The following is a 62,136-nucleotide window of genomic DNA, read 5'->3' on the forward strand; positions in this document are numbered from 1 at the left end:
TAACGTGACGTCACGTCCACGTGATTGCTCACGTGACAGCCTATGGATAGCAAGAAGGACCAATTCCAATCACAGTATTACCATTGCCCTTTATACAGTCTTCTCATTTGATGTTCACAGCGCAGATATTCTTTAGATTACAATCTTAACCTGCTGGACAGGATCTCCTGAGGAGTGAGGTCTGAGAGAAAGGAATAATTTACAATTATATTTGAAATTCAAAAACCGAGATCTATCTCCGGAAAACACCTCTGGTGTAGGGATTTTAGGTTCAGAAATAGGAGCATGTATAACAAAATCTTGTAAATTTTGAACCTTCGTAGCAAGATTATTTAAACCTGCAGCCAAACTCTGAGGATCCATCTTTAAACAGGTGAGCTCAGAGCCATTCAAGGATTATAAGGAGAGAAAGGCAAAGGCTATAATTAAAGCTGAAATACAACTGATCCAACTATGGAGCAAGCATAGAGGAAAAAGGGAAAAAAAAAAATTTACAGACTTCTTTTTTCTCTCCTTTCTTCTGCCAATAAGTTTAACACAGGCCGGTCATACTGTCATGGTTCCCAATGGCAAGGGAACGTAAGAAACATATAAGTAACGAACGAGCTCTCGGGTGATGGAAACTCGAGTTGACCGTGAGCTAAATCTACCACACAACTAACAGTAGCCAGGGAGCATACCTACGGCTTCCTATATGCCACGCGCCAGCCGGAGGACTAACTACGCCTGGTAGAGGAAGAAACAGACCTGGCTTACCTCTAGGGAAATACCCCAAAAGATGATAGCAGCCCCCCACATGTAATAACGGTGAATTAAGAGGAAAAGACATACACAGTATGAAAGTAGATTTAGCAAAGAGAGGTCCACTTACTAGATAGCAGAAGGATACAAAAGAGGACTTCACGGTCAACTGAAAACCCTTTCAAAAACCATCCTGAAATTACTTTAAGACTCCTGTGTCAACTCATGACACAGGAGTGGCAATTTCAGCCCGCAAGAGCTTCCAGCTACAGAGAATTACAAAAACTGCAAACTGGACAAAAGGTACAAAACAAAAGGACAAAGTCCACTTAGCTGATCAGCAGACTAGTAGCAGGAACATGCAACCGAAGGCTCTGGTTACAATGATGACCGGCAAGGAAATGACTGGAGAGCAAGGCTAAATAGGAAACTCTCAAACACTGATGGAAGCAGGTGAACAGAAGCAGCAAAGTGCAAACAAGTCACCAGTACCACCAGCAACCACCAGGGGAGCCCAAAAAGTGGATACACAACACACAACATTTTGGTCTCTGAGTTGCTTCTTTATATCCATAAACCGTGCCCGCTGTTTCTGGAGTTCCATTGAAAAATCCGGGAAGATTGAAATAGTAGCATTGTGGAGTTTAATAGGGCTCTTCTGCCTTGCCAGGCGCAGGATAGTGTCCCTGTCTTTGCAATTGAGAAGGCGTGCCAAGAAGGGCCTCGGCGGAGCTCCAGGGGGGAGGGGTCTCGTAGGAACTCTATGGGCTCTTTCCACGGAGAAAGTTGAGGAAAATTCGCCTCCCAGAGAGGTCTTGAGCCATTCCTCCAGAAATTCTTCAGGACGTTGACCCTCAGAGCGTTCCGGCAGACCAATAATTCGGATATTATTCCGACGTAGTCTATTCTCCAGGTCATCCGCTTTTTGTTTCCAAGCATTTATGGAGCCAGCCACCTTTGTCAGTTTAGCCTCCATGGGAGGGATGGTGTCCTCCACTTGTGACACTCTTGTCTCCACCTCTGCGATACGTCCACCCATGGTTTGCATATCATGTCTCAGGCGGCCAACCTCAGTGTGCACGTTCTCTATTTTTTCAGTAAGAGAAGATCTGGTCAAAGAGATGGCCTGCATTAGTTGTTCAGAGGCCTGCTTGAGGGTCAGTTCTTCCTGCTCACCCTCCTCAACATTGTCCGACAGGCGGCCTTTCCGCGGAGTCTGTGCAGGAGTATTTCTGAGAGTGCGCCCACCATCCGAGTGGTCTTCTCTGGCAAATTTCTTCAGTTTGTCAGCAGCTCCCGAACTCTTTGAGTGTTGCATGACTGACGAAGGTGAGGGACAGCCAGATGACCAGAATAATAAAAGACAGCTCCACTCACAAAAATGGTAGAGTAATACGGATCTCGTGTACCGAGCCCAGCAGGCAGCGCACAATGAGCAGGATAATTATAGTAGCAAAAGAGTTCACTATATGCAGCAATGCCCAGTCCAGGTCAGACTCTGTGCACCAGGGTGAGGAGAGGAGAGCCCGCAGCCCCCGCAGAGAAAGCAGCCAGGAGGGGAGCCAATCCCTCCAAGTCTCTAGCACTGATAGGGATAGGTGACTGCCAAATAGGAGGAGAACGGGGCTCAATATCTCAGGGCACACTCCGACTGTCCCCGCAATGTGGATCAGGATAATTGCACACCTCTCAGACAGCGCGGTAAGGATGGCGTTCAGCGCCGCGCCTCTTCCTGATAAGGCGCGCGCTTATGAAGTAACCGCTGCCTCCCGCCGGCACCACCGACTAGCTCCCTCCAACCCCCGGTGCACCCAGGTCCAGCCATGCTCCACAAAGCCTCTCAGGCTCAGAAGGGTCTCAGCGGTAATGGAGGTCGGCGCCGCTCTGCATTTCCCGAGCACGGGCGTGTGGAAAATGGCCGCCGCCTCGTGTGTGCCTCACCGCTCCCACAGGCCTCCCAGGATCACCGCTCCTCTTCCAGCTTCGGAACACTCCCTGCAGCAGCCGCTCACCCTCCGGGGTCCAAGAGGGTCTCCAGACTGTGAGTAACCCACACTGGAAGGGGTTTAGGTGCCAGGATATAATCAGGATAGCAGGAGCTCTCCCCGGGTGCGTCCTCTCGCTCCTGTTACATAGCCACGCCCAGATATGTTCTTTTGAACACCCATTATTGCATTTTAATGCAATGTCGCGGTGACCCAAAAAATTGTAATTCTGGCGTTTCTAATTTTTTTTCTCACTACGCTTTTTAGAGATCAGGTTAATGTTTTTTTTTACTGATAGATCGGGCGATTCTGAAAGCGGCGATATACTCAAGCTACTTACCAGGTAGCGGTGTTTTTCAGGAGCCCATGACAGCACTAACGAGAGAGGGGATCCGCCCTTCAGGGACAGGAAACCTACAGAGATAAAAGGGCGGCACTTCTCTCCCGCATCAGTTGGATTACAGAGCATGAGAAGACCTCCTTAGTTAGTAGCACATAAATAATTAACACATTTCACCTTGTGACTAAACTTAGAAAATTTATATAAATAAGTGGTGATAAGCCATGTCAGCATAGAGGGAGGGAATATAGGAGTGCTGTCATGGGCTCCTGAAAAACACCGCTACCTAGTAAGTAGCTTGAGTATTTATTCAGTCACCATGACAGCACTAACGAGAGAATTACAGAGAAAAGAGTTTTAGGGAGGGACTACTGCTTCCAGCACCCTTCTACCAAACTTGAGATCATTGGAGCCACCCAGATCTAATCTGTAATGCTTAAAGAAAGTAGATGGAGATGACCATGTGGCCGCCTTACATATATCCTCAATCGACACCTCCGACCTCTATGCCAAGGAAGTTGCCATGGCCCGAGTAGAATGAGCTCTTATTCCTTCCGGGCTTTCTAGGCCACCTGCTGAATAAGCCAGAGAAATAGCCTCCCTAATCCATCTACCTAAGGTGTTTTTGGATACTCTAAACCCTTTCTTGACTCCCTGAAAGGATATAAATAAAGAATTATCTTTTTTTCCAGGGGTCTGTTACAAATATATACCTAAGTAGACATCTTTTGACATCTAATGAATGGAGTTTGACTTCTTTTTGGTTCTTTGGATTAGGACAAAAGGTCGGGAGATTTATTTTCTGTAGTCTGTGGAACTTTGACGCTACATTTAGGAGATAAAGGGGATCAGTTTTTAATACTACCCTATCTTCTCTAAACTGAATGTATGGAGGCTGTCTAGAGAGGGCCTGTAAGTCACTAACTCTTCTCGCAGATGTGAGAGCAACCAAAAGAGCTGTTTTTAAGGACAGGACTTTTATAAGAGCAGATTCTATAGGCTCAAAAGGAGCTTCCGTCAAAGCTGTACGTACCAAGTTTAAGTCCCACGGGGCTAGATTTCCCTTAACCATGGGTCTTGATCTAGCTGCTGCTTTGATAAATCTAGCAATCCAATAATTGTTAGCTAAATTACAATTGTATAAAGCCCCCAAAGCTGACACATGCACTCTCAGTGTATGTGACGTGATGGCCCTGTAAGGACACAAGGAAATGACTCAGAGCTCGTTCCACCGCTAACAACTCTTTAAGGGTAGAGGACAACTTTTGTTCGGAATGTGACCCACAAATCACCCATATGTGCTCCCCATCCCCCAGGGCTAGCATCTGTGGTCACCACCCGTGAAATATGGTTTATCCAGGGAACACCTTTACGTAGGTTTGGCGTATGTAACCACCAACGTAAGGATTGAATAGAGACATCCGACAAGGAAAAAGTACTATCCAGATGGCCGTCTAACAGACGAGTATTACACAATACCTCCCACTGTAGGTCTCTGGTGTGGTATTGGGTCCAAAGAACCGCCGGGATACACGACGTGAGTGAGCCTAACAGTGACATTGCTCCTCTTAATGTTACCAATGGATTATTAATAACCTTGAGTATTTGTCGTTCAATTTTTTCTACCTTTGTATCCGGTAGATGGCATTCCTGCCTCTTAGAGTCTAATATGAGATCCAGGAATTCTTGAACCTCTAGAGGTTGTAACCGTGATTTTTTAAAATTAATAATCCAACCCAGTCTTTGTAAGGCTGTAATTACTTTTCCTAGTTGGGCCGAGCAGTGCGATTTTGAGTTCCCTATTATTAACAGATCATCTAGATATGGAAATACTAGAATATTCTGTTCATGAAGATGTGCCATGACCTCCACCATTATTTTTGTGAACACACGAGGAGCAACTGCAACACCAAAGGGGAGTGCCCTGTATTGGAAGTGTTTAACCATCCCGTCTAGTAAGACTGCTACCCTTAAATACCGCTGGTGGTCTGCGTGTATAGGGACATGATAATAGGCATCTTTAAGATCTAAGACGACCATAAAACACTTGTCAAACAATAGCTTTATTGCTGTTTTGACAGACTCCATTTTAAATGATTGTACCCATAAGAATTTGTTCAGGCCCTTAAGGTTGATGATGGTGTGAAAAGAATTGTCTGGCTTTTTAATCAAGAAGAGGGGGAATAAAATCCTTTACCCCTTTGCGCTTCAGGAACTTCCACCAATACCCCTTTTTGTTGAAGTTCCTGGACCTCCGACTCTAACGCCAGTTGTTCTGCAGATGAAGAACGTACAGGTGTTACCAGAAATTTATCATTAGGAATGTTCTGAAAATCAAACCTTAGTCCTTGTTTAATTATGTTCAGGATCCATGGGCTGCTGGAAATATTAAGGCCAAAAGCCTGCCTCCCACCCGGTCCGGCAGTCATTGTGGCTTCCTGTTGTCCCGAAAGGAGTTAAACATGTAGCCTCTACCTTTCTTCCTATTCGCGTCATATTCTTCAATTCCTATTGTGTTATTTACCGCCTTGACGAGGCGGTCTATCCGGTCAAAGGAAAAACATGAATGACCGTACTCAGTCTCTGAGGAAGATGATGATGTACGAGAACACTGACTTCAGTTCCCCTGAGTCACTGTCCTCAAATGAACTTGGGGATCTAGGTTCTAATTCTCTAGACCCTCTACTTTGAGATGGGGATTTTGCTGAACCCCTAATCTCTTGCCTGACCATTTGCCTTAGGCAGGTAGCGAAATCTGGCGTCTCCTCTGCTATTAACCTTTGAATACACGGCCCACATCATTTTCTTATGTAGTCATCCAGAAGAGGAATTCCACATTCTGCACATTCTTTGTGTTTAGATTTAGAGGATCGCTTTTTCCCTGATAGATATGGAGAGAGGGAATATAAGGGGTGTTATATACATCACTAAGTGAACTTTCTCGGTGATCACTTACCCCTATAGTGACCAAGTGGTACCGTAGATTGCGGGGTGACCCTCTCAACCGTTGTAACATCCTTACGGCCTGAGGATTTTCTGACTCTATCACCTCCAGGACGACTACTGCCACTAGATCGCCGCTGGGTGCTCACTGTTTGGGGCTTCTCCAGGGATTGACACTGTTGCTCAGACTGCAACTATTCCTGCTCCTGAGACTCCATTGTAAAAATGGATAGGAAGCATGTGGTAGCCCATACAAAATCCTTAAATAGCCGGCCCCTCTAGGTTTCTCCCCCGGATGGGGTCAGCAGATTAATCCAGGGGAACTGCCTGGTACATCGCATATGGGAGGCCCCTCCCCCAGAAGCCTGCCTGTCAATCAGAACCTTCTCCACAGCTGTGCCGTGTGCTTTTAATGTGCTCCCCTGCCCCCGGAACCGCCCTGCCCCGCATTCATCCGTTGTGTGCTGCAGGGCGCCGCCATGATTATCACCGTGGACCAATCGCGCATGTGCCACGCATCATCAGCCCTCACCGGTCTCAACACAGGGCACCACCATTATCACTGCCGCGGCCTACTGCGCATGCGTTGCGTGTCATCAGCCCTCACCGGTCCTAACACAGGGAGCCGCCATCATCACCGCCGCGGCCCTACTGCGCATGCGCCACGCGTCATCAGCCCTCACCAGTCACCATCTACCGCGCACACCTGACGCCGACACTACCTAGGCCCCTGCAATATCCGGACCGCTTGCGCCACACGTGCTACCACCGCCGCCAGCTCCGCCGCAGGACTTCATGAGACAGGGCCTCCCATATCATACATACCTGTACCTGCGGCGATGGGACACTTCAAAGTCAGCACTCCCCCTGAAGGCTGCTTTCATCTGCTGTTGCCTACCCCCACAGCCCCCTGTGGTGTGGCACCTCCAGTGCACCGGACCCGGCCATGGAAGTGTAAGAGGGTGGTGCTGTTATGGACAGTAACACGCTGCCACTTTAAGAGACAGCACCCTCTTGTCTGGTGTGATGGAATGTCCTGCTTCCCTCTGCTTTAGGCTGTGAAGATGAACTGCCCTAGAATTAGGGGAGGAGTTGAGCCTGAACTGTGTGTGTGAGCGGAAGCTGCTAGAGAGAACTGTGTGCTGTTTGCTACAAGAAAGGTCCCAGGCTGGGACAGAGTTTACTTGTGAAATTTGCAAGACTTTTCCAGGTACAGCAAAGGTGGCTGTTCTGTGCTAGTTTGTGAAGCCACGAAGATACTGAGAAAGAGACTTACAGTTTCCAGGAGCATCCCTAGGATCCAGAAGCAAGGAGAAGATCACGCTTCACAGAGCTGACAGAAAGCCATGCGCACCACCGTATAGACTGCTGGGGGCCCCCTGGGACTGGACCTGAGTCCCCAACATCACCGTGAGTCTGTTCCTGTTTGGTGCACCTGTTAGGGCCTAGTGTAGGTTTGAGTAGTCAGTACACGGCAGCCGTGTGGCCTGCTTAGTAAGGGCCAGGGAGGTTATACAGAGAGTAGCATTGTTATTTGTGTATTGTTTAAAGTTGCTTGTGAGACATTTTCTGAATCTGTAATAGTTGGAGCACCGTGCTATTTTACGGAAAAGATAAAGTGTATAAGTCTTGTAAAGTGTCTCTTGCCATTGTATACCCGTTTGCATCTTCCTCACCCACTTCATTCCTTGCCTCCCAATAAATCTACCCTTTTTTGTTTGCTCCTCATCTTGTGTACAGTAGTCTTCCTGCACCGTGGTGGTCCCCCGGCCATCGCTTTAGAAGGGGAACCCCCGCTTCCAGAACCAGCCTGCCAAGCATGGGTACTGTCTTCAGTCTTCACCTTCTTAAGGCAAGTCTGTAGGATCCCGTCAGGGACAGGAAACCAACTGATGCGGGAGAGAGGTGCTGCCCTTTTATCTCTGTAAGTTTCCTGTCCCCTCTCTCGTTAGTGCTGTCACGGCAACTGAATAAACCAAATATGTGTATGTTTGATTTTTTTTATTGTTTTATTTTGAATGGGGCGATTTAAACGTTTATATTTTTTTTATTTTTTTTCATATTTTTTAAAACTTTTTTTTTTTTTTTAAACTTTTGCCATGCTTCAATAGCCTCCATGGGAGGCTAGAAGCTGGCACAACTGGATCGGCTCTGCTACATAGCAGCGATCATCAGATCGCTGCTATGTAGCTGAATTGCAGGTTTGCACTGAGCACCGACCACAGCAGGCCGGCATCAGTAACCATAGAGGTCTCAAGGACCTCTATGGTTACCATCTTGATGCATCGCCGACCCCCGATCATGTGACGGGGGTCGGCGATGCGCTCGTTTCCGGCCACGCGGCCGAAAGGGGTAGTTAAATGCTGCGGTCAGCGTTTGACAGCGGCATTTAACAGGCTAATAGCAGCGGGTGAATCGCGATTTCACCCGTCGCTATTGCGCGCACATGTCAGCTGTACAAAACAGCTGACATGTCGCGACTTTGATGTGGGCTCACCGCAGGAGCCCACATCAAAGGGGGAGACACGACATGCGCCGTACTAGTACGGCGCATGTCGTGAAGTGGTTAATGCAGGCAACGAGTTGATTAGAAGCGTCTAACTGGTCTGTAGGAGCCAGAACTCTTAATGGTTGGTAGGGAATCAAAAACTCATTTCTCACTGCAAAATGCAAATAAATTTATATAATTTTAATGGTAGGCTAATTTTAACATTGAGAGATAGAATATCAAAAATATAGTCCAGAAAATCAGACTGTTCATGTTTTTGTCAGTGGGCAAATTACAAAATCAGCAAGGGATCAAATACTTATTTCCCCCACTGTAGCTCCTCCAACCATCACTGATTGTGGAAACTTCACACTAGACCTCACGCAGCTTGGATTGTGTGCCTCTCCACTCTTCCCCCAGACTCTGGGACCTTGATTTCCAAATGAAATGCAAAATTTACTTTAATCTGAAAACACCTTGGACCACTGAGCAACAGTCCATTTCTTTTTCTCCTTGGCCGTTGTCTATTGGTCACGAGTGGTTTAACACAAGGAATGTGACACTTCTAGCCCATGTCCTGGATATGTGACATCTGTCAAGTCAGTAGTCTTCCCCATGATTGTGGAGCCTACTGAAACCGACTAAGGGACCTTTTTATACACTTAAGAAGCCTTTGCAGGTGTTTATGTTATTCTAATTTACTGAGATAATGACTTTTGGGTTTTCATTGGTTGCAAGCCATAATCATCAACATTAACAGAAATAAACACTTGAAATAGATCAATTTGTAATGACTCTATATAATGAGTTTCACTTTTTGCATTGAAGAATTGAAGTAAATTAACTTTTTGATGATATTCTAATTTTGTGAGAAGCACCTGTATGTAGCTAGTGAAGCTAGTGAGTTTCTCATTTATACCCCCTGGACTCATCGATTCCAGCTAGAAAATCCATCTGATTTCTCTTTGGATAATTTTTTTTTTATCCCAGTCACCCAGTCTCTTAGATTGTGGTATAAATTCAATCGCCCTGAATGAGAACGACTTCATGTCCCCTTGGTGTTTGTTAACAATATGGCATGCTAAAGGAGTATTGCTCCAGTGATTAATATCACCAATATGTTTACCTTTTCAACCCTAAGCAGTCTTTTAGTTTTTCCCCATGTTGTTCATAGAACTGCATGTATACGTAAATATACAACTCCAGCTGTTATAACAGGGACTTTGCCAACTGTAAAAGTCCTTTCCAGTTAACTCAAAAAAAGTTTTTGAAACATTGATGTAGCAACAAAAGTTTCAGGTGCCAAACTTAAAAAGGTAGCCTATTCTGTACGGTCAAGCCAGGTGCCTGCTGGGTTCAGGGTACTATAATGGCTTTGTGTAACACAGTTCCCTACCAATCTGCCTCTCCTAAATGTAACTGTTTTAAGAGATAAGATCCGAAATCTTTGAATCTGCTAGAAAAATATCCCAAAGTTTTCTCAAGATGTTCATGGTTTTAATATTTTGATCATCATAAGTAGCAGTCAGTCGGGTGATATCTTCAGTGGTGTCTTTTTTTTTTTTTTTAGGAGTGACAAGTTCCATCCGATTACTATTTAAGGCATGCCCCGATAACCATCGTTGATAAGTTATTCAACATAAGTTATGTTGAATAACCTCTACTGGCAAATCCCCTCCTTAGGTTATTGAATTGTGCCTTGAATTCCATCAAGGAAGAACAAACTCTAAGCCTCAAAAATTGTCCTTTAGGGATCCCGTTCTTTAGGCTTGTGGGATGATGGCTTTCCCACCTCAGCAAGCTACAACCCCTGGCAAAAATTATGTAATCACTGGCCTTGGAGGATGTTCATTCAGTTGTTTCATTTTGTAGAAAAAGAAGCAGATCACAGACATGGCACAAAACTAAAGTCATTTCAAATGGCAACTTTCTGGCTTTAAGAAACACTAAAAGAAATCAAGAACAAAAAAATGTGGTAGTCAGTAATGGTTACTTTTTTTTAACCAAGCATAGGGGAAAAATTATGGAATCACTCAAGTCTGAGGAAAAAAAAAATTATGGAATCATGAAAAACAAACAAAAAAAACTCAAACACATCACTAGTATTTAGTTGCACCACCTCTGGCTGTTATAACAGCTTGCAGTCTCTGAGGCATGGACTTAATGAGTGTCAAGCAGTACTCTTCATAAATCTGGCTCCAACTTTCTCTGATTGCTGTTGCCAGATCAGCTTTGCAGGTTGGAGCCTTGTCATGGACCATTTTCTTCAACTTCCACCAAAGATTTTCAATTGGATTGAGATCCGGACTATTTGCAGGCCATGACTGACCTTATGTGTCTTTTTTCAAGGAATGTTTTCACAGTTTTTGCTCTATGGAAGGATGCATTATCATCTTGAAAAATGATTTCATCATCCCCAAACATCCTTTCAATTGATGGGATAAGAAGTGTGTCCAAAATATCAACATAAACATGTGCATTTATTGAAGATGCAATGACAGCCATCTCCCCAGTGCCTTTACCTGACATGCAGCCCATATCATCAATGACTGTGGAAATTTGCATGTTCTCTTCAGGCAGTCATCTTTATAAATTTCATTGGAACGGAACTAAACAAAAGTTCCAGCATCATCACCTTGCCCAATGCAGATTCGCGATTCATCACTGAATATGACTTTCATCCAGTCATCCACAGTCCACGATTGCTTTTTTCCTTAGCCCATTGTAACCTTGTTTTTTTTATGTTTAGGTGTTAATGATGACTTTAGTTTAGCTTTTCTGTATGTAAATCACATTTCCTTTAGGCGGTTTCTTACAGTTCGGTCACAGATGTTGACTCCAGTTTCCACCCATTCGTTCCTCATTTGTTTTGTTGTGCAGTTCCTGTTTTGGAGACATATTGCTTTAAGTTTCCAGTCTTGACGCTTTGATGTCTTCCTTGGTCTACCAGTATGTTTGCCTTTAACAACCTTCCCACGTTGTTTGTATTTGGTCCAGATATTAGACACAGCTGACTGTGAACAACCAACATGTTTTGCAACATTGTATGATGATTTATCCTCTTAAGAATTTAATAACTTTGTCTCAAGTGACTTCTCTTGTGTTGGAGCCATGATTCATGCTAGTCCACTTGGTGCAACAGCTCTCCAAGGTGTGATCACTCCTTTTTAGATGCAGACTAACGAGCAGATATAATTTGATTAGTTTTGGGAATGAGAATTTACATGGTGATTCCATAATTTTTTTCCCTCAGAATTGAGCGATTCCATAATTTTTCCCCTATGCTTGGTTAAAAAAAAGTAACTATTACTGACTACCACATTTTTTGTAATTGATTTCTTTTAGTGTTTCTTAAAGCCAGAAAGTTGCCATTTGAAAATGACTTTAGTTTTGTGCCATGTCTGTGGTCTGCTTTTTTTTCTACAAAATTAAACAACTGAATAAACATCCTCCAAGGCTGGTGATTCCATAATTTTATCCAGGGGTTGTATTACATGCCGTTGGATTATGGAAAATAGAGGTTTTGAAATAATCAAGAAGTGTGCGGAAGGCTAAGATGTCCAGAAAAGCAATGTCCTCCCCACTTCACATGTAAAGCTGAGGCTGAGAGTCTAAGCGTTCAAGTGAGCCACACATTTTTCAGTAGAGTTTGTCTCTGGACCAGAGCATGAGGACTTCAGCTATGTAGCTCCCCCAGAATTGTATTTTGGGGACACCATGTAATATCCTCATCCCAGAGCACAACAGTATCCTCCCACCACCCCAGGAGCAAGTTAGTGTACATGGGGCTCCCCATCACTGTGGCCCGTAGCTGGTGGTAGAATTTGCCATTAAATAAGTAGTAGTTGTGACCAAGTTCAAATTTGAATAAATCAACAAGAAACTTATTGTATGCTGTAAGATTGGTTCCTCTAATACTCAGGAAAAACTCATCTGCCTGGATTTTCTTTTGGGTATGGGATGCTGCTATACAATGACTCCTCATCGATTGATGCAAGGATTGTCCTAGGTTCAAAGTCAAAGGTATCTATCCTGGTCAACAAATCCGTTGTCCCGGATATTGGAGGAAAGGGCTGTAACAAATGGGCGGAGTATATAACTTTTGGGTTTTGGCAAAGGGTGTCTATACCAGAGACAATCGGGAAACCCTTTAAAAAAAAAAAAAAAATGTAATAGTTGCAATTGTAAGATACTTCGGGCACATGAGGTCAAACTCCACTTTAGCAATAAGGATATTGTCTAGTAATTTAGTGAGACTATTTAGACAGGTAAATGAATATTCAGATGTAGGGTCCCCTCTCAAAATTTGATGTAATATCATCAGTGAGGATAGAAGAGCAAATATCCAAATACTTGTTTGAGTCTAAAATGAACAACTCCCCCTCCCCACCTTCTGATTACGATATGATTATGCTCTAGGGAGTGCAAAGCTTCTATTTCCATCGTTGATACACTATGTTCAGAGAACTTAGTCTAGGCTTATTTTTTTTTTTTTAATATATCTTTGGTCACTAGCTTCAGAAAAATTTCCATGCTGTAGTACTCTCTCAAAGGAGGCATCCTGGTATTTTTGCCTATAAAGTTAACTTGTCAGCAGGATTTTGCTAAGTAAACTACAGGCATTGTCACATTGAGTAAAATGATACATGGTGTGATGAAATGCTTCTTGTGTAATCAGTGTTAGAAGTTTTCAGTTAATGAGATGCTTGTGCTCTGAGGCGGGACTATAGGCAGAGTCTTAAGGCTGAGTCACACACAATGATATCGTTAATGATATCGTTGCAACGTCACGCTTTTGGTGACGTAGCAACGATCCCGCTAACGATCTCGTTATGTGTGACAGAGACAAACGATCAGGCCCCTGCTGGGAGGTCGTTGGGGAATGATCAGGACCTTTTTTTGGTCGCTGATCACCCGCCGTCATCGCTGGATCGGCGTGTGTGACGCCGATCCAGCGATGTGTTCACTTGTAACCAGGGTAAATATCGGGTTACTATAAGCGCAGGGCCGCGCTTAGTAACCCGATATTTACCCTGGTTACCATTGTAAAAGTTAAAAAAAACAGTACATACTCACATTCTGATGTCTGTCACGTCCCCCGGGTTAAAACTGCTTTCGGCAGGAGCGCTGCTAATGCACGCGCTGCTGCCGAGAGCTTCCCTGCACTGACTGTGTCAGCGCCGGCCGTAAAGCAGAGCACAGCGGTGACGTCACCGCTGTTACTGCCGGCGCTGACACATTCAGTGCAGGGAAGCTCTCGGCAGCAGCGCGTGCATTAGCAGCGCTCCTGCCGAAAGCAGTTTTAACCCTGTGGACGCCGGTGGGGGACGTGACAGACATCAGAATGTGAGTATGTAGTGTTTTTTTTTTTTTTTTACTTTTACAATGGTAACCAGGGTAAATATCGGGTTACTAAGCGCAGCCCTGCACTTAGTAACCCAATGTTTACCCTGGTTACCCGGGTGCTGCAGGGGGACTTCGGCATCGTTGAAGACCGTTTCAACGATGCCGAAGTCGTTCCCCTGATCATTGTTCGCTGGAGAGAGCTGTCTGTGTGACAGCTCCCCAGCGACTTACCAACGATCACGCCCAGGTCGTATCGCTGGTCGTGATCCTTGGTAAGTCGTTTAGTGTGACTCAAGCTTTAGCTTGATGCTCTAGGGCAGAGAAACCAAGAAAAGATCTGCCCACAGGTCCGCACAAAGTCTGTCTCTCTCTGATGTGGAACATGTTTGTGCTTCAGGCTGGGCCTGTGGGCAGGTCTTTTCTTCGTTTCTATGGCCTAGAGCACCAAGATAAGACCCTGCCTACAGTCCCGACCCGATGCATGGGCATGTCATTAATTGAACATTTTTTAACACTGATTACATAAGAACCACAAGATGGATTTCTTCACCCCATGTAAAATTTTAATAAATTGTAATAACATCAACACAACAATGCCTATAGTTAACTTGTTAAAATCCAAAATCCTGCTGACAGGCTCACTTTAAGGGCTCATACTCCTTTGCTAGAAAAATGGACGAGTGCCATCCGATTAAAAAAAAAAAAAAGATCGCACAGCATTCGGGCCATGTGAGTGCTGTCTGATGTTTACCCACCAGTGTCGTTTGAAAAGCTGTAAATTCATGTTCCGCATACAGTAAAAATCAGTGATAGGTTAGATTAGAGATATATATATATATATATAGGTTTTATTTTGAATGGGGCGAAAGGGGGGTGATTTAAACTTTTATATTTTTTCATACTTTTTTAAACTTTTTTTTTCTTCTTACTTTTGCCATGCTTCAATAGCCTCCATGGGAGGCTAGAAGCTGGCATAGCCTGATCGGCTCTGCTACATAGCAGCGATCATCAGATCGCTCCTATGTAGCTGAATTGCAGGCTTGCTATGAGCGCCGACCACAGGGTGGCGCTCACAGCAAGCCGGCATCAGCAACCATAGAGGTTTCAATGAGACCTCTGGTTGCTATGCCGACGCATCGCTGACCCCCGATCATGTGACGGGGGTCAGCAATGCGCTCATTTCCGGCCGCGCGGACAGAAGCGCCGGTTAAATGCCGCTGTCAGCATTTGACAGCGGCATTTAACTAGTTACCAGCGGCGGGTGAATCGCGATTTCACCCACCGCTATTGCAGGCACATATCAGCTGTTCAAAACAGCTGACATGACCCGGATTTGAGGTGGGCTCAGCGCCGGAGCCCACATCAAAGCAGGGGATCCGACCTCAGCAGTGATAGTACGGCGGAAGTCGGTAAGGGGTTAATAGCCTAGGAAGGGGTTATAGATACTGCCCCAAGGTTAAATATGTCAGCTCTCAGACTCCCCAAAAAATGCACATCTCTAAGATGCGCCAATTCTGGCACTTGGCCTCGCTCTTCCCACTTGGCCCTGTAGCAGTGGCAAGTGAGGTGAAAGTTTTTTTTTTTCTTTTGGAGGGGGTGGGTTTGAGGACACCTTTGTATTGTCAAATGACATCAACCCCCGAGGTTAGTAATGGAGAGGGGTCAATAAGAGCCCCCCCATTACTAACCCCATAGTCACATTGTATGACAACACAGATACCCAGAATATAGTCCGTTAATTGAAAGAATGACAGACCGCTTTACTAAATCTTAATTAAACCATACTTACGACCTTGCCCATTCCACCGATATTTTTATCATCTGCAAAAGAGTTAAAAACAAAAAACAACAATATGCCTCACCTTTTCGCAGAGATGCTGCGAATTCATTTGTCTGACGGGTCTAGCTCTGCTACATCTACAGTAGATGGCAGACTGCATGATTGCATGATGCAACCATACAGCCTGCCATCCAGCAGAGACCCTAAGCGCCGTGTGCTCAGCGTCTCCCTGTGAACTATTCCCTGTCTGAGGGCACCGCGAGCGTGAGAAAGTTCTCCTGCTCACAGTGCCAGACGACATGTCCTGCGAGCTCACAGACAATGAATTCACTTCACCTTTCTCATGTCAGCGTGAACACGTGGGAAAATTTCAGCACAGGAACTTTTTTCTTTTTAAACACATCTAGTTGTGGAACTTATTATAAGATCTATTAAAATGTACTTTATTCGTGGGACAAGACCACACCGGCTGAAGTTATCTAGTTACTCCCCTGACGCAATATAGTGTACATGAAATGCGTATAAAAAAAAAAAAAAAAAAGACACATTCAAAGACATGACAATAAAGTAAAATTTATTAGTTAAAGGTTATCCAACTTTATTTAAAAAAAAAAATATATATGCATATAAATATGAAAACAGACAAAGAAAATACATGCAGGTACCTGAGACATGTCTTTATGTCAGACATGTGTAATGATTTACAGACATTTGCATTATGCAGAATATTAGCATAGGTTTAATAATAAACAAAAAAAACCTGATTGGATTCTTAGAACTACTACTAAACTAGAGATAGATAGATCGATAGATAGATAGATAAACAAGAGCAACTAGGTACAATTAGTAAAAATATATTTTATTGAAAGTTCAAAAGTTTACCAAGTAACCACAAATGATGCAATAAAATGAAAAGTACGCAGAAAGAAAACAGAAAAGCCAAGGGGCGACTAATTGCAACTGCCCAACTGTGCCTAAATTAGGTAAGTCCTCTCTCCCTTTAGGATTCCGTTCGGATGTAGTGATTCTGACATTCTCTGTGGGAGAGGGTTTTTTCTTGCCACCGTGATATACTATTGCACAAGCACTTTAGATGATTATGGAAATTTAGCCACAGTTGCAATTAGTCGCCCCTTGGCTTTTCTGTTCTCTTTCTTCGTACTTTTCATTTTATTGTATCTTTCGTGGTGATTTGTGGTTACTTGGTAAACTTTTGAACTTTCAATAAAATATATTTTTACTTATTGTACCTGGTTGCTCGTTTCTCCTTATACATATACTGCATTTGAGTGGGTACCTATTTTTTTTTTTTATCCTCGATGGGTTATTTATAGCCCTTTTTATGACATAAATATGTCACTGAGGTATGTGTGTCTATAAACTAGCAATATATATATACACATATACAGACAATATTAACAGTGGAGATGGCTTCTATCGTAGTTCTCCCCCCAACCCAGAGTTCATTGCTCATGTATACCAGCCAGGATTCTAAAAAGAGATGATTTTGAGAATAAAGTTAAGTATCATTTGGTAGTAGAAAAATTACCTAGGACTGTCCTAACAAATCATGTCAGCAACATCCTGATCCAGGCACAGAAATGTCGTTTATGTTGATGTAATCCCCCTGTAGTGGGGAAGAGGAACGTCCAGATTCTCTTGCCTCCATCATTCTTTCAATAAGAACCCTGCATAACATAAAAGATTTAAAAAAAAAATAAAAAAAAAAAAAATGAAGATTTTAATAAGAAGGTTCAGCAAAGTAACAAAGCATTTTGCTTCCCACTATTGTAACAATATAAATCATATTAACTATATACCACCAGTCCCTGAGTTACCAAAAAGGTTATTTTGTTCTTAACCTCTTCACCCCGAGCCTGTTTTCACCTTCTTGACCAGGCCAAATTTTACAATTCTGACCAATATCACTTTATAGAGGCAATAACTCTGGAACGCTTCAACGGATCTGAGATAATGGTAAAATTTCTTCCATAGGACTTATTTGTGAAAAAAAATGGAAATTTGGCATTTTTCAAATTTTTAAGACCTATAACCAAAGTTATTTCACAGAAAATAATTAACCCCTTTACCCCCAAGGGTGGTTTGCACGTTAATGACCGGGCCAATTTTTACAATTCTGACCACTGTCCCTTTATGAGGTTATAACTCTGGAATGCTTCAACGGATCCCGGTGATTCTGACATTGTTTTCTCGTGACATATTGTACTTCATGATAGTGATAATTTCTTTGATATTACCTGCGTTTATTTGCGAAAAAAATGGAAATTTGGTGAAAATTTAGAAAATTTCGCAATTTTCCAACTGCAATTAAATCACAGAGATATGTCACACAAAATACTTAATAAGTAACATTTCCCACATGTCTACTTTACATCAGCACAATTTTGGAACCAAAATTTTTTTTGTTAGGGAGTTATAAGGGTTAAAAGTTGACCAGAAATTTCTCATTTTTACAACACCAAATGAGATGTGGTCCCTAAAAAAAAAAAATGAAGTCATTTTGAGGGGTCTATATGATAGAAAATAACCAAGTGTGACACCATTCTAAAAACTGCACCCCTCAAGGTGCTCAAAACCACATTAAAGAAGTTTATTAACCCTTCAGGTGTTTCACAGGAATTTTTGGAATGTTTAAATAAAAATGAACACAACTTTTTTTCACACAAAATTTACTTCAGCTCCAATTTGTTTTATTTTACCAAGGGTAACAGGAGAAAATGGACCCCAAAAGTTGTTGTACAATTTGTCCTGAGTACGCTGATACCCCATATGTGGGGGTAAACCACTGTTTGGGCGCATGGGAGAGCTCGGAAGGGAAGGAGCGCAGTTTGACTTTTCAATGCAAAATTGCCAGGAATTGAGATGGGACGCCATGTTGCGTTTGGAGAGCCACTGATGTGCCTAAACATTGAAACCCCCCACATGTGACACCATTTTGGAAAGTAGACCCCCTAAGGAACTCATCTAGATGTGTTGTGAGAGCTTTGAACCCCCAAGTGTTTCACTACAGTTCATAACGCAGAGTCGTGAAAATAAAAATTCTTTTTTTTTTTCCACAAAAATTATTTTTTAGCCCCAAGTTTTGTATTTTTCCAAGGGTAACAGTTGAAATTAGACCCCAAAAGTTGTTGTCCAATTTGTCCTGAGTACGCTGATACCCCATATGTGGGGGGGGAACCCCTGTTTGGGCGCACGGGAGAGCTCGGAAGGGAAGGAGCACTGTTTTACTTTTTCAACGCAGAATTGGCTGGAATTGAGATCGGACGCCATGTCGCGTTTGGAGAGCCCCTGATGTGCCTAAACAGTGGAAACCCCCCAATTATAACTGAAACCCTAATCCAAACACATCCCTAACCCTAATCCCAACGGTATCCCTAACCACACCCCTAACCCTGACACACCCCTAATCCTAACCCTATTCCCAACCGTAAATGTAATCCAAACCCTAACCCTAACTTTAGCCCTAACCCTAATGGGAAAATGGAAATAACATTTTTTTAAAATTTTTAATTTTTCGCTAACTAAGGGGGTGATGAAGGGGGTTTGATTTACTTTTATAGTGTTTTTTTTTTGTGGATTTTTAGGATTGGCAGCCATCACACACAGACGCTTTTTATTGCAAAAAATATTTTTTGCGTCTCCACATTTTGAGAGCTATAATTTTTCCATATTTTGGTCCACAGAGTCATGTGAGGTCTTGTTTTTTGCGGGACGAGTTGACCGTTTTTATTGGTAACATTTTCGGGCACGTGACATTTTTTGATCGCTTTTTATTCCGATTTTTGTGAGGCAGAATGACCAAAAACCAGCTATTCATGAATTTCTTTTGGGGGAGGCGTTTATACCGTTCCGCGTTTGGTAAAATGGATAAAGCAGTTTTATTCTTCGGGTCAGTACGATTACAGCGATACCTCATTTATATCTTTTTTTATGTTTTGGCGCTTTTACACGATAAAAACTATTTTATAGAAAAAAAAAATATTTTTGCATCGCTTTATTCAGAGGATTATAACTTTTTTCTTTGATGATGCTGTATAGCGGCTGTTTCTTTGCGGGGCAAGATGACGTTTTCAGCGGTACCACGGTTATTTTTATCTGTCTTTTTGATCGCGTGTTATTCCACTTTTTGTTTGGCGGTATGATAAAGCGTTGTTTTTTGCCTCTTTTTTTACGGTGTTCACTGAAGGGGTTAACCAGTGGGACAGTTTTATAGGTCGGGTCGCTACGGACGCGGCGATACTAAATGTGTACATTTATTGTTTTTTTTATTTAAAGAAATGTATTTATAGGAGATATATATATATATATATATTTTTTTTTTTTTTTACACATGTGATTGTTTTTTTTTTACACTATAACATTGCCCCAGGGGGGAGCATCATGTTATAGTGTAAGATCGCTGATCTGACACTTTGCTGTGCACTGTGTCAGATCAGCGATCTGACGTGCACAGCTCCAGGCTTCCCGGCGCCTGCTCCGAGCAGGCGCTGTGAAGCCACCTCCCTGCAGGACCCGGATGCTGTGGCCATTTTGGATCAGGGCCTGCTGCAGGGAGGAGGAGGTAAGAGACCCTCGGAGCAACGCGTCGCGTTGCTCCGGGGGTCACAGGGAGGCACCCCTGCGCGATGCTTCCCTATACCGCCGCAACACTGCGATCATGTTTGATCGCAGTGTGCCGGGGGTTAATGTGCCGGGGGCGGTCCGTGACCGCTCCTGGCACATAGCTGACACCCGGCCGCGCTCCCCCCGTGAGCGCGGCCGATCGCTATGACGTACTATCCCGTCGAGGGTCAGATATACCGTCGAGGTGACCTGGGCCTAGTACGTCTAAGGTCAGAGAGGGGTTAATAATTAACATTTCCCATATGTCTACTTTATACCAGCATAATTTTTTTTAAACAATTTTTTTTTGTTAGGAAGTTATAAGGGTTAAAAGTTGACCAGTGATTTCTCGTTTTTTTTCAACAAAATTTACAAAAAATTTGGCACGACATTACGACTGAAGTGACACTGATGGGTCTATATGACAGGAAATACCCAAACGTGACACCATTCTAAAAAAAATGCAGCCCTCAAGGTGCTCAAAAACCACAGTCAAGAAGTTTAATCCTCTAGGTGCTTCACAGAAATTTTTTATAATGCGGAAGGAAAAAAAAAAAAAAAAAATTTACTTTTTTTCACTAAAATTTTTAATTTAGACCTAATATTTTTATTTTCACAAGGGTAACAGAAAAAAAATGGACCACAAAATTTGTTGTCCAATTTCTCCTGAGCATGCAGATACCCCATACGTGGGGGAAAACTATTGTTTGGGTGCATGGCAGGTCTTGAAAGGGAAGGCGCGCAATATGACTTTTTGAATTCAAAATTTGCTGGAATAATTAGATGCCAGGTCACGTTTGAAGACCCTGATGTGCTTAAACAGTGGAAACCCCCCACAAGTGACATCATTTTGGAAACAAAGACCCCCTCAGTGAACTTATCTAGATGTGTGCTGAGCACCTTAAACCCTCCAGGTGTGTCACAGAAATTTATAATGTAGAGCCCCAAAAATAAAAAAAAATGTTTTTCCCACCAAATTGTTAATTTATCCCAAGTTGTTTTTTTTTTTTCACAAGCCACACAGCAATTATATAGTCTTAAAAAAAAAAAAAAAAAATAATAAAAAAAAAAAATAGAACATACACAAATATTTGGACAGTTACAGAGTCTTCTTGATTTGGCCTGAAACCATCAAGATCCAAGTGTAGCCTTTCAGGTTTAATTAAAGGGGTTGACCAAAATATCCTGTGAAATGTTTTAGGAATTGCAACAATTTTTCTACAGGAGGATCGTCAGCAGACCCCCGGCTGTCATGACAACCCATCGGCACTCATGTGGCTGTGTCTTAAAAGTCACAGTCAGTGATTGACTAGGCATTCAACTGGTTACAAGCCTTGGGTGAATCACTGATTCACCAGCAGCTGTTATAGGCACTTGATGGCTGATTGAATCAGCCATCAAGTGCGGTGAAATAAGTGTGTTCAGCGTGTAAGCTTGCATCAAAGGCAGGGACAAGGCCAATGACGTAAATAACGGTCGTGAAGTTTGTAAGGTAGCTGTAGGACACCTAGTAGATGGGAGACAAGCCTGGAGTAATGCTTTAGTACATCTGGGACTAAAAAAGGGTTAAATCAACCATGACAGCTCGATTATGAGCAGCTGAAGAGTTGGCTGCTCACCTTATCTCCACCCCCGGGTGTGGTTCACTGTGTAAAATGAGACTTGCTTGTCTAAAACAGGTCTGTGTGTATATAGGTGTGCAGATCTCCTGGACTGAGTGCCTTTGCTAAAGGACTACGAAGCTGGACTAAACCAGGTGGTCTAACAAGCACTGTTGTATGGACTTGTTCCTTTAGGTTTCACTTTGTGGCGGACAAAGGTTATATTTAAGTTTTCCTGTAATGGGATTTATAAGGACTGAAATAAACTAGCTGGATTTTATATAGAAATAGTTTTTGTGATACCACAGATCACTCCCAAGTGAGTAGCATTGTTACATTTGGTGTTGAACATCGGGCAGCATTCCCAGGGAACACATGCAATTGCTACAGAAGTACTGCGTGTCGTGGGTGAAGGTGGCTATAGGCCAGGGAGCAGAGTATGACAGAAGGGAGGACCTGATTAAACAACTGATGCAAGCTCAACAGCTACAGCAGCAACAGCTGGCACAACAGGAAACAAGTAAGCTGCTTACACAACAGCTCCAGGAGCAATAGATCCAGCAGCACAAGGAACAGATTCAGCAGCAACACCAGCATCTAGAACAGGAGCAGCAGATTGATTTACACACAGAGGCGCTCCATGGCATGGCATCAGCACTGACTCCAAGGTCAGCTGATGATTTTTCTATCTGGATGGCGGTGAGGACAGCTTTGCAGAAAATACGGAATAATCCCATCTATGTTGAAAAGGTGGTGTACTCTTGTTATTTTCACAGCGACCCATAAGCGAAAGTTCCTGAGGGAATCTACGCCCGGGAGAAACTGGGTATTACCCCAGAGGGGGGGGGGGGGGGGGGCATTTAGGGTAGAAATGGTGATATTAGCTGCAAAGAATATTTCAATGAGTCCCAAATTTTAAGTGAATGAACTAGAATAGGATTTGAAATATTTCTGCGTTGCGTTGGGAGAATCCAAAATATTGTATCAAGAGTGTTCGAGTGTAACTCAGAGGCCTCCAGAGCAAGCCACAGGGGGGGGTTCAGAATAGGCATGGTATAGAGTTAGTTGGCCCAGTTGGGCTGCTTGATAATATTTAGAGAGGTTTGGAACTCCCAAACCTCCCTTAAGGCGGTGGCGGTAAAGGGTGGCTCTATTAACTCTGGGGAGGCCGCCCCTCCAAACAAAGGTATTAACTGCTCATTGAGCTATTTTAAGATATTGGGTAGGGACCGAGACTGGCAGGACTCGAAATAGGTAAAGCAGTTTAGGGAGGATTGTCATCTTTAATGCACGTACTCGGCCAAGCCAGGAGAGATGCAATTTACCCCATGACTGAAGTATCAAACGGATTTTAAAAAGCATATGAGGGTAATTAGCAGTATATAAAGAGTTATAGTCTGGAGTTAGTTTCACTCCCAAATAGTCCAAATGATTGGTGGTCCATTGGAACGGAAAATCGTGCTTTAGTTGTGCGATAGTAAAAGAGGGAAGGGATATATTCATAGCATAAGATTTAGAGGGATTGACTTGTAGGCCAGAAACATGTTTAAAGTTGTTAAGAGTTTGAAGTAGGGCTGGCAGGGATGACTGGGGAGTCGTTAGAAGAAGCAGTATGTCGTCGGCGAACAAAAAAAGTGTATGGGGGACTGACGCTATGTTGACACCCTGTATGTTTGAATTGAGTCGAAGATGTATCGCTAGGGGCTCAAATGCCAGATGAAATAATAGAGGTGATAAGGGACAGCCTTGGCAAGTGCCTCTATGAATGGAGAAGCGTGTGGAGGAGAAGCCATTGTATCGTACATATGCCGAAGGGGAACTATAAAGAGCATGAATCCATGAGAGGAAGTGATCAGGAAATCCCCATCTTTGCAAGACCGCAAACAGATAAGACCAGGAAAGAGTCGAAGGCTTTTTTGATGTCAAGCGATAATAACATGCTTGGTATATTGCGCGTTGTTTGCAGTGGTGCAGCAGATGAGAGACCCTTCGTATATTGTCCGATGCTTGTCTATTAGGAACAAAACCCACCTGATCTCTATGTATCAGGGCTCCCAGGCCCGAATTTAGACGTTGAGATAAAATCTTAGCTAATATTTTAAGGTCTACATTTATTAGGGATATTGGTCTATAGTTGGACCATAATAATTGATCGGTATTGGGCTTTGGTATCATAGATACAGCTGCTATCAAAGAGGCTCCTCCTGGATTATTACAGTCTAGCAGGGAATTAAAATAGTTGGTAAGATGAGGAATTAGGAGAGTGGCATATTTTTTATAGTATAAGGCCGTAAATCCATCTGGACCAGGTTTTTTATTAACTTTCAGTTGCCGGATGGCCAATTCTATGTCGTTAGGGGAGATTGATTTATTAAACCAACCTATCATATTCGAACCAAGAGCTGGGAGAGGAATAGACTCTAAGAAGGCGTCCAGTTCCTCTGAATTGACCGTGGTAGTGGCGCTATATAATTGTTTCAGCTTCTGCTGAAACAGTTGGATAATCTGTTGTGGGTTGGATGTAATTCCTGGAGTTGTACGTAGACATCTTAATCGACGTGATACAGAGGCCTTTTTAACAGTTTTTTGATGGTGTCACAGCTAGGGAAAAACTCTCACAAGAGCAGTTGGTGGAAGTTTTGGCACCATACTTAATGGCCTACTATGATTTGGCCTTACAGGATGCCAAAGAATATGCAAAACTGAAAACTTAAATTTTGGCGCGCTAGGGGAAGAGGAGGGAATGACAATGCCTGTCCAGGCAGAACGGGTCCATTGCTGGACATATCACCGTAACAAAAAAACCACTCACTCCAAAATGCTTGATATGCTGCACCTCGTCCAAAAGTGGTTGCAGACGGAGTCAGGTTTGTGAACTCACTTCCAAGCCGGATCCAGACTTAGTTTGCCCAGGTAGATTTTGGGAACACCAATTACTTGGCTGGACTGGTTGAAAGGCATCAGCTGGCCAATGGTCCCTTAGGAAGACAAACCACTCCATACTGGGGTTCCCCATCAGGGTGCGGAGGCTAAAAAAAGGAGTGGGTCATCCAAAGTCATGTCAGGGGTCTCATCGAGGGATGTAATTTGCTGGAGATGTCACAGCCCAGATCATATAGCTGCCTACTGTCCCCTGACCAATGAGCAAATGGACTGTAGCATAGGACGTCTGTGTTCATTCTACGCATATCCGGCTTGCAGTGTGGAATGTCCACCCAGAGAGGGGCCCCAGGAATGTCCTGTAAAAGTGAATGGTCTGCAAATCACAGAACTATTAGACTCGAGTTTTGTGACCCTCATGAGGAGCCACACTCCCTCTTCAGTTGATCCCAGCTAAGAAGGTGGGAGTCCACTGCATTCACAGGGATGCTAAAGACTATCCGGTGGCCATTGAGACATCCCAAGGTACCGAGTCCCATGAGGTCTGGGTGGTCCAGGATTTATTGCACCCAATTATTATAGGCCGGAGGGGGCGTAGATCTTGATTGCTCGGGTAAGAGACAGGTTGGCCCTGACATATTTCCCTATTGTGTGATGGTGGGAGAGGAGAAGGTAGTATCCCCGTAGGCCAACACTCCTGAGATAGGGGTGACCAAAGAAAACTATGGGTCCGTCTAACTTAGGGACCTAACGCTAAAAGAAGTGTTCAATAATGTAATGGCTATAAACAGCATAACACAGGAGACGGTGGCAGACACCAGATTTCCTTATTTTACGATGAGTGGGGACTTATTGTACCAGGTTACTAAGGTCAGAGAGGAAATAGTGGAGCAATTGTTGGTACCAGGACCCTATAGACTCGGGGTGTTGGACAGGGCCCATTCACATGTCTTGGGTGGCCATCTGGGTGTTGACAAAACCCAAGAACAGGTAAGGCGGAGGTTCTATTGGCTCGAATGTCACGGGAAATCCTAAGGTACTTAAAGTCCTATACCACCTGCCAATTAGCAGCTCCCACCTCTCACCGCTACCCATCAAGGAATGGCAAGAAAGTTACCTCGTTGAAACTCCATGTTTGCTGGTTAAGCCAGAAGGGGACATTGAAGACGTCACAATAGGATAAGCACTGTTGGAAGTTCCTAAAACTGCTATGACTGGAATTGCTGCTGCAAACTTGGGACTGGTTCTCAGATTTGCCAGGGTGTACAGATGTCAGAACACGATTTTCCTACAGGAACCCTATGTGCAGGTGAATTTGAGGACCTACCGAATTCCAGAGACCGGTTGAGAACTGGGCTCCAAGGAAGTGAAGTGTATGCTGAATCTCTAAGTCACTGAGGAATCAAAGAGCAGGTGGTCTAACCCAATTTTCCTTGATCCAAAACCAGACAGAAAATGGAGATTCTGTAATGATTATGGGAAGCTGAACGAAGTATCCAAGTTTGACACATATCAGATACAGCGTGCTGATGAGCTGATAGAGAGACTTGGGCCAGCAAGTTACATAACCTTGGATCTAACAAAGCGATATAGGCAAATCCCCATGTCACAATAAGCCAAGGAGAAAACTGCTTTCTCTACGCCCGACGGTTGCTTCCAATATGTCCGACAGTTGCTTCCAATATGTCCAGATGATGTTGGGACTGCAGGGAGCTCCAGCCACCTTCCAGAGGGAAATGGACCAGATCCTCACACGCCAAAGAAATTACACTACGGCAAACCTGGACAATATCGTAATCTTCCCAGATTGGGGAAGTCATGTGGGAAAGGTCCAAGTGGTGTTTGATGCTCTCAGGAAGGTGTGGGTTCTCTATAAATCCAAGAAAAAGTGCCATAGGGAAAGAGGAGGCCAAATATCATGGAGTAGGTATGTAGTAGGTAGGTAGAAGCAAAATCAAACCCCAGATCAATAAAGTGGCGCAATCCAGAACTGGCCAAAATCACTTTCAAAAAAGCAAGTTAGCGACTTTCTGACAATAGTGGGGTATTACAGATTCATTCCAAATTTTGGCATGGTCACCGCACCCTTGACAGACCTCCTTAATGGGACAAAATCAGTCATGGCAAAATGGACGTTGGAGGTGGAGACGGCCTTTCAAGAACTGAAAGTAGCTCTACGTAAGCTTTAGATCTTGGTTCCCCCCCCCCCCCCCCCATTTTAAGAAGGAATTTGTACTTCAAGAGGATGCATCAGAAGTCGGATTAGAAGTGATCCTTTCTCAAGAGATACATGAAAAGAAGCATCCTGTTCTCTAACCGAGTAGCAAACTGACGGGATGTGAGAAAAATTATACATCTGTAGAAAAGTAATGCTTGGCCATAATGTGGGCGATGGACACAATGACATACGATTTCTTAAGGTGAAAATTTAAATTGATGTCAGACCATGCCCCACTCAGGTGGATGAGGGAGGAAAAAAAAATGGAAAAATGCTCATGTTACCAGCTGGTTTCTAGCCCTGCAGAATTTCCTCTTCCATGTGGAACAGAGCCAGGAGTTACATGATAATGCTGATGCCCGCTAGAGAATCCCATGTCTAGGAGGTAGAAGATGCCAAGAATAAGGCTTTAGGCAGGGGAGAGGTATGTAAGGTGGCTGTAGAACACCTAGTAAATGGGAGATAAACCTGGAGTAATGCGCAAATATATATGGGACTAAAAAGGGGTTAATTGTCCAAGACAAGTTGATTATAAGCAGCTGATGAGTTGGGAGAGATGGCTGCTCACCATATCTCCACCCTCAGGTGTGGTTCACTGTGTAAAATGAGACTTGCTTGTCTCAAACAGGTCTGTGTCTATGGAGGTGTGCAGATATCTTGGTTTGAGTGCCTATGCTAAATGACTAAGAAGCTGGACTAAGGCTTCTTTCACACTAGCGTCGGGCTCGGCCCGTCGCAGTGCGTCGGGCCGAGGTTACCGACGCTAGCAGTGAATGCGCCGCACTACGGGGGCAGCGGATGCATTTTTCCAGCGCATCCGCTGCCCCATTGTGAGGTGCGGGGAAGTGCAGGGAGGTGGGGCGGAGTTCCGGCCGCGCATGCGCGGTCGGAAAAAGCGGACCGTCGGCAGCAAAAAAACGTTACATGTAACGTTTTTTGCTCCCGGCGGACAGCCACAACACGGCGCAACCGTCTCACGACGGTTGCAACGTGTGTCAATGCGTCGCAAAGCGTCGCTAATGTTAGTCTATGGGGCAAAAACGCATCCTGCAGACAACTTTGCAGGATGTGTTTTTTCCCTTAAACGACGCATTGCGACGTATTGAAAAAAAAGCCAGTGTGAAAGTAGCCTAAGCCAGGCAGGATAACCACCACTATTGTATGGACTTGTTACTTTAGGGTTCACCTTGTTGCGGACACAGCAGTGACTGCATGCTAGTCTGACATCACCCTCCTGTGATAGGCAACTCACTGTGGGCAGGGGCAGCTTCCTCAGCTCTGCTGTGTTGCCAAATCTAAATACGCCGATTGTGTCAGAACAGTTGCACCCAGGAAACTAAGTGATACATTGTTGGAGTCAGCTCAGCGTCAGAAAGACAAGAATGACAGCAGTGTGAACAGCTTCTTTTCAGTCTCAGCATCATTGGTATCCAATGATAATCATCCAGTATCAAAATAGCCACTGGGGTACATCTTCCTACACATGTAATGAGGGGTTACAGCCTTCTGCTGGACAAGCTCACAGGTACTTTCCTTATTAAAAGGGAACTTGACAGCTGATTCATGCTGCCTGTGGATCGGGCAGCATGAATCAGATGCTGGCCGCATGTTTTCAGCCATATATGTTTAACTCAGACACGCTGAGATATTTCAGAGAGAAAACATGTTTTAATAGCCACAGAGGACCGAGCTGCACGGAAGACTATTTGGACGTATGCAGGGATAGACTCGTCACTCCTGAACAGCGGATGGGGAAACCCTTCCGAGACCCGCCTGTCTGACTAGCTGAGCGTTTCAGAATTAAACATGTATGGCTCAAAGTCATGCAGCCAGTGTCTGGTACATGCTGCCTGTTGATTGAGCAGAATGTGTCAGCTGCCAGGTTCCCTTTAACCTTCTGGGACAGATTTTTGCGAATGAGAGACTGTGGCCATTTTGATGTATTATAATGATCATCTCCCAAGACGAACATGATATGATAATATAAGCTTGGAGTAACAGAAGAGTTTCTGTAGTCTGCAAGGAAAATCAGCAGCAATATACAATTTGGTGTAGGTCTACACCTTTGGACCTCCCAGCAGATAAGGCATGGAAGATACATGCAGCAAATCCAGTGTTTGTGAATATACTCTTAGGCTACTTTCACACTAGCGTCGGTACGGGGCAGTCGCCATGCGTCGGCCCGATGTACCGATGCACGTTGTGAAATAAATGCGTTCAACGCATCCGCTGTCCCATTGTAATGTCCGGGGAGGAGGCGGCAGAGTTTCGGCCGCGCATGCACGGTCGAAAATGGCAGACACGACGCACAATAAAAGTTACATGGAACAGTTTTTTGTGCAGACGGTCTGCCAAAACACGACGCATCGTCACAAGACGGATGCGACGTGTGGCAATCCGTCGCTAATGCAAGTGTATGGAGAGAAAAAACGCATCCTGCGGGCAACTTTGCAGGATGCGTTTTTTCTCCAAAAACGATGCATTGCGACGTGCGTCACACGACGCAAGTGTGAAAGTAGCCTTAGGAGTTGAAATGATTTGACGCCCATTATTCACTAGAATGAGGGAACCACAGTGCTAGGAAAGCACAGCAGCCCTTTCAGACCAGCTATTGTAAAGCAACCTACAAATAAACCTTAGATAGCCATCTCCCATACACAGAAGCACTTGCTTTGCCAAACAATCCCGTGTTCTCTATGAGAGAACTGCTACCAGATCATATCTCTGACAGCTCTCTCTTAAGGCCCCGTCTCACACAGCGACGCTGCAGCGATACAGACAACGATGCTGATCGCTGCAGCGTCGCTGTGTGGTCGCTGTGTGGTCGCTGGGGAGCTGTCACACAGACAGCTCTCTCCAGCGACCAACGATCAGGGGAACGACTTCGGCATCGTTGAAACTGTCTTCAACGATGCCGAAGTCCCCCTGCAGCACCCGGGTAACCAGGGTAAACATCGGGTTACTAAGCGCAGGGCCGCGCTTAGTAACCCGATGTTTACCCTGGTTACCAGAGTAAATGTAAAAAAACCCAAACAGTACATACTCACCATCTGATGCCCGTCAGGTCCCTTGCCGTCTGCTTCCTGCTCTGAGTGCCGTACAGTGAGAGCAGAGCGCAGCGGTGACGTCACTGCTGTGCTCTCACTTTACGGCGGCTCAGTCAGAGCAGGAAGCAGACGCCAAGGGACCTGACGGGCAACAGATGGTGAGTATGTACTGTTTTTTTTTTTTTTACATTTACGCTGGTAACCAGGGTAAACATCGGGTTACTAAGCGCGGCCCTGCGCTTAGTAACCCGATGTTTACCCTGGTTACCAGTGAAGACATCGCTGGATCGGTGTCACACACACCGATTCAGCGATGTCAGCGGGACCTCAACGATCAAAAAAAGGTCCAGGCCATTCTGACACGACCAGCGATCTCGCAGCAGGGGCCTGATCGCTGGTACGTGTCACACATAGCGAGATCGCTACTGAGGTCGCTGTTGCGTCACAAAACTTGTGACTCAGCAGCGATCTCGCTAGCGATCTCGCTATGTGAGACGGGGCCTTTATAGAACAAAAGAATTGGCAGTTCAAAATGAGACCTACCAGATCTTCCTATCCCCATACATCATTTATCTTGGAAACATTTTGGAGGCCCCCCCAGACATATTAGACTATCGGCCTATCACATTGATATTGGCAAGTTTGTCTGACTTTAGTCTGTATGTGTTTTACGGCCTTAACTGTGAAGCCGCTAAATACTATTCACCACACCATTTAACAATCTGCATTGAAGAGTGGCTGGTTCACCTCATTGATTCATTGATGTTTTTATTTTCCTTGACCGAGGTTTCTGTCCATCCAATGAAATTATTTTCCTTACTGAATTTATCAATTTGCTCTTTAGTCACTGCCCAGGGTGAAAGATCGCACTAAAAAAAAGACAAAAGGACAAATCACGTTCAGTTTTTCATAAAGATCATAATGGAACGGGGGTGGGGTGGTGGGTGTGAGAGAATTGGAAAGTTCTGGCCTAACACCATTTTTTTTGTTTCACAATCGCAGTAAACAGTACTTCTGATGTCCCACTATTCTGTCAGAAGATCATTGCAGTACTATGTAACATGCAACCCACAGGCCCTCCATAATGCATCCATGTTGGTCCCTTGCTTACCTACCTCAGCAAGAGATGAACAACCAGGGACAAAAGACACGCACTCTGCCAAAGGCATAACATTAGGTAAAACCAAAGGCATGGCCAAACTAATTAGTTATTGGTTTATAGGGAACCTATCACATCGTTTTTAGCTTTTAAACTGGCCCCAGTGTGTTACTAATGATGCAATGTGCATTACAAACACATTGTTTTCAAGCAAAACGGCGCAGAATTCATAAAAAAAAATATATATATATAAAACAAAATGTAAAAAAAAAAAATATATCACTTTTTATAGTTATATTCTTTGTCTTTCAGTCTTGGGGGTGGGCTTCCGATAGTTTTAGTCATGGTCTCGTCATCTTATACATATCCTAGCACTTTGATCTGCAGTACTGGCTCGATGTCACAGGAATCTTCTCTGCAATCCCAAACATGCGCAGTGATGAGCAGCTCCCTGGGCATGTGCACTGAATCTGGGTGTACGTCCCCATCTTCATTTACGGTGTATGAATGCTCCAGAGCCTGGTTAGTCACTGGCTTTGTGACGTCGCAGTTGTGAGTGGCACGAATGAAGAACGCGCGCTTACATGGTCTCTGCTGCTCAGATACTGCAGCTGCTCTGGACCATGCGCACACAGTAAATGAAGCCGGGGACGTACACGCACATTCAGTGTGCATGCCTGGGAAGCTGATAGTCACTGTTCAAGATTACTGAGAAGACTCCTGTGACGCCGGGTCAGTACTGCAGATCAAAGTGCGTGGGCGCGGATAAAATGATGAGATCGTGACTGACACCTAAAAGGAAGCCCACCTCTCTGACTGAAAGACGAGATAGAATATAACTACACAGTGTTTTTTTTAATGAATACTCTACTGTTTTGATTGAAAACATGTTACTTATGCACATTGTATCACTAACACACTGGGACCAGTTAAATATTCGAGAAAAAACAAAATCCCACAAAAAAAAACAACTATGTGGCAGGTTCCCTTTAACACTGACAGGCAATAATGCTTTGAAATATGGTTCATTTCAAAGCATTATAGAAAACGATCAAATGATCACCGCTTCAAGACAACTAGTGGAACAAAAACAACAAAAAGAAAAAAAAAAAAACCCCAAAAAACACAACACCTGGCAGGTTTCTGTTGGCATTTTCAACTTCCTACCACCTATCCCTTGGTGCTTCTTGACTACATTTACCAAGAAGCAGAGTGTTCTGGCTTCTTTGTTTTCCCTTTTAACATTCCTCCCACTTCACATAGAAAAAAAATAAATAAAACACATTAGTATGTACCAGTCACAAATTATCTACATTTAGAAATAACCAGCTCACCCCTGTTACATGACCAAGATCCTCAGCATGGGAAGAGCCTCTCCTGTTAGACTCAGCGCTGTATAGATCCATCAAGAAACAAAAAAAAAACCAAACAAACAAAAAACCAAACAAACAAAAAAAACTCCTGCACCCGAAGATCTAGGTAAAAAAAATATAACAATTCCAGTGCAATTAAAAGATGAATGACATGTTGAATTTCATCCAGCAATAAAGTATACATTTCCTATGCGTCTGACTGTAAACCATTCCTTAATCGTGGATAACTGATTTTTAAATTGCACTGGAATAAAGTTTTATTTTTTACCTGGATCTCTGGCTGGAGGAGTGGTTTCTATTGCATATATAATGTAACACTTAAACTACGAATACCACCTCCTCTGGTCAAAGTCACTAGTTCATACTGTTACTTGTTTGTGGAGCCTACACTGCCTCCCTGCTAAACTTGCCAGAGATGATAGGCCACGCCCCAAAACGTCAGCAGTTAGAGCATACTGTTTGAGAGTTGCTGGCGGACATGCAGGAGCGGTGCTCCACTGAGCAGCTACATTTGGTTTAAAGGACAGATTCCAATTCTACAGTATGGTTACATGACTATGTGATAGGTCAGGAGCAGAGCATAATATCTGCAGCAAGAAAATTATAAAGTTTCTTCACTTCACAAACTAAAATGTTTTATTCTTTTAATTTATAGCACAGAAAACCTTTAAAATGTAACAACTTAAGAAAAATAGACTAGAAATGCCATTTTGTCTTCAAGTTACCCCCCTCAAGCTAACAATTGAAATAAAAAATAGAGCTAATCATTAACATTTTAAAATGTATGGTAAAAAAAAAAAAATTGTTTTTGTTCTTCAACATTGACAACCCAAAGGCTTTCAGGGTTTGTTCACTTTTAATTATAATTTCCCCTAGCTAGTTTATGGCAAAAGTAAAAAATGTTATCACCTACCCCCTGTGCACTGAAGAGTCTCAGTCTAGCTGCGGCGCTGACATCACACAGAGCTCAGCAGACAATCAGTGATCACAGCAGCTCTAGAGGGGCGTTCATATATATCTATATACATATATAGATATAGATATATATGAACGCCCCTCTAGAGCTGCTGTGATCACTGATTGTCTGTCTGTCCTGGAAATCCTGCGTCTCTGATTGGTTGAGGCCGCCAGGCCTCGACCAATCAGCGACGGGCACAGCATGGCGACGATGATGTCATAAAGGTTGCCTCGACCAATCAGCGACGGGCACAGTCTGCCGCAAATTCTGGAATCATCATTGTCCATATACTACGGGGACATGCATATTCTAGAATACCCGATGCGTTAGAATCGGGCCACAATCTAGTACTATATAATTGTCTAAGGGTCACTTCTGTCCTTCTGTCTGTCACGGATATTCATTGGTCGCGGCCTCTCATGGAAATCCAAGTCGCTGATTTGCCACGACCAATCAGCGACGCGCACAGTCCGGAAGAAAATGGCCGCTCCTTACTCCTCGCAGTCAGTGCCCGGCGCACGCATACTCCCCTCCGGTCAGCGCTCACACAGGGTTAATGGCAGAGTTGACCACGGTGTAACGCACTCGGTTAACGCTGCTATTAACCCTGTGTGACCAATTTTTTTTACTATTCATGCTGCCTATGCAGCATGAATAGTAAAAAGATCTAATGTTAAAAAAAATTAAAAAATAGTTTCATACTCACCCTCCGTTGGCGCCCGGATCGAAGCGACTGGTTACCGATGCTCCTCGCGCTCCGGTCTGAAGAGTGCATTGCGGTCTCGCGAGATGATGACGTAGCGGTCTCGCGAGACCGCACGTCATCATCTCGCGAGACCGCAATGCACTCTTCAGACCGGAGCGCGAGGAGCATCGGTAACCAGCCGCTTCGATCCGGGCGCCAACGGAGGGTGAGTATGTAACCATTTTTTTTTTTCCTTTTTTACAGGGATATGGTGCATACTACGTGACTGGGCAGTATACCAGGTGTCTGTGCTGTATACTACGTTGCTGGGCAATAGCATATTCTAGAATACCCGATGCGTTAGAATCGGGCCACCATCTAGTATGTATGTGTGTATCTATCTATCTATATATCTCTCTATACATATATTATATATATATATATATATATATATATATATATATATATATATATATATATATATATAGCATCGTGATTACTCGCTAATCCCGCCCCTGCACAGTAGCTCCGCCCCCCACACATCACCACACATAATCCCACCCCATTACCACACATAATCCCGCCCCCCACCATATTACCACATGAGGCTCCGTCCCCACACATTACCACACGAATCCAGTTTGCTTTTGATTTTACACTGTGAATAAAATGTATTAGTATTATTCTGATTTTTAATTATTATTATTAACTTCATTTTAGGTTAATTTACCACCTGCTTAAGCGCTATTGAATGTTGTCATTTACTTTAGTTTAATCACTAGCAGCGTTAATTAGATAGCAATGAGCATGCCGAGCGTTAGCTGGCTGGAAACAGTGTGTGTGTATGTATGTATGTGTGTGTGTGTGTGTGTGTGTGTGTGTGTGTGTGTGTGTGTGTGTGTGTGTGTGTGTGTGTGTGTGTGTGTGTGTGTGTGTGTGTGTGTGTGTGTGTGTGTGTATATATATATATATATACACACACATACACACATATATATATATATATATATATATATATATATATATATATATATATATATATATATATATATATATATATATATATATATATATATATATATATATATATATATATATATATATATATATATATATATATATATACATACATATATACATATACACACACAGGGGTTGGACAAAATAATGGAAACGCCTGGAAACATCCACAAAAGTTAGTTTAATATGGTGTAGGTCCACCTTTAGCGGCGATTACAGCCTCAATTCTCCAAGGTATGGATTCATGCAAGGTGTGAATTGTTTCCAAAGGAATTTTAGCCTGTTCTGCAGTTAAAACACCCTCCAGTTCTTTGAGCGACGATGGTGGCGGAAATCGACGTCTAACATGAATATCTGAAACGGACCATAAATGCTCAATAATGTTGAGGTCTGGGGATTGTGGGGGCCAGATGAGATGCTCAACTTCATTAGAATGTTCCTCGTGCCATGCTTTAATGATTCTAGCTGTATGAATTGGTGCATTATCATCCTGAAAGACGGCGATCACCTCTGGGAACAGTGCTTGAACCATTGGATGCACTTGGTAGCCCAAAATGCCTAAATAATCTCGCCTGTTAATTCTTCCATGAAGGGATATCATTGGCCCGGCAGATCTCCACGAAATAGCACCCCAGATCATCACAGAACCTCCGCCATGTTTTACGGTTGAGAGAAGGCAGTCTGGATGGAATGCTTCTTTCGGCTGTCTCCAAGCGTACACTCGGCCGGAGGTCGGAAATAGGGTAAACGATGATTCGTCTGAGACCATCACATGTTTCCACTGCTCAAGGGACCAATTCTGGAGGTTTCTACACAACTCTAAACGCTTGGAAACATTTGTCATTGAGAGCAGCGGTTTTCTCATTGCAGCTCTTCCGTGGAATCTAGATTTGTGCAGCTCCCGACGAAAAGTTTTCGTGGAAACTGGGTTCTGTAGGTGTTCATTGAGCTCAGCAGTGATTTGCGGAGCCGTGGTCTTGCGATCCTCTCTCACAATTCGCTTTAGAGTCCGACGGTCTCTCTCAGTCAACTTCGACTTTCGGCGGGACATGTGCTTTGCTGCGGACGTTTTGCCTTCTCTTTCAAACACAGTCATTACTTTGGAGACAGTACCTCTTGACACGGCAAGCATTCGGGCACTTTCTGTTACACTAGCGCCTGCCGTACGAGCACCAACAATTTGGCCTCTTTGAAAATCCGAGAGGTCTGCTATTGGTATCAGGTTCTCATCAATGTTCTTACAATTATGCTAAACAAACAGTTAATTTACATACACATCACATAACACAAATAATCAACTGCAAAACATTACCATATGTCACGGTTTGCATGTTTAGGACATGTTCGAAGATAATAATGCCAAAACGTTAGGGGTTTCCATTATTCTGTCCAGTGTGTGTGTGCGCGTGTATATATATATACATATATATATACATACATACATACATACATACATATATATATATATATTTTTTTTTTCTCATTTTATCCCCTTCTCACCCCCAATGGGAGTGGTCTATGTTCTTCTTTCTCATTCTCGGGTCCTCTGCCAGAGGCCTGGGAGTTTAAGGGTATGTGCACACGCTGCGGATCCGCAGCGGATTTGACGCTGCGGTCCGCAGCAGTTTTCCCAAAGTACCATGTAAACCTATGGGAAAAAAAAGCCGGATTACTCACCGGTAATGCTCTTTTAATGAGTCCACGACAGCACCCTACATGAGAGAGAGGGATCCGCCCATAGGAACAGGAAACCTACAGAATAAAAGGAGGCGGTCCCCTCTCCTCCTCAGTTTAGTTTACAGAGTATAAAAAGGGAACCACAAAAGCTTTAGTATTAATTCTTATTCAGCAAAATATCTTAAAAACTCTATACAACCATTATTTGTGAATTAAAGAAAGGGCTGTGCATAATCAGGGAGGGTTGTAAATTGGTGCTGTCGTGGACTCATTAAAAGAGCATTACCGGTGAGTAATCCGGCTTTTTACCCTTCGCCACGACAGCACCCCACATGAGAGACTTTCAGAGAGTTATTACTCGGGTGGGATTACTGTACTAAGCACAGCTCTACCAAAGGTCAAATCAGAAGATGAAGATAGATCAAGTCTATAATGGTTGTAAAAGGTAGAAGGTGTAGACCAAGTTGCGGCCTTACTTATTAGATGGATCGGGACATCCGCTTGTTCCGCCCAGGAGGAAGCCATGGCTCGGGTTGAGTGCGCTTTAATACCCACTGGAGGAATCTCGCCTTTCGATGTATAGGCCAAGCAGATAGCATCTCTGATCCACCGAGATATGGTAGCTCTCGTGACCCCATGTCCTTTCTTGTGGCCCTGAAAGGAGATAAACAGAGCCCTACTCTCCCTCCATGTTTGACACCTTTCTATATAAGTCAGGATGGCTCTTCTGACATCTAAGGTGTGGAACTTATGTTGTTCAGGGGTTACAGGAGAATCAAAAAAGGAAGGGAGAAATATTTCCTGTGACCTGTGGTAGGTGGATGCTACCTTAGGGAGGTATGAGGGGTCTGGTTTTAGGACTATTCGATCATGGAATATCAGTAAGAATGGTGGGTCTACTGATAGGGCCTGGATGTCGCTAACACGTCTGGCTGAGGTCAGGGCTACCAAGAGGGCTACTTTATATGTGAGGACATTTAGAGGTATAGAATCTAGAGGCTCAAATGGGGAGCTGGTTAAGGCTTCTAGCACTAGATTTAAATCCCACGGAGGTAGACGGGGAATATGTACCGGGTTACTTCGTTCACAAGACTTAATGAATCTGGAGACCCATCTATCAGCGGCTATATTATATCCATATAGGGCTCCTAATGCTGATATCTGGACTCTTAAGGTGTTCACTGATAATCCTAATTCTCTACCTTTTTGTAGGAACTCTAGAATAGGTGTTATCGGAACCTGATTAGTGAATGGTATTGTATGAAAGTCTAAGAATTTTTTCCATACCCTGCTATATATCAGGGTGGTAGATCTTTTTCTACTTAGTAGCAGGGTTTTTACTAGCTGTTCTGAAAAACCCCTTGAGCTTAGTAACTGCCGCTCAAGTTCCACGCCGTCAAGTGAAGCCCTTTCACTTGCGGGTGGAAAAACGGCCCCTGGAACAGTAGTTCCCTGTCAAATGGAAGAATCCATGGATCGCATAGACACATGCTTTGGAGGCAGGAGAACCACGGCCTCCTTGGCCAGAAGGGTGCAATGAGGATCACCCTTGCATGTTCCCTCCTGATCTTCCTGATCACTAGCGGAATTAGAGACATTGGAGGAAAGGCGTAAGCCAGTTTGAAGTTCCAAGGATGATGTAGGGAGTCCAGCATGTCTGGATGATCCATGGAGTTCAGGGAAGCGAATCTTTCTACCTGTCTGTTGCCTCTTGTGGCAAATAGATCTATCTGAGGCACTCCCCATGCTCTTGTTATTAGTCTGAACACGGTTCTGTTTAAGGACCATTCTCCCTGGCGCAGCCTGTTTCGACTGAGGTAGTCCGCTTTGGTATTCTCTATTCCTCTGATGTGTAGGGCTGTTAGGGACGTAAGATGAGTCTCTGCAAACTGGAAGATCTCCCCTGCGATGGTCATCAGACTTCCTGACCGTGTACCGCCCTGACGGTTTACATAGGCCACTGTGGTGGAGTTGTCTGAGAAAACTCTTACATCTGCTCCTTGAATCTGTGGAAGAAAATAATTTAAGGCTTTCCCTACTGCTGTTAATTCTTTCCAATTTGACGAACATGATGATTCTGACTGATTCCAGGTATCCTGGACTATGTCATCCTCCATATGTGCACCCCATCCCGTAGGGCTGGCGTCTGTAGTAATTATTTTGGATGGATCTACTATCCACGGTACACCCCCTGAAAGGTGTCCCATATCTAGCCACCAGGATAGAGATTCTATGACATCTCTAGAGAGAGTTAGTTTACTCTCTAGGTGTCCTTTCCGTCCCTGGGCTGACAGTACTTCGTACTGTAATTGGCGGGCATGGAATTGAGCCCATGGTACAGCCGGGATACATGAGGACAATGATCCTAGTAAGGACATAGCCTTTCTTAGTGTCATGTAGGGGTTTTTTATTGCTTCTGACACCTTTGACTGTATAGTCGTTTTCTTTGAATGCGGGAGGAAGCTTTTTTGACTTAGAGTCTAGCTGGATCCCTAGAAACATTTGAGTAGTGTCTGGATTCAGTCTGGACTTTTCGAAGTTGATAATCCAACCCAACTCCTGCAGGGATGAGATTGTGTTAGACAACCGCAATTTACATTGAGCCACAGAATTCCCTATCACTAAAAAGTCATCCAGGTAGGGTATTATTAAAGTGTCCCGTTGGCGTAGATGAGCCATTACCTCTAACATCACTTTTGTAAAAATGCGGGGGGCCATAGAAAGCCCAAATGGCATTGCTACGTATTGGAAGTGACGAACCTGTCCCTCCAGGATGACCGCTACTCTTAGATACTGCTGGTGTTCGGCATGTATAGGAAGGTGATAGTAAGCATCTTTTAGGTCTATCCCGGCCATGACACACCTAGGAAACAAAAGCTTGATGGTAGAACTAATGGATTCCATTTTGAAAGTGTGGTTACGTAAAAAGGAATTTAGTTTTTTGAGGTTTATGATGGTTCTGAATGAACCATCTGGTTTATTGATCAAGAATAAAGGGGAATAGAACCCCCTCCCTTCTTGATCTCGGGGAACCTCTATCAATACTTTTTTAGATAGAAGCGACAGGATCTCTGATTCCAGAGCTTCTTGTTGTTGACCTCTCGGAGATGTTACAATAAAAGAATCCCAAGGGATCCTATCAAATTCTAATCTCAATCCGTTTCCAATAATGTCCAGAATCCAAGGACTAGATGTTATCAACTTCCATTTAGAAAAGAAATATTTCAATCTACCGCCCACTTCATAATTAACGGTACTTATTACGTTTTTGGTTATAGGATCCGGAAAACAGAGCACCTCTTTGTTTTGGATCCTTTGCCTCCCAGCGCTCCCTTTGTTCAGTAGGTTTGTTCCTGGTTAAGGGGCGCCTCCTGAAAGCTCTCCCTGGTAGGGGATCGCACAAAGTTTTGCCTTGGCCTGTGCGTCCCCTTTCCAATTTTTCAACCAGAGTGCTCGCCGGGCTGTGTTTACTAGGCCGGCTGACCTGGCTGTTAGACGTAGCGAATCCACCGACGCATCGGCTAGAAATGCTACTGCATCTTTCATTAGAGGGATTTTCGACAGAATTGTATTTCTCGAAGCTCCACTTCTAATTTGTTCCTCCAGCTGCTCTGTCCATACTAGCAGTGACCTTGCAGTACAGGTGCTAGAGATGGCTGGTCTGAATGCCCCCGTATTAGCCTCCCATGACCTCTTAAGTAAGGCTTCTGCTTTTCGGTCTAACGGATCAGTTAGAGTCCCTGAGTCCTCCACAGGCAAGACCGACTGTTTAGAAGTTGAAGCCACTGCCGCATCAACTTTTGGTATCTTTTGCCAGGAATTAAGTTCTTCGTCACTGAAGGGGTAGCGTCTTTTAGCAGAGGATGGTAAGAATCCTCTTGTATGTTGTTTCTCCCACTCTTTTTTAACCAGCTCCTTAATTGTGGGTATGGCGGGGAAGGACCTTCGTTTTCTTTGTCCTAACCCCGCGAACATGATGTCCTGCGCTGACTTCTTTCCCTTCTCATCTGGGCACCCCATCGTGCTCCTGACGGCTTTAATTAAACTGTCTACACTACTATTTGGTAGACAAAGCCCTCCTTCATATTCCGATGAACTTGGCTGGGACTCCTCTTCATCAGAGGATTTTTGTACTACCTCTGACTCCGAGCTTACTGGAGATCGGGACCTGCTAGGCTGACTGGTACTGGTGCTACTTGTATGGGCCAGACCCTGCATCTCTTCACGAATTATGGCTCTAACGTCAGACGGAGTCATTACGTTTTCTTGCCGTAAGGTCAATACGATGCACTCTGCACATAACCTCTTAGTATATGAGTCCGGGAGGGGTTGCAAACATAAGGCACATTCTCTGTGTTTGGTTTTATGTGTCCTTTTCTTAGTCTAGAGAAGGGGATATAGGAGGAACATATATCAGCATATGGGAAGAGACTCTTTTAAAACTCACCCAGTGAAGCTGACAGGTACCGGTTCTGGAGGCGGATTCTTAGCTGAAAGACCTTTCTGTTTGGTGGCAGATCGCTTTTCCTAGGATCGATCTCCACTTTTGGTGCTGCTCCTGGTGCTTGTCTCCTTACTGGGAGACTGCTCTGTTGCAGACAAGTGCGCTACATCGGCCGGTGAAGCCATACTTACACACACCGGCCGACGCTAGTGCTGCACTTTTAAATCTGGCGCCGAATCTCCTGCCTCCCCGGACCCAACCCGGAAGTGCTCCAGCGGCTTCCGGGTTAGACGCGCCGCTCCTCCTTACCATGCGGCGGCTGCTGGATAAGAAGCCGGCGGCTGAGCGCGCGCGTCCTCATGGATCCGGGCGGACCAGCGGCACCGAACCCGGACCATGGCGATGATCAGACGAGGGGGGAGGCTGCAAACCGTGGCTCCCCCGCCGCTGCCTCTGGTACCGCAGCCCCTGCCGTTCCCACAGAGACCGACGCAGGCGGTGCATGGCCCAGGAATCCTCTTGGACTGCAGGTACTTCGGGTTCCCATAGAAACAGGAAACCTAAACTGAGGAGAGGGGACCGCCTCCTTTTATTCTGTAGGTTTCCTGTTCCTATGGGCGGATCCCTCTCTCTCATGTGGGGTGCTGTCGTGGCGAAGGGTAAAAACCGCTGTGCACATGCTGCGGAAAATTCCACGCGGAAACGCTGCGGAAAAAAAAAAGCAGCATGTCACTTCTTTCTGCGGATTCCGCAGCGGTTTTCAACCTGCACCAATAGGAAAGTGCAGTTGAAAACCCGCAGAGGAATCCGCGTGAAAATCCGCAGTGAAAACCGCAGTGGTTTTGCACTGCGGATTTTACAAATCCGCTGCAGAAAGATCCGCAGAAAAATCCGCAACGAGTGGACATACCCTGAGGGTTCTGAGCAGGATCTTAGCTGTTTCTAGCATTGCGTTTTTCTGGACAGAGCTCAGATGTTGCTCCTGGGATCTGTTGTAGCCATTCTTCCAGCTAAGGAGCACTTGGAGCAGTGACCCCTATCACCACTGGTATCACTGTTGCCTTCACCTTCCACATCTTCTCCAGTTCTCCTTTGAGGCCCTGGTACTTCTCATATTCCTTCTTTCTGATGTTGCTGTCACTTGGCTCTACCACATCTATTATCATTGCAGCAGCACTTGGCACCTGTCCACACTACCAATACCTGGTTTAAAAACTATGGGGTATTGTCAAGAGGAAGATTAGAGACCCCAGAACCAACAATGCAGACGAGCTGAAGGCTGCTATCAAAGTAACCTGGGTTTCCATAACACCTCAGCAGTGCCACAGCCATTCCACGCTGCATTGATGCAGTAATTGATGCCAAAGGAGCCCCGACCAAGCATGCATTTACTGAATATACATTTCAGTAGGCCAACATTTTGGATTTTAAAATCATTTTTTAAGCTGGTGTTATAAAGTATTAAAATTTTTTGGAGATAATGACTTTTGGGTTTTCATTGGCTGTAAGCCATAATCATCAACATTAACAGAAATAAACACTTGAAATAGATCACTCGGTTTGTAATGACTTTATAATATATGAGTTTCACTTTTTGTATTGAAGAACTGAAATTAACTTTTTGATGATAAACTAATTTTGTGAGATGCACCTGTATGTGTGAATAGACCTATAAAACGGAGTCCGTGTGTCATCAGATAAAAAAAAAAAACCTGGAAGCACATGGACATTTCACACAAATGCGAGAATGTAGAATAAGGGATTTTACAAAAAAAACATTATCACTCCAAATCACATAGTGTAGATACAGAATAATATTTACATCCAGGCACTTACCGCTGACGTCTTGTCTGATTATAGCTGCTTTCTCCTGTTCTTTCTCCATCTGGTCAGACCTTCATGTCGACATCTCCCAGCCACGACTCCTTGTTACGATGATCTTCGCAGCCCTGAAAACAACAAGGTCACATACATTGTATACACACTTGTGTCTCCCCACCGAATACAGAAATGTACCCCACCATTAATATACCATTAGCCACGCACCATTAAAAATATAAAGTGATAAGCTCAACTGTGTCCCCCATTACCTATAATCTCTGCCGCCCAATAATAAACTATTCAGTCTGACTCTCCACAACTACCTGTAAGGCTATGTGGACAAGGAATATATGGAAGGTTTTACAGTACAGGAACAGTGAATGAGATCCCTGACGTCTCATGCACACGCAGCTTATTTTTTCCTTGCAGATTTGCAGCAGATCAAAATCTGCATAATGTCAATTCTTGCAGTGTATTTCACCAGTAGTAATGGGGAAAAATACATAACAAAAGCATGACAAAAATGTGGAAAAAAATTAATGTATTTTACACAACCTTCTCCCTGCCAACACATCAGGATTTGCAGGAGAAAATTCTGCATATCCTAAACGCATGCACATAGCCTTAGTCCCTGTCCTGTGTCCCCTCCCCTATTCATTATAAGTCCTTCATAGCATCAAAATGAATTAGGGGATGGGAGAAGAAGCCATCAGGTACTGAGCATCCTCCGCCTCCTCCCAATTCACTACAAGTCCCTGACAGTCCTCTCCGAACTTTCAATTCATTATTTAAAGTGTCCTATTGCACCTTACCACCTCCTCCTCTCCCACTTTAATAGATTTTAAAGTCCCCGATAGCATGACAATGAATTGTGAGATGGGGAGGACACTATCAGGGGCTGAGCACCCTTCTCCTCCACCCAATTCATTTTACATCCATATCCAATGTCCTCCTCCCCCTCCTCATAAGTCCCCCTTCCTCCCATCTCAATCCCCTACATCCCTCTGTCCTACTCCTCCTCCCCCCAATCCCATCATTGCCCTCTCCACCACCACCCTATCATTGCCTTCTCCCCACAACCCATCATTGCTTTCTCCCTCAACTCCCATCATTGCCCTTTCCACCACCTCTATCATTGCTTTTTCCGCCACCACCCCAATCATTGCCCTCGCCACGACACACACTTCACCTCTCCACACATTCCCCGGCAGCCGCAGCATCGTCGTCAGCTTTCTCTGACACAGCCGTGCGATGAATACTGACGTCATCCAGCTGCGCTGCTGTGTCAGACAGGAAGCGTGGGCATGAAGCAGGAGGGATCCCTGTAGCTCCGCTATTTTCTCCTGTAAGCAGCGGAGCTGCAGGGATCGCTTCCTGCCCGCCACACATAACGGCAATCTGGCAAGAGGCCCCCCCAGGAGCTTCAGGGCCAGAAACAGGGCAGATTGCCATCAGTGTTAGCCGCCCTGCAGAGACCTTAATTGCTAGAAGAGCATAATTCCCCCCCCCCTCAAGTATCCCCATTTTGGAGATTACACCTGTAGATAAAGTTCAAAAGAGGTACAGTGACAATTTTCACTCCATGGGAATTTTCCAGAAACAAGCAGCAATGAATGTTGCCAAGTGAAAATTGCAAACTGTCGTTGTGGTTACCAGTATGTTTCTGTCACCAGTACGTTATGCTCAACTCATGCTTCTGGAGACATGCACCCGTAAGTTAGTCACTTCAGAAATGCCAAACATGTGTACGCTATATGTGGTTTAGGTTCACTGAGGGGCTCAGAAGGGAGGGGGCATTTGGATTTGGGAGCACAGAATTTGCTGAACCTCTTTTGGAGGGGTAGCCATTTTGCTTTTCCAGAACCATTGTACTATCGGTAATGTGGAAGCCCCCTATATTTCCATTAACAGATGACAGATCTGAGTGGGAACTTGCTTTTTTTGTCGATTGGAGTTGAAGCTTTTATTGGGAACATTTTACATAACGTTTGGGATCACATTTATCCTGCACTATGCTGGCCACTTACTTTGGGGTTTCCATCGAAATCTCTGAGTAACGTGATTCAGAAGAAAACCCCGAGGGATCTATTCAATATGAGGCAGCAGATTTACTCTGGACTCCGTTTGGCCTATGTTTAGTGGTGTCCGTTTCAAAAGTGCACAAAACTGTGGCCGACGGCACTTTTATGCAATCCTAATCACAGGTCAGACTGCGTCCACAGTGCCTCCATCGGCCTCATTATAGGGAATCAGCCATCGAGGGTTCCAGCTGAATCACGTGTTTCAGAGATTTACATGGAAAACCCCGGTGTAAACGCTCAACGCAGAGCGCAGCATAAATGTGCGCAGAGCCCTTCGATGTTTAGAAGGCAGAATGGAAAAAAAAAAAAAAAAAAGGAAAAAAAACATGTTGATATGATTCAGAAGCATCCAAACACATGGCATCATCATATGGGCAGTCCAGAATTGTTTAAAGGCACAGTAATCTTAGTGTACGTAAACTTTTGACTTTGCAGTAAGTAAAAAATGCCTTAAAACATTCGCCCTCTCTCATTCTGGCATTTGGCAGATAATTATGGTAATTCTAGTTGACCTAAAATGGGAAAGGTTTATTCTGATTTCATGTCAGATATTGAGAAAAACATGCATATGTGTCTTTTTATATAGTGTATGTAAACGTCTAGTTTCAACTGTATGTGCCAAGCCCAAATTAGTGGAAAAGAATTCCGATAGTTGCCCCCTGACACTGTTAGTGAATAACTTTGAGCCAAAATGGGGTAAGCTTCCACCTGAGAAAAACTGGACCTCATCATATCCACCTGTAGCTGAAACAATAGGGGAGACAGTGATCTGTTAAAGACTTAGGAAGATATTCTATATTAACAAGTCCCGAGGTCATAGGATTACATAGCTCCAAATCAAAGCACCAAGTCAATTCTTGAGAGGGATTGATATGTCAATGAGGTACAGGAGTAGACTTTTGAATTAGGAAACATCTCTTTTCAGGTATCAACCAGGCCCAACTTCTTAAGGCAGACAAAGGGGAAGAGAGAATTATCTCCTGCATAAAACTGGTCTCTCAATGGATTGCATGTATTGTTAAAGTCTCCCATCATTATTAAAAAGGGATATCTGGCCAGCCTCCCGTTTCATCGGAATTTTGCATTTAAATGGAACACTTTTATGCACTATAAGACTGACTCCCCTAGAGTAGATGGAATAGAAAGAGTGCAGGCCAACCCTTATCCAGGACCTGTGTATTAAATTAAGATCTTTTGTCATATGGTTGTTTTATTATTGCCCGGGTTGATCTTTGTGACATTCAAATATTGTATGTCTTTTGGAATATTGGCCACTTTCTGAAATTTATTTTCTCCCCACAGCGTTTGGCTTAGTGCGGGTGCCGGGCAGGTTAATAACACTATTACCATGCAGATTAACTCTATCTGCAGGTTAATAGCGTTTTCCTGATGACCAGCTCCCTTTAAGACCAGCCCAGAGATCTAGTGTCTTTTTTGACCTTGTTAAGTAATGCTATTCTGTTTACAAGCAACTACCAAAAATTAATACACGTTAGTCATTTAAAGCTGTTAATTGCCTAATTTTTCAAATAAAGATTAAAATTAGTGATTACTACATAATTTTACCTTGTTTGCCAGAAGTATGCATGGCACAGGATCGCCATTTGATAGGGTAACCTTATTGTCCAGGTCACTTTTCCACATTTGACAACTTCGGAAAGAGTCAGCACTGGTGAGGTCAAACATGATTATACAACCAGAAGCCTGTTTATAGTAAAGTCTGGTCATAGACGTAAATCGCTCCTGACCTGTTGACAAGAAAAGATACAGAATATATTTGCACTAATGGGTGACCTGGTAACTGGATGGTTTTAGTGACTGGCACATTGGGTGCAACTGGTTTCAACACAAAAGAATAAAAGGAACTTGCTCAGCATTCTTGTAAGTATAGATTAATATATATTATATAAATAAATTTAACTAATGTAAATGGTAATGTGCAATGATAATATTAGCATACAAAAACAGGAAATACATAAGCCTGATTATGCAGCCAATAGAAGCATGTGCAATTACCCACATTCACCACTAAACCAAATCATTCTGCACATAGGTGTTCATCTCCAATATATAGAACTGTGCAAAAGATTTAGTCATGTGTAGGAATAAAATACTGCTATAAAAAAATAAAAAAAAGAATGCTTTCAAAAACTAGAAGTGTTAATAGTTTTCATTTTGTTAATTGGTAGAAAAAGTGAATACACAAAAAAAGAAATCTAAACCAAGTCAATATTTTTTGTGAACGTCTTTTACCTCCTAAATAGCATCAAAGCATCATTTTTTCTAGGTGACTAATCTCTCCGGGCACTCCAGCATAACCAATAGCCGGCAGCTCCAGGGAAAAAATAAAATACATTTTCTACCAGGTGACGCCCTTTCAGTTCCGCGTCTTCAAAACGCGATTAACCTGCCGATTAACCCCGTTTATAGTATTATCAAACAGAACGACAGGTTCCCTTTAAGAACTATAATCTAGTGTAAAGAAAAGCAAGGCATCCTGGAAGCTATAATATGGTCCCCACAGAGGCACAAACTCAACATTTTGGAGTCCGTCAGGCATTACATGAAGAGAGTGAAGGATTTTCTCAAGCCTATATCCACAGAAAACCTGTGGTTATTTCTCCAAGATGTTTGGAATAAGCTCCCTGCCAAGTTTCTTCACAACCTGTGTGCAGGCGTGAAAGAACTGATGCTTTTCTGAAGGGAAAGGGTGGTCACACTAAATATTAATTTAAAATTACCGTATATACGAGTATAAGCCGAGATTTTCAGCCCACTTTTCGGGGCTGAAAGTGACCATCTCGGCTTATCCTCGAGTCAGTGTCGGGGGGGGTCGGCGGGTGAGGGGGAGTGGTGCGGTGACATACTTACCTGCTCCTGGCGCTGTCCCTGCATTTCCCATGGTCTCCGGGCAGCTCTTCCTGTGTTCAGCGGTCACGTGGTACCGCTCATTAAAGTAATGAATATGCACGCATATTCATTACTGTAATGAGCGGTATGTGACCGCTGAACATAGGAAGATGCCGCCGGCTCCTGGAGACCATCTGACAGTGAGACGCTGCCAGGGACCGCACCGGGAGCAGGTGAGTATATCGGGGGAGGTGAGCAGTGCGCGATAGTCACCTTCCTCGTTCCACCGCTGCGCGCCGCTCTGTCTTCCGTCCTCTGGCTGTGACTGTTCAGGTCAGAGCGCGATGACGTGATTAGTGAGCGTGCCGCCCTCTGCCTGAACAGTCAGTGCAGAGGATGGAAGACAGAGCGGCACGTGGAACGAGGAAGGTGACTATTGCTGGTGTCGGGGGCCTGAGCGAAGAGAGGTGAGTATGTGATTTTTTTTATTTTAATCGCAGCAACAGCAAATGGGGCAAATGTGTGGAGCATCTTATGGGGCATAATGTGTGGAGCATCTCATGGGGCCATAATATGTGGAGCATCTTATGGGGCCATTATTAACCTTTGTGCAGCATTATATGGGGCATATTTTAATATGGAGCATTATATGGAGCGTATTTTGTATGGAGCATCTTATGGGGCCCATCATGAACTGGATGGAGCATTATATGGGGCTCCTGATTCAATATGGATATTCAAAAACACTTAACCTACTGATGTCTCAATTAATTTTACTTTTATTGGTATCTATTTTTATTTTTGACATTTACCGGTAGCTGCTGCATTTTCCACCCTAGGCTTACTCGAGTATATACGGTAGATTTCACTTTTATTAGTTCACAAAATGTAAATTAACCCCTTCACCCCCAAGGGTGGTTTGCACGTTATGGACCGGGCCAATTTTTACAATTCTGACCACTGTCCCTTTATGAGGTTATAACTCTGGAACGCTTCAACGGATCCTGGTGATTCTGACATTGTTTTCTCGTGACATATTGTACTTCATGATAGTGGTAAACTTTCTTTGATATTACCTGCGTTTTGTGAAAAAAATGGAAATTTGGTGAAAATTTTGAAAATTTCGCAATTTTCCAAATTTGAATTTTTATGCAATTAAATCACAGTGATATGTCACACAAAATACTTAATAAGTAACATTTCCCACATGTCTACTTTCCATCAGCATCATTTTGGAACCAAAATTTTTTTTGTTAGGGAGTTATAAGGGTTAAAAGTTGACCAGCAATTTCTCATTTTTACAACACCATTTTTTTTTTTCAGGGACCACATCTCATTTGAAGTCATTTTGAGGGGTCTATATGATAGAAAATAACCAAGTGTGATACCATTCTAAAAACTGCACCCCTCAAGGTGCTCAAAACCACATTCAAAAAGTTTATTAACCCTTCAGGTGTTTCACAGGAATTTTTGGAATGTTTAAATAAAAATGAACATTTAACTTTTTTTCACACACAATTTAATTCAGCTCCAATTTGTTTTATTTTACCAAGGGTAACAGGAGAAAATGGACCCCAAAAGATGTTATACAATTTGTCCTGAGTACGCCGATACCCCATATGTGGGGGTAAACCACTGTTTGGGCGCATGACAGAGCTCGGAAGCGAAGGAGCACCATTTGACTTTTCAATGCAAAATTGACTGGAATTGAGATGGGACGCCATGTTGCCACTGTAGTGGAGAGCCACTGATGTGCCTAAACATTGAAACCCCCCCACAAGTGACACCATTTTGGAAAGTAGACCCCCTAAGGAACTTATCTAGAGGTGTGGTGAGCACTTTGACCCACCAAGTGCTTCACAGGAGTTTATAATGCAGGACCGTAAAAATAAAAAATCATATTTTTTCACAAAAATGATCTTTTCGCCCCCAATTTTTTATTTTCCCAAGGGTAAGAGAAGAAATTGGACCACAAAAGTTGTTGTGCAATTTGTCCTGAGTACGCTGATACCCCATATGTGGGGGTAAACCACTGTTTGGGCGCATGGGAGAGCTCGGAAGGGAAGGAGCGCCGTTTGACTTTTCACTGCAAAATTGACTGGAATTGAGATGGGACGCCATGTTGCCACTGTAGTGGAGAGCCACTGATGTGCCTAAACATTGAAACCCCCCCACAAGTGACACCATTTTGGAAAGTAGACCCCCTAAGGAACTTATCTAGAGGTGTGGTGAGCACTTTGACCCACCAAGTGCTTCACAGAAGTTTATAATGCAGAGCCGTACAAATAAAACAAAAATTTTTTCCCACAAAAATTACATTTTAGCCCCCAGTTTTGTATTTTCCCGAGGGTAACAGGAGAAATTAGACCCCAAAAGTTGTTGTCCAATTTGTCCTGAGTACGCTGATACCCCATATGTGGGGGGGAACCACCGTTTGAGCGCATGGCAGAGCTCGGAAGGGAAGGAGCATCATTTGCAATGCAGACTTAGATGGATTGGTCTGCAGGCGTCACATTGCGTTTGCAGAGCCCCTAATGTACCTAAACAGTAGAAACCCCCCACAAGTGACCCAATATTGGAAACTAGACCCCCCAAGGACCTTATCTAGTTGTGTTGTGAGAACTTTGAACCCCCAAGTGTTTCACTACAGTTTATAACGCAGAGCCATGCAAATAAATTTTTTTTTTTTTTCCACAAAAATTATTTTTTAGCCCCAGTTTTGTATTTTCCCAAGGGTAACAGGAGAAATTGGACCCCAAAAGTTGTTCTCCAATGTGTTCCGAGTACGCCGATACCCCATATGTTGGGGTAAACCCCTGTTTGGGCGCACGGGAGAGCTTGGAAGGGAAGGAGCACTGTTTTACTTTTTCAACGCAGAATTGGCTGGAATTGAAATGGGACGCCATGTCACGTTTGGAGAGCCCCTGATGTGCCTAAACAGTGGAAACCCCCCAATTATAACTGAAACCCTAATCCACACACACCCCTAACCCTAATCCCAACGGTAACCCTAACCACACCTCTAACCCAGACACACCCCTAACCCTAATCCCAACCCTATTCCCAACCGTAAATGTAATCCAAACCCTAACTTTAGCCCCAACCCTAACTTTAGCCCCAACCCTAAATGTAGCCCTAACCCTAGCCCTAGCCCTAACCCTAGCCCTAATGGGAAAATGGAAATAAATACATTTTTTAAATTTTTCCCTAACTAAGGCTACGTTCACATTAGCGTTCTGCGCCGCAGCGTCGCCGCATGCGTCATGTGCCCCTATATTTAACATGGGGGCGCATGGACATGCGTTGCACTTGCGTTTTGCGACGCATGCGTCACTGCGGCGCACGCGTCATGGTGCAGAGGACGCAGCAAGTTGCATTTTTTTGTGCGTACAAAATCAAGCAAAAAAAGGACGCATGCGTCGCAAAACGCAGCGTTGTGCATGCGTTGTGCATGCGGTGTTCCTGCGTTGTGCGTTGCGTCGCCGACGCTGCGGCGCACAACGCAAATGTGAACGTAGCCTAAGCGGGTGATGAAAGGGGGTTTGATTTACTTTTATAGCGGGTTATTTAGCGGATTTTTATGATTGGCAGCCGTCACACACTGAAAGACGCTTTTTATTGCAAAAAATATTTTTTGCGTTACCACATTTTGAGAGCTATAATTTTTCCATATTTGAGTCCACAGAGTCATGTGAGGTCTTGTTTTTTGCGGGACGAGTTGACGTTTTTATTGGTAACATGTTCGGGCACGGGAGATTTTTTTGATCGCTTTTTATTCCGATTTTTGTGAGGCAGAATGACCAAAAACCAGCTATTCATTAATTTCTTTTGGGGGAGGCGTTTATACCGTTCCGCGTTTGGTAAAATTGATAAAGCAGTTTTATTCTTCGGGTCAGTACGATTACAGCGATATCTCATTGACATCATTTTTTTATGTTTTGGCGCTTTTATACGATAAAAGCTATTTTATAGAAAAAATAATTATTTTGGCATCGCTTTATTCTGTGGACTATAACTTTATTTTTTCGCTGATGGTGTATGGCGCCTCGTTTTTTGCGGGACAAGATGACGTTTTCAGCGGTACCATGGTTATTTATATCCGTCTTTTTGATCGCGTGTTATTCCACTTTTTGATTGGCGGTATGGGAATAAAGCGTTGTTTTTTGCCTCGGTTTTTTTTTTATTTTTTTTTACGGTGTTCACTCAAGGGGTTAACTAGTTATGTAGTTTTATAGGTGGGGTCGTTACGGACGTGGCGATACTAAATGTGTACATTTATTGTTTGATTTTTTTTTTTATTTAGATAAAGAAATTTATTTATGGGATTATTATTTTTTTTTTTTTTTTTTTTTTTTTTTTTACACATGTGGACATTTTTTTTTACTTTTTTACTTTGTCCCAGGGGGGGGGGGGGGGGGGACATCACAGATCGGTGATTTGACAGTGTGCACAGCACTCTGTCATATCACCGATCTCACTGACAGGGCTGCAGGCTTACCAGCGTCTGCTCTGAGCAGGCACTCGGTAAGCCACCTCCTTCCCTGCAGGACCCGGATGCCGCGGCCATCTTGGATCCGGGACCTGCAGCGAGGAAGGAGGTAGGAGACCCACGGAGCAACGCGATCACATTGCGTTGCTCCGGGGGTCTCAGGGAAGCACGCAGGGAGCCCCCTCCCTGCGCGATGCTTCCCTATACCGCCGGTACACCGCGATCATGTTTGATCGCGGTGTGCCGGGGGTTAATGTGCCGGGGGCGGTCCGTGACCGCTCCTGGCACATAGTGCCGGCTGTCAGCTGCGATAGTCAGCTGACACCCGGCCGCGCTCCCCCCGTGAGCGCGGCCGATCGTGCTGGACGTACTATTCCGTCCTTGGGAAGTAGGGCCCACCCCACATGGACGGAATAGTACGTCCAATGACAGAAAGGGGTTAAGTGAACAAGCTATTAAACACTTTTTTTTTTTTAAAGCATTCTGACCATAACATACTAATCCCACAGTTAATCAGACTGTGGTCAAAGAAGTGCCACATTAAAATACTAAATATCTTTATTGCAAATGTTTTAAAATACATATAAATACATAAATAAACAGTAAACAAGGTGCCTCAAAGAAACCAAAAGAATACAAGTGAGGTCAACTAGAGCAAGACACGTAGTCAATACAAAGGGAATAATTTATGTGAATATTGCACATGCAGTGGTGTTGGAATATAACACAGGTCAACAAAAAAAATTTTTTTTTCTGGTGTCCAAAATATTTTAATGAATTTGGGGTATTTTTGGGGTGCTGATTCTGAATATGCTATCAGTTTTGCCAGATTGGCTCAAGTTTTTGACATTTTTGGTATCTTATTTATAGCACTTGTTGGTAAATGCGACGCATCATCTCATTAATTTCTTTGGATTAGTACTTGAACTGAGCAGTTCTCAATATAGTTTTGTGTTAATTAGTGTTCTAAAAGTTTGTTCATAGCTTGATTTTTGCACTAACTTTATGTTGTTGTCTGTTTTCCAGTGAAAAGCATGAACTCATCAAGAAGAAGTTGTCTTAACGATCCAGACTCATTCTGTTACATTTGTGGTGAATACACACTGCCAAAACATAGAAGAAACATAACAGACTTCGAAAAAAAAGTGTATTTTGCCTATTTTGGGGTTATGCTTGGGGACCAAGACAAGTTTTGGGCACCACACAGTGTGCAAAGCATGTATCGAATTATTACGAAAATGGAGCAAAGGACAAAGAAAAAGCTTCAAATTTGGTGTTCCAATGGTGTGGAGAGAGCCAAAAAATCATCATGATGACTGTTATTTCTGTGCAGTGCAAGTGCAAGGATTCAATAAGCATAAGAAACGAAAATGGGAGTAACATGGAATCTGCAAGAAGGCCTGTCCCTCATTGTGAAGATGTGCCTGTACCTGTGTTTACCATAAATAACAGTCATCATGATGATTTTTTGGCTCTCTCCACACCAGGCTAACGGAAGACCTGAACTATAGATCTATCATGGTTTAAACGCCCTAAGTGTTTGATACCATTGTAACAATAAAAACATTTAAGTTCAAATGACCCTCCGCCATGTGCATATTACCTGTCACTCTCAAAAAGTGCTCTGTCGAGTGGCACGCTGAACCTCCTAGCCCCGACGCGCGTTTCGCGTGTGCTTCTTCCCCTATTGGCAATAGCAGTATTTAATTTCTGATTATATTCCAACACCACTGCATGTGCAATATTCACATAAATTATTCCCTGTGTATTGACTTTGTGTCTTGGTTAGGGTTGACCTCATTTGTATTCTTTTGGTTTGTTTGAGGCACCTGGTTTACTGTTTATGTATTTATATGTATTTTAAAACATTTGCAATAAAGATATTTAGTATTTAAATATTTTTATGTGCAACTTTGACCACAGTCTGATTAACTGTGGGACTAGTATGTTGTACCATTATGTGAAGTGCCCATTCCTTTGTGGGGAATATGGGCTTAGGTATTATGCTTAGCATTATTACCATGCAGCATTTTTTCCCAAACCTGCCTAAAACTTTTTTATAGTAGTGTACATTTAAGACTCCCATTCTAGCTTAATAATAATAATAATAATAATAATAATAAATTTTTATATTGCTCTAACAAATTCCACAGCGCTTTACAGTTTGCACACACTATAATTGCTGTCCCTGATGGGGCTCACAATCTAAATTCCCTATCAGTATGTCTTTGGTTTAGAACAGTGTTTCTCAACTCCAGTGCTCAAGACCCACCAACAGGTCATGTTTTCAGGATTTCCTTAGTATTGCACAGGTGATAATTTCATTACCTGCTCAAGCATTAATTCCATCACCTGGGCAATACTAAGGAAATCCTGAAAACATGACCTGTTGGTGGGTCTTGAGGATTGGAGTTGAGAAACACTGGTTTATAACATTAATTATGATGATCTATCGCACTCATTTCATGATTGTTTTCCCCATCAGTGCAATATGGATCTCACCAACCTATAATGTGGTCCGTTGGGTCCATTGTGGATTTTGCCCAGGAAGCTTAAGAACCTCTGTGGGCAGTGTCAATAGAGTGTAAATACACATAACATACTGCAAGACGGGGTTCCCTAATCTGTAGCTCACGGCTTTCTGCCAGTGTGGGTCATTAGCATCTGGTCTAGAAACCAGCCTTGAAGAAAAGGTCTCCAGTTGGAGACATCTACAAGTAACCCTGTACAGAAGAAAAGATCTCAATGTGCATATACTTCTGGAGGGGACGGGGTTCAGAAATAAATATAGGAAGTTAGAGATAGGATGACAGGATAGGATTGAAGCTGGACGCGATATAGTGTGCTTGATACGAGAATACTACATGTGGGTAAAGTGGGAACTCTTGCATGTAATTACACTGCTTATATAGGTAAGGAGTACAAGATCTGTGTGCTTTCTGGATAAACTTTGGCTGCCACCATACAAGTGGTGGGCTGAGTGTCACTACTGTGGGGACCGCTGGATGTGGCTCTAGACAATCTCTAAGGCTACGTTCCCACAATGAGCCTTTACTGCGTTTTTTGACGCTGCATGTTTTCCCTGTGTCAAAAACACAGCGTCTTAGGCTACTTTCACACCAGCGTCGTGCACTGCACGTCGCTATGCGTCGTTTTGCAGGATGCGTTTTTTCTCCATAGACTTGCATTAGTGACGCAGTGCGACGCATTGCCACACATCGCAACAGTCGTGCGACGGTTGCGTCGGTCCGTCGCCACCAAAAAACGTTGCATGTAACGTTTTTTGGTGCGTCGAGACCGTCTTTTCCGACCGCACATGCGCGGCCGGAACTCTACCCCCGCCTCCCCGCACATCACAATGGGGCAGCGGATGCGTTAAAAAACAGCATCCGCTGCCCCCGTTGTGCGGCGCTTTCACTGCTTGCGTCGGTACGTCGCAACGACGCAATTCGTCGTGCGTCGTATGACGCTAGTGTGAAAGTAGCCTTACAGTCCCAGCTAAGTGAATGAGATTTCTAGAAATCTCGAGCCAACTATGCTTCTTAGCACCGGCGGTGCTTTTTTCTAATCTGCAATATGTCAATTTCTCTTGGGTACATTGAGTTTTATATGCAGGTTTTCCCCATAGACTTATGTTAGTTACAGGAAATCCACAGGTAAAAATCCCACATTTTTTGTGTATTTCCAAGGTGTAAACACGTAAAGAACACATGTAACCCGCACCAATGAAGTTCAGTTAAGTCAAAATTCCAGAAGGTCACATAAACAAGGCAGCTTTACTTAAAGACTGACATATGATGCATCTTTGTTGCACAACATGAAGACTGTACAGTATTTGAGGAAGCAAAACTTGTGTTTATAAATGGCAGAGGTAAGAAAGTCTGCAAGATTCCTCAATTGTGTGAGAAGGGGAATTACAACTGGGCTGTGATCCCTGGATAAAAAGCACCCAGAACAGATGTGACATGTGTCCATAATAGGAGCCCGCAATTCATGAGGTGCATTGCCAAATCACACTTCTCCTGCCGCTGTGGCCACCTTCACAAGGGAGAATTTTGTACCAAGTAAAAACATTAGTGGGTCAAAAAACAAAAAGAGAAGTAGTGCAAGTCTTCCCATTATGTTTCACTACCAGTTCTGGTTTATAGATACTGTTGGCCACAGAGCAAAAATGGAATAGTGTATTAATATAAAGCCCAACACCGGGTGCTAAACAGAGCAAAACCGTACTCCTAATTTTAATCCAAATCGTGTGGATTGTATTTTCAGTATACAAATACACTGGATTAGTGTTTAAATAAAAATAAAAGCTAAAAAAAATTAAAATCTGTATTATGAGTTCAGCAGCCTCCAAATCTTTATTTTTCAATATCTCTGCTTGCTGCCAGTGGATGAAAGTTTACACATTTAAAATCAGGCAATTGAAAATTGCATTAAACTGTGTCCAGTCTAGGCAATGCTCAGCGAGTTTTAATCATTTAAACCTCTGATCTGCTCTGGGATTGAAGTTTTTTTTTCTATACTTGGGCATATAGAAATAGCTGACGAGTCACTGATCAGACCGGCTATATGACCAAAAATCCCAGAATTTGCAGAGGTTTAAATGATGGAAGCACAGGCTAGGCCAAGGTCGCACGACCATATAGTCTGTCATCCGAGAGAATTGGATCAATTATGTAATCGATGTGTGGCTCAAACTCTGATCAGAGTTTGTTTCGAGTTTCAGCTAGGTGTGATCAGATTTTCTCGCATTAGAGAATCATAGGTGAGGAGAAGATGGAAAACAAGATTTCTTCAATGTGGGAGTCGGTGGAAATGAACTGCACTCTGATGTTTTCCACGCACCCATAGAGTTGAATGAGTGAGATTAGATTTGCGCAGCATTCTCCAAATCTTTTCTCAACATTGATCTGAGTGATAGCCAATAAAACATCGGATAGCACTTGTCCGATGTATACACGTGTGAACGAGCCCTCATATTCAATCTTTCTCACAAGACTCATATCTATCTCCTCAGCTCCCCTGTTCTATAACTTGATGCCTACAAACTGGTCTGCATGTCCGTGGTGACAAGTTTCCTCTAAATGCATGCATTTGGTGTTAAAAAAAAGTAAGTTTTGCAATTTGGCTTCAATAAAAGGCTTGCCTCGTTTGACCTTTACAGGCGCCTTGTTTCCCTGCACATTAAACCAACAGACAGACTGGCTGTACAGAGAACAAAATAAATTTTAAAAAAAATGAAAATATTATATATATATATATATATACACACACACACACACACACACACACACACACACACACACACACACACACACACACACACACACACACACACACACACACACACACACACACACACACACACACACACACACACACACACACTGTGTTCCAAATTTTTATGCAAATTGGATTTAAGTGTGATAAAGATTTAATTGTTTTGTTTTTCAAATAAACTCGTGGATGGTATTGTGTCTCAGGCTCAATGGATCACTGATATCAATCTTAAACACATGTGATAATTAGTTTTCCAGGTGATTCTAATTAAAGCAAAACTACTTAAAAATGATGTTCCACATTATTAAGCAGGTCACAGTTTTCAAGTAACATGGGAAAGAAAAAGGATCCCTCTGCTGCTGAAAAGCATCAAATAGTGCAATGCCTTGGTGAAGGGATGAAAACATTAGAAGTTTCCCGAAAACTTAAGCGTGATCATCGTACTGTTAAGAGATTTGTGGCTGTATCTGAGCACAGATGTGTTTGTGCTGATAAAGGCATAATGAGGAAGATTTCTGCCAGGCAAGTTCATCGGATTAAGAGCAGCTGCTAAAAAGCCATTACAAAGCAGCAAACAGATATTTAAAGCTGCTGGTGCCTCTGGAGTCACTCGAACCTCAAGGTGTAGGATACTTCAAAGGCTTGCTGTGGTGTATAAACCTACTATTCGGCCACCCTTAAACAGTGTTCACAAGCAGAAATGGTTGCATTGGGCCCAAACATACATGAAGACTAATTTCCAAACACTCTTATTTACTGATGAGTGTCGAGCAACCCTGGATGGTCCAAATGGATGGAGTAATGGATGGTTGGTGGATGGCCACCATGTCCCAACAAGGCTGCAACGACAGCAAGGAGGTGGAGGAGTCATGTTTTGGGCCGGAATCATGGAGAAACAGCTGATAGGGCCCTTTAAGGTTCCTGAAGGTGTGAAAATGGCCTCTGCAAAGTATATAGAGTTTCTGACTGACAACTTTCCTCCATGGTATAAAAAGCAGAAACGTGCCTTCAGGCATGACATTGCACCATCTCATGCTGCAAAGAATACCTCTGAGTCATTGGCTGCTATGGGCATCAAAGTAGAAACTCATGGTGTGGCCACCATCTTCCCCTGACCTCCACCCTATAGAGAACATTTGGAGTATCATCAAGCAAAAGATCTATGAGGGTGGGAGGCAGTTCACATCAAAACAGCAGCTCTGGGAGGCTATTCTGACTTCATGCAAAGAAATACAAGCAGAAACTCTCCAAAAACTTACAAGTTCAATGGATGCAAGAATTGTGAAGGTGATATCAAAGAAGGGGTCCTATGTTAACATGTAACTTGGCCTGTTAGGATGTTTTGGAGTTAAATAGCTTTTTTATTCAGTGAATGTGACCTAATGCTGCAAATTCAACAAATGAGCATTTTCTGTTGTCTAAAACATATCAAATGTTTAGAAATTCTACTGTGCCTAATAATTTGGAACAGTGCATTTTAAGTTTTTATTCATTTTGGAGATTATACTGTTATCATTGGGAGGTTTATTCAATAAAATTCGATGTATACTCTAACGGGTGATGACTTTTATTAGACTGACTGTCATTTGCACCGACCATTCAGGAAAATCCGATAAAAATGTTATTTGCATAATAATTTGGAACATAGTGTAAATATATCTATATATATATAATTATTATTATTAAAGGTTATAACCTTTATGATCGGATTGTCATAATGAGCTCACTGATGCTCAAGGGGTTCAATTAAGTGGGATGTCCAGACATACAATACTGATGGCCCCACCTGCAGGTAGGGTCATCACTAGCAGATCAGTGGGCGTCCGACCCCCAGCAATCAGCTGGTTTTTTTGCTGTCGGATGTAAAACACTTGACAAGGAGCTACAGCTTGCAGCTCCAGTCAAAGTTGGTTGCTACTGCAGCACAGCTTTTCTGCAAAAGAATAGTGCTACAGAAGCCAGCTACACTCTGAACAGACTCAATGAGTGAGGCTCCATTCCATGTATTTACATACAGCTGATCAATGGGGGCACCTGGTAGACCACCAACAAATTGTTATTAACTATCCTGCAGATGGGTTATGCCTGGGAAACCCTTCTAGCTCATTCAGCAGCCAGTGATAGATCGTGCAACACAAAGGCTAGAGAAGGCAAATGCTGCAAGATTCTTAATGCCAATTACAAAAAAGGATTTTTAGCCCAAAATACATGCATTTAAGTCCCAAGGTGGACAACCCCATTTACTGATGTTAAGTAATAATTCTAAAAGCATAACATGTGGCAGTTACCTGCGATATCCCATAGCTGAAGCCGGACCATTTCAGTATCGGACCACTGGACGACCTTCAGTGCAAAATCCACTAGCAAAAGAAGAGGAAGATACAAGACGTCAGACTGCAGTTACCCAACGTGAAAAGGGAAGTTTAACTCTGATTTGTGGATTTTACGACAAGTCTAAGGCTTAAGTTCATACTTTCAGCAAAAAACAATACGTAATGCCTGCACAAGCCGCACCTGTCATAGTGGTCTGCATTGTTCTGGGGGGAATTACCTCTATCACGGCAGGCACCGTCACATAGTGCCATTACACTGACAGGACAGTGGGAGCCTATAGCAGGCATTAACCTTCTCTCTGTAGGGCCGGCATTAACCTTCTCTCTGTAGGGCCGGCAATAAGAGGGGCTGCCATAGAAAGGGCAGGAGTCACCACCAGCCCCAGGAATGCCACTCACCTCCCATGGTCATTTTGTACTCCTTGCCAAATACGTCATGGACGTACCTATGTAATAGTGAGGTCTTTCCGACTGTTGAGTCCCCCACAACTAGCACCTTAAACAAATAGTCAAAGCTCCCCATATCGCCGGCCCGCACTATGGGCGCATCGCTGTGTACAGCTGGCACCCTGCTGCCGCCTGTAGACTGGGGCGAACTCAGCCTATCACGTGAGGACCTCCACTCCGTATGCGAGGAAGGAAAACTACACTTCCCGGCGATCACAGCGGCGGAAATACGCATGTGGGCGGGGCAGTTGCAGAACCTATAAATAAAGTCTGTACACGCGGCTGGGTCACCTCCCCGAGTCCCCGCCGCCCGCAAAGGAGTACGCGGGCCCCAGTAGCACTGCTGCGGGCTATATTGTTCTTGTGAAGGAGGCGGGTATTCTATTGTGTAATCACTTGCTGTCCTCTCAGGGAGAGCGCTTCAGTAACGTTTTCCCGCCGTTTGTGCCTCACACAACTAGCCGCCCTTCTGAAGAGAAGTGTGAACTGAGCTTTATTAATAGCTATTTTTGGGAAGATGCGTCAAATGTGCAGTAACTATTTGCCCTCCATGGCCACTTCTAATTAGGCCTCTTTCACATTTCGGTCTTTGTAGTCCCGCCGAGATACGTCGTTTTTTGAAAAAACAGGATCCTGCATTTACTCTTAGACTTGTATTAGGCTACTTTCACACTAGCGTCGTATGACGCACGACGAATTGCGTCGTTGCCACGTACCGACGCTAGCAGTGAAAGTGCCGCACAACGGGGGCAGCGGATGCTGTTTTTCAACGCATCCGCTGCCCCATTGTGAGGTGCGGGGGCAGAGTTCCGGCCGCGCATGCGTGGTCAGAAAAGACGAGCACGACGCACCAAAAAACGTTACATGCAACGTTTTTTGGTGGCGACGGGTGGCAATGCGTCGCTAATGCAAGTCTATGTAGAAAAAACGCATCCTGCAAGCACTTTTGCAGGATGCGTTTTTTCTACAAAACGATGCATAGCGACGTGCAGTGCACGACGCTAGTGTGAAAGTAGCCTTAGCGACGTATCACAACAGATGGCCGCATGTTTCGTCCGTCGTGCACTGGATCCTGCGGAATTTGAAGGCCCGTCTTTTCCAAAAAACGTTCCATGAAACGTTTTTTGTCTGCAGTGGGAAAACATTCCCCGATGCCTCCTGCGGCATACGTCGTTCCACAGAATGGGAGCCTATGGACACTGGATCCTGCGCAGACTGTTTTCATGCGCTGTGATCAGGCTGCTAAACAAGTGTGATCGACAATATCGAAGTTGTTTGACACTTGTTTACCAAACTACATCGTCTGAGGAAGAGAGATGGGCACAGAATGATCACTAGTGATCAATCTGTCTCCATACAATAGCTTAGCAGCAGCATATGTAGTTTTCACCAGGCATTGTGCTGCTGAGAACAATTATTTCTGTTACTGGCGTAAACAATCCAATCATTTGCTGAATAGGCAGCATTTTGCTTGTTTAGTAGAATACACTCCAAAGTCCTCCACATAGTATCATGCATCCCACAGTCCTCCATATTGTTTAATGCACACCCCATAGTCCTCCACATAGTATAAGACACTCCCCATAG

At 43.7% G+C, this 62,136-nt stretch overlaps 1 protein-coding gene across 1 annotated transcript; it reads right to left on the reverse strand.

Moving 5' to 3' along the window:
• Positions 1–16,176: 16,176 nt before the first annotated feature.
• On the reverse strand, positions 16,177–60,747 carry RAB29 (RAB29, member RAS oncogene family). The gene is made up of 5 exons (XM_077295140.1): positions 60,502–60,747; positions 60,058–60,129; positions 46,717–46,898; positions 30,740–30,861; positions 16,177–17,311 (listed from the first exon to the last, which is right to left on the reverse strand). The coding sequence occupies exons 1-5, from the start codon at positions 60,623–60,625 to the stop codon at positions 17,197–17,199; spliced, it is 615 nt and encodes a 204-aa protein (XP_077151255.1). The 5' UTR covers positions 60,626–60,747; the 3' UTR covers positions 16,177–17,196.
• Between the last annotated feature and the right edge of the window lie 1,389 nt (positions 60,748–62,136).

This window comes from Ranitomeya variabilis, chromosome 3, assembly GCF_051348905.1.
Source record: "Ranitomeya variabilis isolate aRanVar5 chromosome 3, aRanVar5.hap1, whole genome shotgun sequence".
Lineage (NCBI taxonomy): Eukaryota > Metazoa > Chordata > Amphibia > Anura > Dendrobatidae > Ranitomeya > Ranitomeya variabilis.

Bases quoted from the DNA above. Each gene is read 5' to 3' on its own strand.
- RAB29 (XM_077295140.1), bottom strand. From the start codon at position 60,625: ATGGGGAGCTTTGACTATTTGTTTAAGGTGCTAGTTGTGGGGGACTCA. The intron at 46,899-60,057 runs GTAACTGCCACA...TCTTGTCAACAG, and splicing joins TCAGCTATGGGATATCGCAG to GTCAGGAGCGATTTACGTCT. The intron at 17,312-30,739 runs GTGAACCAGCCA...TATGTTATGCAG, and splicing joins AACATCAATGAATCAATGAG to GGTTCTTATTGAAAGAATGA.